The 72,089-nt window shown below is 30.5% G+C and overlaps 5 protein-coding genes and 1 non-coding gene across 8 annotated transcripts; 4 read left to right on the forward strand and 2 right to left on the reverse strand.

Moving 5' to 3' along the window:
- Positions 1–312: 312 nt before the first annotated feature.
- Positions 313–5,360, forward strand: LOC112712717 (SUPPRESSOR OF GAMMA RESPONSE 1). 3 transcript variants are annotated; one of them, XR_011866154.1, is made up of 7 exons: positions 376–523; positions 1,188–1,323; positions 2,462–2,648; positions 2,730–3,196; positions 3,542–3,940; positions 4,026–4,196; positions 4,483–5,360. XR_011866154.1 is itself a non-coding variant. In XM_025765651.3 (6 exons), the coding sequence occupies exons 1-6, from the start codon at positions 516–518 to the stop codon at positions 4,080–4,082; spliced, it is 1,254 nt and encodes a 417-aa protein (XP_025621436.1). In that variant the 5' UTR covers positions 313–515; the 3' UTR covers positions 4,083–4,335. The 3 variants fall into 3 exon arrangements, 2 of the variants coding, with proteins under 2 accessions (XP_025621436.1, XP_025621437.1); XM_025765651.3 differs by lacking the exon at positions 4,483–5,360 and having other exon boundaries at positions 313–523; positions 4,026–4,335; XM_025765652.2 differs by lacking the exons at positions 376–523; positions 4,483–5,360 and adding an exon at positions 2,094–2,261 and having other exon boundaries at positions 1,187–1,323; positions 4,026–4,335.
- A 6,956-nt stretch (positions 5,361–12,316) lies between these two features.
- LOC112712718 (small polypeptide DEVIL 4) lies at positions 12,317–12,844 on the reverse strand. Its single transcript, XM_025765653.3, has one exon. The coding sequence runs from the start codon at positions 12,678–12,680 to the stop codon at positions 12,528–12,530; it is 153 nt and encodes a 50-aa protein (XP_025621438.1). The 5' UTR covers positions 12,681–12,844; the 3' UTR covers positions 12,317–12,527.
- Positions 12,845–19,558: 6,714 nt separating this feature from the next.
- Positions 19,559–19,630, reverse strand: TRNAD-GUC (transfer RNA aspartic acid (anticodon GUC)). Its single transcript has one exon. It is a non-coding gene; the product is annotated as a tRNA-Asp (tRNA).
- An 8,386-nt stretch (positions 19,631–28,016) lies between these two features.
- Positions 28,017–34,078, forward strand: LOC112712719 (receptor-like protein 4). The gene is made up of 9 exons (XM_025765654.3): positions 28,017–28,487; positions 28,572–29,651; positions 30,108–30,258; positions 30,895–30,966; positions 31,434–31,502; positions 31,611–31,679; positions 32,113–32,190; positions 32,836–33,041; positions 33,404–34,078. The coding sequence occupies exons 1-9, from the start codon at positions 28,391–28,393 to the stop codon at positions 33,508–33,510; spliced, it is 1,929 nt and encodes a 642-aa protein (XP_025621439.1). The 5' UTR covers positions 28,017–28,390; the 3' UTR covers positions 33,511–34,078.
- A 25,462-nt stretch (positions 34,079–59,540) lies between these two features.
- On the forward strand, positions 59,541–61,605 carry LOC112712720 (AP2/ERF and B3 domain-containing transcription factor ARF14-like). Its single transcript, XM_072203743.1, has one exon. The coding sequence runs from the start codon at positions 60,048–60,050 to the stop codon at positions 60,522–60,524; it is 477 nt and encodes a 158-aa protein (XP_072059844.1). The 5' UTR covers positions 59,541–60,047; the 3' UTR covers positions 60,525–61,605.
- On the forward strand, positions 60,658–61,387 carry LOC140175253 (AP2/ERF and B3 domain-containing protein Os01g0693400-like). The gene is made up of 3 exons (XM_072202217.1): positions 60,658–60,663; positions 60,696–61,198; positions 61,288–61,387. Exons 1-3 carry the CDS (start codon positions 60,658–60,660, stop codon positions 61,385–61,387), a joined length of 609 nt encoding a protein of 202 aa, XP_072058318.1.
- Positions 61,606–72,089: the final 10,484 nt, after the last annotated feature.

The raw sequence follows: 72,089 nt of genomic DNA on the forward strand, positions 1-72,089 counted from the left end.
ATCAACAATGAGCAGAAAGACCACAAGAACCTTTAGACTTGGACAAATGATTAGTCAGAGTCAATAGCATCAAATTAACAACCGTGCCACACCACCAATGTAATACTACCATTCTATACTCTTCTTCGAGGGGGACACTTTTCTTTTCTTTTCTTTTCTTTTCTTTTGTTCAACATTCATAATTTCACACTACTTTATTATTATCTACCATGCACTATTACTAGTAATAAGCTTCTAACTTCTTTGCCAAGAAACCAATTTTTGGGCTTTGGATTTTTTATATAATACTTATTAGTCCAAATAAAGAGTGTTGAATACATGCGTCATAAGCATTTCTTTTTCTTTTTCTTTTAATGTTATATTTACAAAATTAAAGGAAAATTACACGTGTAGAAATACTTGGAAGTTTCAGAGAAAGAGACAAATTCTCAAACATAAGAACAGGAACATAAATATATGATTTTGAATCTCCGTCTCCCTACTTGCATCACCAGCCACTTTCTCTTTCTCTCTCTATGGCCGGGTATGTACTTTACTACTTTTCTTTTCCTTTCCCTGCTTCAACTTCAAACTAGTTCATTTTCCCAGTAGAAGCTGAACTTGGGCATCTACTTTTCTTTCTATGTTTAGAATGCTAAATAGGGTTAACTCTTACATCTGAAAAATCTTAGCTTTTTCTGTTTTTGGGTTTAATTTTTGTGGTGGGGTTCGCCTCTTCCTTGTTGATTGTTCTATTGTTGAGAACTAAGTTGGATGTCAGCATAAGCATATGAAAGTTGAGATTTTTAGTTTCTATGTACCTTCCCCCTTTTTATCATGCAGTTGCCGGATGCACCATTGAAATGAATGTTGTGCTTGTTTAGCTTAATGTTTATGTATTGTTCTCTAAATATAATGGAAATGTCTACTAGGTTCCGATTTTTATTACATTCTCCAAAATAATAATAATAAATAAATAAATATAAATTATTACTCAGTGGACTTATGCAGTTCCAAACAACTGAAACTTGTGATAAGTTTTTTGTTCTTTTGTGCAACCATTGTGTCTTACGCATTTCTAACTTCTAAGACATCTTCGTACTGATATCAGAGAAGTAGGAATTTTCCTCCCTTTTCGGAATTAGTCTTTGTCAAATTTTACAATAGTAACTTCCTTTGAGGTTCTGTATATGTTCTTGTTTATGCAGATCATCGTGGTTGGTAGACAAAAGTAGAATTGCAACCAAAATAAAGAGTGCATCTGGAGCAAGTGGGAAAGTTTTATGGAAAAGCAATCCTACCAGAACTTGTCCGAATTGTCAACATGTTATTGATAACAGTGATGTATGTATATCTTTACAATGTACCATTTCATTTGAGGTTCTATATATTGACACATATGTTCTGTACTTCTGTGTGGATATTGCACATGTGTGTGTAAGGTTGCGTTCACGATCACTTGTTTGCCATCACCCTCGTCACATTTGTGTTTTCATTATTGTGCTTGTGTTCCATTCATTTACTCTAGTTTTCATGATTTCTTTGATCATGATTCTGTTACTCTTGCTGGTATCATATGGTTCTGAGTTACACTTTGTCAGTGATATTGCATGCATGTGATAATATATAGAAAGAAAGAAATCAGCTGTACCGTAGTTGAACTACCATAAACGGAAAGCAAAATTGATAGAAGTGTTTTATCCTAATTGAACTAAATGTAAAATAGTCATGAAAGAAAGCAATTCATTACTATTTAAACTGTACTGTATCTAAGGACTGCCACTTTTCTTGACAGTTGTTTCTATGAGATAGAATGAGCATTGAGATATCGTCTTTTGGAATACAAAATAAATAATAGCCCCCTTTTGGTATCCCCATCTTCCTTTATGCATATAAATATTTAGTTGTTGAAGCTGTTTCTATCATAAAATTTTTCCTAATTGATGTACTATACTTGGAAATCATCAACCGCATAATCAAAATACCTTTTGCGTTTGTTTGTGATTTTAAAGCTTTCTAGTTTTCATTGCATCGTTAGATTTCATGCATTAATTATAATTAGAGCACTCTTGTTATAACTTTCTGTTAACAATAATGTTTCTGTGGCTTGGGAGGTGCAACCAATTTCATAGGAAGTGTTGTATTGTGGATTCTAATATTTCTCTACGAAGCTAGACACATGAAAATCTTTGAAAGGGCTACAGTGACTGTTCAAGTATTTTTCCGTTACATCACACATTCTGAACAACGCGTGTTGATGGTTTCAAATGCTTGTCACTTTGGTATTTTCTTTACTTGTTTTCAGTTTGTTTGTTGCCTTATATATGGTATCATAGAAATGTATCCTATAAATTTAATTTGCATTATCAAGTTGAAAGTTTAAACACATACATAAATGTGAAATTTCTTCTTATCTCAGTCTCAATGTATTGCTCTTATGAATGTTCTGACATAGTAACACTTGACAATTTTCTATTGTCAGGTGGCACAAGAGTGGCCTGGATTACCAAAAGGTGTGAAATTTGATCCATCTGATCAAGAAATAATATCGCACTTGCTTGCAAAAGTTGGTGCAGCAGGTTCAGAGCCTCACCCTTTCATTGATGAATTTATTGCTACTCTTGAAGTGGATGATGGAATTTGTTATACACATCCTAAACATTTACCAGGTGGATATCATGACTTTCATTCAAATACGACGATTATTTTTGTAAACATAATAACATGTGATTTTTTTTCCCCTTAAAAAGGTGTCAAGCAAGATGGTAGTGCTACACACTTTTTCCACAGATCAATCAAGGCTTATAATACCGGCAATCGAAAGCGTCGGAAAATAAATGACCAGGACTCTGGCGATGTCCGTTGGCACAAGACTGGAAAAACTAAACCTGTCATCTCGGACGGGGTTCAGAGAGGCTGTAAAAAGATTATGGTTCTATATATGACTTCAGTTAGAGGAGTAAAAGCTGAGAAAACTAACTGGGTTATGCATCAATATCACCTCGGAACAGACGAAGATGAAAAGGAAGGAGAGTATGTTATCTCTAAAGTGTTTTACCAGCAACAAGTTAAGTTTGGTGAAAAAGATGATCATGATGTTCCTGGAACCAATGAAGCAACTGTTGTGAAAGATGATCCAGTCACTTCGGAACCTCCTCATAGTGAAAAGCAATGTTCATATCTCCACATAGGAGAAAAATCACATCAGATTCCTCAGGTAATACCTCCAACCATGTTTTTTAAAAAGCATATAACTTAATCTAAGTGCCGTTCTTTCACGAAAATATTGTCTTAATTGTGTAGATAGACATTGCTTTTTCTTGCAACCAATGCATACTTGGCTGGAGTCGATGCTCTTAAATAATTTGTGGCCCTTCTAATCATTCTTTTTTATTAGTAGTACTGCGGAATGTCACTTAACCACTTAGCTAACATTCTAATTTTTAATGTCTTACATTTTAAGGCAATTTGAGGTTGACAATGATTCAGTAGTCTTATGATATTCGTGACGGTTATTAATGCTGTTTTCCTATTTTGTTTTCTGCAATATATTTTACCAAAGGGTCCTCAGACAGATTGTGTAGAAGACATTCAAGCCGAGTGTGAAGAGATTGTGAAAACTGATGTAGCCATGGCAGATGCTCAAAATAATGAAGGAATGGATAATGTAGAAAATAATGCTGATGGAGAACAAAAATGGTGGGACAGTGAGTCACAGAATTTGTTAGATTCACAACAACTTGTTGAAGCATTGGCCTTGTGTGATGATCTCCTCCATAGCCAGTGTTCCAATAAGGATGATGAAAATGTAGAACACAAGGAGCACTTGAGTCTTTCCATCTATGCTCATCTAGGACCAGAGCATCTGAAGAAAGATCTTGAAGAGTGCCAAAACCTTAATCTTGATCCTGCAAACGTAGAGCTCGAGACACCACCTTCAGAGTTTCGACTAAGTCAGCTGGTATTCCCATGTTCTCAATCATTCTTCTGTTTTGTCACAAATGCCGAATGTCATTGACTGATAACCTGTTTCCCATTTGCTATAGGAATTTGGTTCACAGGATAGCTTTGTTTCCTTGAGCGGTGGCAAGGCAGTCGACTAATCCGGCCCTTCTTCGGCTAATATGGGAAACAAACACATTTCTAACTACTTTTGTTGTAACATTTGATCAACAGTGGTGTAATTAATACTGTCTTTTGGTGTAGTGAAAGCCATGGTATGTTCCTTACAAGTTCTCTAGAAAGTTGCATGTGGACCTGACTTGTCCAAAAATCACTACATGTTTTTATTTCATTTTGAAAGTAACATATGAAGATGAACATGTACATTTATAATTTTATATCCCTATCTTGAAATGTGTTGTCTTGTCTCCCATAAAAATCTATTGTATGTATATTTGGTGGCGACAGATTCATGAATGCTGAGTGTGTTACATCCTAAACAGATCATGAAACATGATGAGATAGAACCTGATTGGATCCCATGAACTTAACATTTTCCAGGTTGGCATCACACTATCACTCCCTATAGGGCTAGGAAGGTGCATCCCTCAAGAACATAAGCCAAACCGTTTCGAATTTTCCTGTTTCTTTGGAAGTAAACTATCAACTCAGTACCCGAAAGATTGAAATATTGACAATTTGACCTCAAAATTGATCGCTTATCTAAAAAATTGAACAGGACTTGTGTTGAATTGACCAAGTGTCTTGGCCACATTAAATGCATGTTGAGAGAAAGAACAAGAGCAAAGGCAAATGTTTATATTGGATGCCTTCACATCAATTTGCAGAAAATGTATCATAATTCTAAATGAAGAGAGGCATCATAATGGATCCATGTAGGAAAAGTGGGTCATCTACAATGACACAATCCAGGTAAGTCAAATTGTATTATTACACACACATACACACTCTCTCTCATATAGTCCAATCCATCACAAGGCAAAGGGGGGCCTTACAGAAATAAAGCCTGCAACTTTCAACTTGTTTTGGTTCTGACATGTGTTTCAATTTGGCTTGGTTCATTTCTGGAAAACAAGTCCAGGTAATCATGCTAGACATTAAAACTATTTGCTATGATCTTATCATCAATAATTGAATCATTGATCTTATGCTACTTATCAACTAAAGTTAGACGGTTTTATGCTATTAATTCTATATAATTGTAAGAAAAATATCTGTAGCAATATTTTAACAAAGAGAATATAATTATTCTGATTGCATTGTTTTAATTAATCAGTACTAATCATGTTCATCATTATTCATCTGTATTATTATAATTATTGTTATTGTATGTGTGAGACAAATTGTTGCAGGGAATGTTATCCTGTTGGGTATCTGAACCATCAACAATGCGAAATTATAGGCGTCATGTTTAACAATTATATCACCCATTTAATTGAATTTATTTTTATATATGTTATTGTTAACAGTTAACGCATACACCAATGAACACAGAAATAATGTTCCAAAACCTGCTACAACACTGAAACATTCTTGTGTGGATCGAATTTTGTTCTATTTCCTGATTCACTCTTTAATTTTCCCACTTTTACCAAAAAAAAAAAAATATCTGGTGTCCAATTAAATGAGACTATGGCAAAACAAAGAAAGCACGTGATTGTGCTCATATTATTGATTCAAAGTTCCAGGAAAGTGTTTAATAATGATTAATTAGTTGGTGAAACTCAAAGCATACACGAATATGAATATAATGATATGTCTGTAAAACACTAAATAGTAAATTGTGTGAAATCCTCACTAAATCTCCAAATAATAATAATAATAAAAAGAAATATCTATTTATTTTATAATGACATGTACTATGTAGGAAAAGGATATATCATATTTTTCATGCATTCATTTTTCAAAAAAAAAAATTTATTAGTATAAAATTAGAATAAAGTGATAAAATAAATTCTGAGAATTTATATTTCGGACAAATTAGTTTTTAAAAAAAATACCAATAATAATAAACATGGACAGATTAGTTTAAATTAAGACTTTTTACTTTAATCATATAGGCTAATTTAAAGATAATATGTTTATATCTGTTATTTTAAAAGATTTTATTGATATTTTTTTAAGAGATTAATCTGTTTAATGTGTAAAATTTCAGAAATTTATTTATCATTTTACTAATAAAAGAGTTAAACGGAAAAATTCAAACACCGTCACAGGCTAAGTGGGTGTTATGTTGTAGACATGGTTAGACAATAAAATATGAGTAGTTATTTTAAGATAAGGTTTAAACAGTTTTACAATATAATCACCTTATCTTATGTCTGTTAAATAGTTTCTTAATAATGCAAGTATTTGTAACTATTCCACAACGGATAAAGTCGACTACATAGATGAAACGAAGATACTAGATAGTGTCAATTATTATTATTATTATTATTATTATTATTATTATTATTATTATTATTATTATTATTATGCTAGCTAGGTATCAAATATATATATGTGGGAATATAATGAAGATGGATGGATAAGAATAAGATAAGCATGCATGAATGATGAATATAGAAGTGCATATATATGATGAAAGAGAGGGGAAGAGGATGTATGAGAATTGAAGAAGAAGAAGAAGAGAGAAGAGGAAGAAAGCAAAGACATGATGGGACAGGGGGTGTGAATGGAAAAGAATCAAAAGGGTGATGGTGGTGGGGTTTTGGATAAGGGACTTGCACGTGGTTGTCATAACCTTCCCATTTCACTCCTAATCTTGTCTCCCCGACAAACACTATATATATATATATATATATATATATATATATATATATATATATATATATATATATATATATATATATATTATTAATTTTCTAAAACACTAACTTGGATTTCTTTTTCTACACCTTCTAATACCGGAAAATTTTCAAATATTTCAAATATTTTAATTAATATATATTATATATTTTTTATAATTAAGAATAATGACTAAAACTATTAGAATATTGATATTTTAAAAATACTTAAAATTCTTTATATAATATATAATATGGTGTGTTAATATGTATTGAAATAATAAACGATCTCTAAAATTAAATGTGTTGTTAAATATAAGAAAAATAAAAGTAAAAAATGAAACATTCTAAATTTTAAATATTAATTAAATTCTAAATTTTAAATTTAAATTATTTACATAAAATATAATAAATAAAAAGTTAAATTTGAGTTTAAAATTTAAGACTGTTTTATGAGAAGAAAGAAATATTTTTTACTCGATTTAATTTTATGTGTGTAATAATTTACCGGTCAATAATAAATTTTTAAATTAAATTCAGATTTGCAATGAATTTAATACTTCACTAATGTTTTTTGGTCAATTTTATATAAAAGACTTCATTTCACCCATTTTTTAATATGAATTTCATTTCACTAATATTAGAATATAAGTTCTTTTATTTAACTAATATTAAGAATTCTAAGTTCTAACAAAAAGAAAGAAAGAAATTGTTTTCTTCGATAAATTGTCATAAAAGACCCTGTTAAGCTATTAATTGCACACAAATGTCATATCCAAAATTTTCACATTATGTTCACACAAAAGATAATGGTAAAATGTATGTAATAGTAGTTTGTATTATTAGAGTTAATAGTCAAATTTGTTTATAAAAGATATTTCGATATTTATTTTTGTTTTCAAAAGAAAAAATTAATCAAATTTGTTCATGAAAGATAACCAACTTGATCGCGTTAGTCTTTCTGTTATCTCCTGCGCTGAGGTGGCTAACGCTCGTTGATATGGCCTGCTAATGTGGCACTCGCTTAGTGTACCCTCTTGTGACTGATAAGATAAATTCATTAGATCAATTCAAATCAGTCCCTAAATCCATGAACCCTAATCCCAAATTAGCATTGACGGCCTTCACTCTTCTCTTGTTCTCTTCTGCTGTTTCAGTCCATGACCAGCAGAAGCAGCAAAACCACCAGAGCATCATCAGCGCCAAGTAGGGCTGGAAGTGAGTCGAGCTAGACCAAACTCAAACTCGGCTTACGAAAATTAAGCTTGGCTCACGGCTCGACTCATTAACAATCGAGCCTATTTCTTAAGCTCAAGCTCGACTCACCGAAAGCTCACGAGCTGGCTCAAATAATAGAAACATAAATACATAATCTATAATTCTATATCAATCAATTATAACTTATATATTTTAAAAAATATTTAAATAGATCAATTTTATATATTGTTATCTATCAATAAATTATAAATTTTTTTATTTATGTCCTACATCAAAATTATATGTAAAAAATAAATATAAAATTTTAAATAATTAACGAGCTATTAACGAGTCGAGCTCGAGCTAGCTTGACTCACTTCCACCCCTAGCGCCAAGTAAGTTCATAATAATATACTTCAACATCACGTGACACTCTTTCTACTTCTGTATTCAACTCTGACTAACTGTTTAACTTCGCTTTTTGGATTTAGGTTTTGGAGTAGCAGCAAAACACGTGCAACATCATATGGAAGAGAAGGAAAAAGGGCAACAGCGGGGGATGTGAAGAAGTCGAGGGATCCAGGGTCGTGGCCGTCGTCATGCAGGTCAAAGTGTGGGTGGTGCAGCCCATGCGAACCGATTTACGTGTCGGTTCAACTGGATATGATCATATGACTTGCCCAGAAGCATGGCGTTGCAAGTGTAGAACAAGCTTTTTATGCCTTGATCACTCATCATTCACACAACCATCATCATTATAATCATATATTAACCTTGTTGCCAAAACAGAATAAAAAAAGACATTACAGACACCCATCTTAATGTACTGATTTTATATATGAACTCTCTGTGGCTTGAGAAGAGAATTGAATATAACTATAATTTGAATTAATTGCTCCAAGAGCAACGATGGAAGTGAGAGGAAGAGGGGAGATGGAAGTGAGTGGAGAGAGACGACAAGGCAGCCAATCATTGAATTTGAGATTAGGGTTCATGGACTTAGGGACTAATTTGAATTGATTTAATAAACTTATCTTATCAGCAACAAGAGAGTACACTAAGCGAGTGCCACGCTGGCAGTTAACAGGTCATGTCAGCGAGCGTTAGCCACCTCAACACAGGAGATGACGGAAGGACTAACGCGATCAGGTTGGTTATCTTTCGGGGACGAATTTGATTAATTTTATTTTTTGGGGACGAAAATGAAGATCAAAATATCTTTTAAAGACAATTTTGACTATTAACTCCGTGTTATTATTAACAAAATAGTAGTACTTCGCATAAATATTATTTTATATATATTAACAGTTCTGATCGTGAACAACTATAAATATTTATAAAATAAAATTGTTCTCCGACAAAGAAAAAAAAAAACAAAACAAAAAATGTGTGTTGATCCTAAAATATCGAAAAAGGAGAGGATAGTAATATTGGATGGTAAGTAGGCCCATTAAGGTGTAGACGTGGCACACGTGAATATGGGCTGGAATCCAATAATTCAGTGAGGCCCACATTCAACACAAAAGAGATTTGACCACTTTTGTTCCTTGGTTCACCTCAAACGGTGGTGCTGTCTTGCAATTCTAAATCTCCCTTTTCTTAATACCTTGATTTAAAAATTGACTAACTTGAATGCATGAATGAACCAAGCACATAAAGCATTGATCACATTAGAGAAATAAAATAATTTAAATTAGTTAAGTGTTAGATGGTGTTGTTAGGTTGAAGACAAGAGGATCAAGCCACATTCAAAAGTTCACAAGGAATGGAAGACAACAAGATCCATTCCCCTAGTGTTAGTGTACACCAACCAGATAGGTCTTTGTCTTAGTTACTCAGTTGAGCACATATTCATGTTCCCCCAACAGTTTCTTAAGCTTCATTTTTCTAAAGAGATGAACAAAATAATAATCTAAAAAAAAAGGGAGAGTTTAAAGGCTAATGACTCTTTCTCAACACGCATGCATACATGCATATCCCCTTCTATTATTTAGTATACTTTTCTTTATTGGTTAAATTATTTGGGTGGTAGCAAATGTCCCTTTAACGACTTTGATGTATGTTAATATGAAATTGACCTATTAGTTTATGGTACATGTTATGGTGGAGAGAAAAAATAATAAAGAGATCAAAATATTCTTTAATAGATGGTTAAATAGCTATCACATGAAAGATATCATTTTATTTTTTGTTTATTTTTAAAATAAGATTAAGTACTTTTTATTCTATGCAAACAGAATCCTCTTCATCATAGAATTGACCTTAGTTTATTTATATTTGTACATGTCGTTTAGATTTTTATTTAGTTCGCACTTTTTTTACCAATACTATCTTTAATAAAAAAAACCTTAATAATTGAAATAAATATTTATTTGATATTATAATTACCAATCATGGATAAGAGTTAAAGTAAAAAGTTTAAAATTAGTTAAACTATTTTGTTTGTTCTTATAATTTTTTTAAATTTATAATTAGTTTTTTATATTTTAAAAAATTTTAATTATATTTTTACATTAATTTTAAATTTATAATTAGATCATTTTTAAGATAAATATTATACAAATATTTTCATCTATCTCACACTACTAGCATATATTTGGTGTAAAGATTGAGAGACAATGATAAAAATTGAGAGATAAAGACTAAATTAAATTTCTGTATTGTGTTTAGTGTAAAGTATACATAGTTGAGTCATATCTAAGTATCCTGTTAAAAAAGAGAAGATATGGTTAAATTTAAAATTTGAAAAGTTGAAAGAGGATCATTTTAAAAATAAATGTTATTAAAGTTTCAATTTCTGTTTTTAAAATTTTCAGAAAAGAACTAAAATTTTGTGTTTTAAAATTGAAATTTTAGTTCTAATTTTTTACTATCAAATACAATACTGAATTCAATCTCCAATTTTAGTTTTAATCTCTGCTTTCAAACGTTACCTTAAATAATTTACTTTTAGAATAAAAAGAATGTGATTATAAATTAATACATATGTAGGAATTCAATTAAAAATTTTTAAAATATAAGAATTTAATTATAAATTTAGCGAAATTTCAGGGAGTGGAGAGTAATTTAACCTTTAAAATTTTACAACTCCTTAATGCATTTAGTACATTATTTCCCCCTTGTAAGGGCAAGGCAAGCACTTGATACATTTCACCATAGGAAACACTCTTTGGGTTCAAGCTGCAACAACTTTATTGATATTGCCCTTTTGGGTAAAAGTGGGAAATAAAAAAAAGGTAGATTCCATAAACCATATAAAATGTTATATAACTTGTTGACCAAAAAATAAAATAAGTTACTTCCTAGCAGTTACATTATGCTATAGAGTCATCAACAAAATCTTCACTTCAAATGATTAATGGGCCTACAATATATGTTCAATTATTGATGCCACTTGCCATGAACTAATCTTCATATACAAAGTTTTTTTCTTTCATAATCTCTACTTTATTACTTTAAAACTTTATTCCTCTTGTTTAAGAGATAATAGACTGTGCTATCTCTTAGGAAAAAAGAGAATCCCATATAGGACAAGGAGAAAAGTGGCACTTTGTATACTATTCATGACTTTAATACACTAGTTATGATTTATGAATATTACAATGTAATCCTTTTTTTAATTATATTTTTAAGAATCTTCAAAGTTCAAAGAGCTTATAAGAATTTCTTAAAAATGAAAGTATCATGATATAAATAATTAGTTATTTTATGAACCAAAAGTTTTGCCCCTACTAGATTAACGATTAATAACCAATAGAAATGTAGAAATATTACAAGATAAATATAGATATCCATAAAATGTTTGTTTGAAGAAAAAATTTGTACCATAACAAAGTCTTGTCTCAATAAATATTAGATAATTACAAAAATTTTCATATAAAACACTTCTACAATTTCTGTAGTTCTGTGAAACTACAGAAACAAGCACTTCAGTCATTGCAGATATAATCTTAATGTTATTAACTGCTTTTTTCTGTTGAATATTCCAAAAAAATCTAAGGAAAAGCCACCATTTCATTAGATCCTTTCTTCCCTTTGTGCTTAGTGAAAAACTAAGTTAAATATTCCTCTCATGAAAATCCTGAAGGAAAAATTTACGGGGACTCATACTCCTCAACCAGAATTATTATTCTTCAAAAATCTCATCAGAGACTGAGATCATACAAAGAAGAACAAATGATATATATATATATATATATATATATATATATATATATATATATATATGTATGTATATATATAAAGGAAAAGGAAAATAAAAAATACATTATCCAATTGGTACTAGGTTCTGAAGAATGTAGAGGCCATAAACAAAGTAACTTAATTATGTGCTTATATTCTATATATAAATATATAAAAGAAATAAAGAAGGGAAGAAGTTAAGAACAGAATGATGTGAGAAAATTGTTACCATTAATAATAATTTTGGTGGCTATTCTAATGTACATAATAAAAGCCTAGGCATACAAAAAATTGTTACCCTTTCCCTCTCTCTTTTCCTTTTTCTCTCCACCATAATAATATTTGATCCCTCATCATTGATGAGCTATATACACTCCACCATGAATCAAAAGAAGATAGAAAAGAAAAAGAAAAGAAGAACTAGTCATGCCAGCAGAGAAGCATGACAACACATCTTCTTATGATGTAAAGCCTAGCTCTTTGCTCTCTCAAGACTCCACCAAATCCTCTGCTTGATGATGACATCCTTCTCTTTGATCCTCCCATGGTAGCACTAGCACTCCCCATCTTCATCTTATGTTATTGTTATTGCAATGTTGTAGGTAGTCTCTAATAAGAATAAGATAATGAATGAATGAATGAATGATGAAGTGTGAGAGAGTAAGAGAGGGTTCTTATAGAAGAAGGGGAAGGGTGTGGTCCAAACACACATAGGGGACTGATGGGGCATGAAAGGGTGTGCAGTGCCTCCAAACCAACCAGACAACACAGGGTATTGGACCCCACTACTCTCACCACTTGTGAATACCACTCCACCATTTCTTATTCATATAAAACAACCAACTCTCTCATTTTCATTTCCTATCTCACACTCTATACATTGCCTATGTATTGTAGCCACCAACTACCAGCATAATTCCTCTCCCATTCTAGATTAATTTATCATGGTTTATGCATGATTAGAACTACAATTAGTGTAAATCATGTAAATAAATTGTATGGATGTAAATATTACCCACTGGTAAATCGTTACAGGCTACAACAATTTATTATTTATGTGATTTATCCAAAAAAATTATTTCTTTACAAACTTATTGAACTTGGAAACATACCAATCCTTTTGTTCTTTAAAATAATAAGGTGCCCTTAATTTGTGCATGATAGGTGAGTTTCTGGTTGTCTATGAAGACAAAAGCCTTTTCTTTTTTTTTTTTTAATTCTTTATAATAATGCTTATTGTTTTGTTGTTTCTGCCTTATCTTAAGTTGGATCCACATAATCAGGGAAATGACGACTGATGGATAGAGGGTTGCTTAAGTTGAATCATGCATAAGAATTCAATTCATATGTAACAGGTTAACAACCACCATTAAGAGAAAAAAAGAGAGAGGGGGTGTTTAAGATTAGATCACAATCATAATCACAATGGCATCTAACTTAATTAATTATCACTACTTTGACTCTATATAGAATAAAGATACTCAGTCTTAGGGCCCCAGTTATTAGTGTCAAATTTTGCATATGCCATGGTTAAAATTGTTCATATCCCAACAATACAAAGTGAAGAAATTATTGATCACTCAATAAAACAAGATACTGAATTTGGTGAGCCTAACCTCATCAAAATTAAAATCTTCAGTGCCTAGTCCCATCACAAAGAAAAAAAAAATGACTTTGGCTTGTTGAGAAAGCTAAGGAAAATGCATGCTTTTGAGAATCATCGAACTAGTCGATTCGATTGGGTTTACTAAAAACCGATCATTAGATAGGTCTAATTCAGAGACTTGTTACCAAATTGATAAAAAAAACCAAAAAATCAGTTAAAAATTCAATAAATTAATATAACTGTTTTGATTTTTTTAATGTTTAATGGATTTAAAATAATAGAGTACAAAAAATATCTTTTAAAAAATACACACGCATATATTTAATATTTGGTATAATCTCAGTTAATTATCAGTTGAATTTTTAAACTTTTGAATTTTTAGTTTTATCTATTTAATGATAGATTCTATTTTGAAAAATTTGAGAATATATAATAAGGTACTTATAATTTAATATATAATTATTTTAAAGAGTAGATATTTTTTTTTGAACAAAGAAGCTGAATACAACAAGTGAAACAAAAAGATATAACAAAAACTAAAGTAACAAAAAAACAAAAAAGACATAACCAAAAAAATTTATCTCATTACCATTTTCGTCATTGCTATCAATAACAAAAAGATCCACTTCTTATAACTCTAAAGAGAATTGTTAATGATTTCAACCACACATGATTCCTTAATTTAAAATAAAAAAAGTGTAGTAATTTACCTGAATGACTAGACAATGAGAGATGAATAACAAGAAAAATACTAAATTAGGTGATCTATAAAATCTGCATCAAATCAACTTCGTCTTTGATATTGATTCTGACTACATATGCTTTCGTTTGGAATAATTATTTGTTAGTTTAGATAGGAGATTCTTGGGTTGATATTAGTTTAGAAAGAGTAGGCAAAAAAAGCTGCAAAATAGATATGAAAAAACAAACTGAATGAATATGGGAATATATGTATGTATATGTATATATAATTATATATGTTAAAGGGTTCTGACAGCTTTAGAGGAGACAACAAGAATATGGAAGCAGTAATGAGATTATTTGCATGAGAGCCAGCCATGGCTTTGAACCACACAAGATTCTTACACATCAACAATAGGCCAAGAATTTTCTGACCCCTTCATATTGTGTTTTCTTTCTCTTTAACTGCAAAATCCAATAACTTTCCCAAAAAGGGTAATTAAAATTTAAGCAAATAAAGTGCCTTTTATTTGCATAACCATGCAAGCAATAATTAATTATGTAAAGGATCAAAACTTAATAACAATAATAATAATAATATTACAAAATATTATTTTGATTTCCAACCTTTGAGTTGAATTTTAATTTAATCTTTAAAGTTTAGACATTTTATTTTAATTCCAAAAATTTTCAAACGTCTTATTTCAATCTTAAAAAATTTTTAAACTGATTTAATATTGTCACGCCATTAAATTTGATACAAACAGTTTGCATATTGAAGAGTCGTATTCAATTTCAGCATACAAGTAAAATTGATTCACCAACGATGTTTAATATAAAAAATTTTACTTTAATTTTGAAACATTGATAATTGATTGTTAGGATTTATAGCTTTGTACAAAAAAATTGAAAAAATATTACAAAAAAATTTTAATTATATTTTTTAACATATAAAGAGTATATAACTTAATTAATAATATTATTAATTATTGGTATCAAATTTAACGATATAATTACATAAAACTGTTAAAAAAATTTTAAACTAAAAATAAAATATTTAAAATATTAAAGATTAAAATTAGAATTTAATTCAACCGTGCTAAAATACTTAAATACCACTTTACTCATTTTTTATTTTTCTTGGACAGCATCACAAAAGGCCTAATAAGAAAAAAAAAAGTAGGCAAAGACTACGTAAGTTTCAAGCTTTTGACTAAGATTCCATAGGAAGCGACATAAAGTTTTTATTTATAATAAAGTAATAAACAATGATATGATTAGAAGAGCCAGCCAGCTAAGTGATTAATTAAACTAATGATAGATTAATGATTTTGAGGCAAATGCAGCACGAGCACCCACTTGGTTAACCTCGTGCTTTTCCCTAATCACTTACATTGACAACTTTTTTTTCTTTTTTTCTTTTAAATGAAATTGTTACAAGAATTTAGTTAATATATGTTCTAAAGACACATAAAAACTATTATTAGTAAAATATTTTAAATATTTTTATTTAATAAATAAAAAATAATAAATACATACATGAAAATTTAAATGGATTGTATTTTTAATAAAAAAAATTTAATTTGTAATTTTAACCTATATCGATAAAGCACATGATAAATAAATTCTTGTTATAAAAATACACTTTATTAATTAAATAACTACTTAATTGTTTGTTGTTCTATCTTGTCTTCCAGGTTCTGCAATTTTAAACACTTAATATGGAATTAGGTGCTTTGTGTCAGTAATTTGTTGCTTCTTTTAACATCTCCTTTGTAATTAGGCTTTGCTATTCTCACCCTCACTTATTTTATTTGACTTTGACCAGTTGAAGCTAATTAAGTGGCTTATCATTTATTTTCTTCAATTCAGATCAACAATGTAAAATGACATGTACGTAAAAAAATTATGAACTATCGTATATAATATATGATAAAATATAAAATATATATTAAAAATAATTTAAATAATATATATTGATAAATAAATACATAATAACTGATTTGATGACGAATTTTTTTAGGTACGAATAATACTTTTGAATTTTTATAATTAATAAATTTGAACCTTGTAAATAAATAATATAAGATGAAAAAAATATTTAACAGAAAAAATTATGATTAAGAGAATATTGTTATTATAAATGATAAACTAAATCAAATTATTATATACATATATATTAATGATTGGAATTTATTTTTGTTTAAAAATACATATATACTACTACCTATGATTCTGTATTTCTGTTACAATATTTTGTGTGAAGTTTTAATTTAGTCAAATTTTAGAATAAATAGTATTAATATTTCTTTTATCAATGTTATCGAATGACACAAAATTGTCATTTATCGTAATTTTTGAAGAAATCTCGTTCAACACTTGACAAGAAATTCTACATGATCCTGCCGTAGAAACTTGCAAAAATATATAAGATTTTTTACAATATAATGCATGCTATAGAAATTTCCTTTCTTTATTTCACTACTAGAGACTAGAGAGAGTATAGTGTAAGGTCTGTCTTCCCTTTATTGGTTAAAAGTCTAAAATAAACATCAATCACTAACCAATCCCAACTTCAACTGAATTTAATTTAAAGAAATAATATAATAAGCTAAGTGATGACCATGGTAACACAGAATTATTAACATTCATAAACCAGTATTCATGGTATCCATTGATTTGATGATGAATAGAGGTAGATAGTTATTAGCACTAGTTCTTTTGTTCGTTTAAAATTTGGACAAATTACCGTGTGAGCCTTTAACATTGGAGATAGAGAAGGTAACATTAATGTCTGAAATACACTGTGATCAAAGTGGTCCAATTTAACAAGGGGAAGTTTATTTAAGTTTACACCAATGTATCTCTAATACTTTTTCTTATTATATATCTTAGCGCATGGTTTTGTTACCACTTAATTACAACCTGAAACTTAAATAATTAAAATAAGATTAATTTGGGTCTGTTGTACTAAACAAGGAAGTCAGAATCGCACGTGAAGTTCTCGTGATTCACAACACTCCCATTGCCTGCAATATAATCAACATCATCACCTAATATAGTTGTTAATTAATATATATACTTGAATACTTGATCCACAACCCCATAATCTCAATTCCTCAAATTTATGCTTGTTTCTGAAGGAACAAACTCACCGGTCACAATGTCACATGCACATATACGCATAGTATTAGAGAGGCTTTTGAGATGTTCAAATAGCCACCTCTCTGTTAAAGGATTTTAGTGTTAAAAGAATAATGCTATATGTATGCCATAATGGGAATAATGTATATATTTACATGGCAAATATCTTATGACTTATGTTCTGAGCAACATTAATTATACCTTATTAGTGGATTACTATATATATATATATATAGTTAAGTACTACTACTAATTGTACGTACAGCTTTAATGGATTAATCAAGTGTTAATTATTCACTAAGTAATTAACCAACATAACAATCTCTCAGCATATACGACTATATCCATTGCTAGCAAAAACAAGGTTTTGCATGATATTGAATGAAGTAATAATATATTGCATTAGTAAGTTAAATTCATTTAAGAACAATTATTGCCTTAATAGAAAATTATATATGTAAATAATTATGCAAACTAATTAATTCCACCAGTTTACAGTGATTTGACTATTAGGAAACATATTAAGTGTATATATAATAAAAAAAGAGAAAGTCTTGGTGCCAGCAATTTTTTAAAAAATTGGCCAGCATTTAACCATCAAAAGAAAATTGAATGATTCCACATCATTGGATTTAATCTCACACTATTAAAAACATTATTGATGACTAATTGATAGTTACAAAATACAAAAATTGTTGACCCCTAACACTCCTCATAAAAAAATATCTAATGTTTTTGAAATACTGATATTTTAATAATTTTATTTGTTGATTTTAATTAATATATATTTTTCCTATATAATAATATGAACACTTATTCATTCTTCAATGATAATCATGAAACTTCATAATCCAAAACTTGTACAGATCCGGAGCTAGATCTTATCTTCAAGCTGAGTAAATCAAATTTTGATTGTCCATATATGACTCAATGAAATGAAATAAATAAAAATGATAAAATAAAAGTGGAAGCAGCAGCATCAAGGAATGTGCGTGCAATTCTAAGATAATGTTATGTTAGTGTCACCATTCAAAACCTAAAATCAGTGAAATCAGAATATCTCACATCATAAAGTAGCTTCTACACGTGTGGTTGAAAGATTCCACTTACATCTCCATCACATTCTAGCTACTATATATAGGAAATGCTTCTATCTAATCAAAGATAATTAATTTCATTAATGGACAAAAAGATTACACTCTCACTCATGGCTATCCATCTCATCATCAATGGCTTTTCTTGAGGATGGAGTTTAATATATACAACATCAATTTTCCTTCTTTCAAATCAAGGAGAAAAAGAAAAAGGAAAACAAAACACCCCACAATGAATCAAGTCCATGCAATAAAATATCATAATTCACTTGAGTTATGTTCACTAACTGACAACATATATATTTATATATAATGAAAAAGAAAAAAAAGAGAAGATATATACTGAGATAGGGTTGGTGAAGCAGAGTGAGTAAGATGCAGCACAATTTTTGTGTGTTCATAATAACTTTGCCACATTAGCTTAATAAGCAACACCTCAGAGCTTAGTGTTGCTGCTGCAGCATCATCCATCAGCTTTTGCATTGAATAAGAATGCAGCTTTTGGTGTCAGAAGATAGCATCCTATTCTATTCTATCCCCATTTATGTATCTGAGTCCAAAATTATACCAAAGTTCAAAGCCTATTTCTGATTTCAGGGCCACATCAAGATCAACGCTCTATATCCCTCTTTCCATATAAGTCACTGTCACACATTACTCCACCATCAATTGAATACACTAAGCTACATTATATAAGGGAAGCTATTATCTCATCAGGCATGGATTCCATAACAATTCATACACAACATTTTTTTGTCTTGGTGTCTTTAAATTATCAAGGAATTGAACCATTGACATGTATATAATTGGTTTCAAGAGAAACATATCAAATGAATCGAATAGTGTCTTAGTAATGAACAACCACTCCCAAGTATGTGCTTAACAGGTGTTAGCGGGAGGAAAGAAACTAACCCAAAAAAGTAAAACGCCGTTGCCGGGGATCGAACCCGGGTCGTCCGCGTGACAGGCGGAAATACTTACCACTATACTACAACGACTTTGTTGATAAGGTTGGTTATCATATACATTATCACGCTATGTTCTCATGCGAGAGCAAACTCGATGACGCAGAAGCGTTAGGAGCGAATTTTTCTTGTTGAGGAGAAGCCCACTTGGACCCACAAATTTTGGATTAAAAAAGCACCAGGTTGAATGCAGCTGGGTTTTGGTTTGCTTGGGTTTGTCCGACCAAAACCATCTCTAAAAAGAGCACCAGGGTTTTTCTTGTTACAGATATGTTGTATGTAGTGTATTTACAAAAAGGCTTTGATATGACTTTTTCATCTTAAATTAGTGGCTGACATGACCAAAAAAATCACTGGCTGAGGCATCTGTAAGAGTGCCTGATGTATTGGCCTCTTAAATAGCCGCAGATGCTTCGATACCTAACACGAGTTAGGTTGTAGTCGGTGAAAGATCTAAATTTTATCAGTGGAGTGGAGACAAAATATATAGTATAATAATGATAATTTTTATAATTATATTATAGTATTATAAAATATGATTATTTTTCAAATTATTTAATTAATAAATTAAAACAATAAAATAATTTAAAGTTTTATTTTTTTGGATTTCATATTTTGAAAAGATTGAATAATCTTTTTATTATCAATACAATTAAATGTTCTTTTTTTTATATATGTCATTAAACAATCATTTAAAAATTTATCTTTCATACAGTTGTAAAACCGACTCTTTATAATGTTCATAGCAGAAAAAGTTCTTTCAACTGATGCAATTGCTACAAGCAAAACTAAAGTTAACTTCAAAAGAAGAAACACTAATGAATAAACAATATTTTTTCAAGTCTCAACCAATTTCTAAAAAAGAGCACTAATCCCATTTAAGTTTGAGAATTGATCATCAGAACGCACATCTAATATGAAATTCTCAAGTTGACTATCAAGTACCAAAAGTTGAGTTGAAGAAAATTCTAATGGATAGAATTGAGCTAATTGGATCAACTTCTCCTTATCAAACGCAAGAAATGAGTGTCTTGGATTCAGATAAGCTATACAAAGAAGCAATTCAGTATTCACCTCTGTAAAACGATTGTTGAGTTCTTGAAGTTGTCTATCAACTACTTGATAGAATTTCTCAACTTGAAATGGATGCAAATTTGAGATCTTTTGAGCTTTGCGTCTTGATCTTCCTTATGACACAAATATATCATCCATTTTTGGAACGGTAATATTATGTTTGTCACAAAACAATGAGACTTCATCAAGTAAAAGAGACCAACCATCATCTCTTATAGTTTGCAACCATTGCTTAGACACTTTAACCAATGTCATAGCATTTATAATGTCTTGATCATTCCTTTGTAACGCTTGAGATAATTCATTAGTAATTCCCAATATATTTTTCATCAAGTGCAAGTTGAAAATGAATTCAAAGGATTGAATGACATTCAATAAATGACATGCTTCAACTCTTTGTTCTAAATTATTTCCATCTTCCTCAACATATTCAAGAACATTGACCACAGAAGGAAACAAAGAAATTAATTGAAGTATAGTTCCATAGTGTGAACCCCATCTGGTATCTCTACTTTGTAATACTTCAATTGTCTTAGTCATTTGACTATCACGAAGCATATCTCTTCGTTTACACGAAGTTCCAACAACATTACACAAATTGGTTAACAAATTAAAAAGCAAAGCAATTTCAACTTTTTTTTGCAACCGTTACAAGAGCTAACTGAAGTTGGTGGGTAAAGTAATGTACATAGAAAGCATAAGAATTTTCTTTCAATATCAAAATTTTCAAACCATTAAATTCTCCTTGCATATTACTTGCACCATCATATCCTTGGCCACGTACTCTTGATAAACTTAAATTATATGTTTCTAATAATGACTCTAATGCTAATTTTAGAGATAAGCATTAGTATTAGAAACATGAACAAGACCAAAAAAATACTCCCTAACTTGCCCTTCTTTATTCACATACCTTAAACAAACTGACATTTGCTCCTTAATAGAAATATCGTGAGCTTCATCAACCAAAACAGCAAACAATTCATCCCCAAGATCATTAACAATAACTTTTGTCGTTTCACTTGTAGCCGCTCTTATAATATCTTTTTAAATTGAGGGAGCTCTTAGTTTAAGATTTTCATGAGCATTTTTAAAAGTACGATCAATCTCTTCATTATGTTGTGCAAGAAAATTTAGAAGTTCTAAAAAATTTCCTTGATTAATAAAATCATCTGTCTCATCATTACCACGAAAGACCAATCCTTGTCGCAAAAAAAATCTAATACAATCAATTGTGGCTGTTAAGTGAATTTGATAAGTATTTTTAGCCTGCTCAAATTGTTTTTCAATAGCAGTACTAATGTGTTGTTTTGGCTTCATAAGTGCTTCACATTTTCGCCAAACTTGATTATGAGCACTATCATGAATTCCAACATGAGTTTGTAATCTCTCCTTTTTTTTCCAATTTGAAAAGCCATTGGTTACAAAAGCATCGCCACCTTCATTCTCAGGTTTCATAAGATAACAACAAAAATACAAAATAACATCCTTTGATATACCATACTTTAACCAATTGCCATAATCATCAAACCAACTAGGATTAAATCTTCGAAAAGAAGAACCACAAGCAGTTTGCAAAAAATCATGAGTCCCTAGTTGACAAGGACCTTTTTGCAAATATACACATCTAACTTTGTCTCTGTCGTTCGAATGATAACTTGAAATCTTTGGTCGTTGTCCTAGATCTGCTATGAGACTTTCTACTTTAAATTCTAAAAACCTCCTCTTGTTAGAAGAGGTCGATGAATTGTTTTGGGATCCAATCTTCAATGATGAAATTCTTTTGAAATATTTCTCCATTACTAATAGAATAAAATTATAAACCTAAATTAATTAATTAATAAAATTAATTTACAATTCTTCTCAAATTGAGAAGTTCAGTATAAAATTATAAATAAAAAATTGATCCATTAACAACAGCAGCAAACTAGCAATTAATAATATCCCAAATTTTAAATTCAAAATAACTCAATACACAAAAATAATTAACAAATAAATTAATGAAACTAAAGTATCAATTATATATCAGAACAAATTCAATCACAAATTCACAATTCATAAACCAACTATATCAAATTATCATTTATCAAACAATGAAACAAATGAGTGAAAAAATGAATGAAGCAACTAAGTGAATTAAGTATATGAACTATGTGCTAACGATTGATTATTATTCAGTCACATAAAAATATAACATTCTAACAGAACTTGAATCTCAATGAACATAATGAATTTGGTTAGTTGCTCATAATTTCTTGTTTCAACTTAACAAGAAAACCAACACAATACCACCTGACCTAAGACCTATTGATTCTTAACTATTAATTCTTATTCAGTCACAAACCATTTCTTTATTCTAAATCCCCATTCGGCCATTCTCCACCCCAAAAGCTTATTTATTTATAATGTACATATGCTATAATTAATTGGTTACTTGGTAGACTTGAGAATTTTTTGTTGTTTACCACTCTTGATAAGTTGATAGGTTGATTTGGGTTCCCAATCATGTACCAAGAGGCAAGAGTCCAAGACTAAACTCCAGAAGGATGATCCAGTAGTAGTGCGGCGCCAGCGGCAACAGAGAAGAGGATTTTAGACTAAAAAAGATGAACCAGAACTCCATAAGTCCAGAAGAAATTGATATTTGTTGAAGAAGAAGGCAGAACCGCAGAATCAGATGCCGAATTGCTGAGTGCCAAAGGAAGAAACGCAAAAGAGGAGCACAGCAGCAGATCCACACAAATCATAAGCAGTGACGCAAAAGAAGGTAGAACCTGAGAACCATTAGACGTGGCATCGCGGCGATGCAAGGAGAAACCGACGGAGGACGGAGCCACGCGGGAGAATCGTGGCGATACAAGGAGTCACGGAGTCATGGGGAGCAGAAATGCGGAGTGATAGGGAGTTAGTGACACTATCACACAGCCCACACTGGCGGAGTCGCGGAGCGACAAAAACACGAAGTAGCGGTCTGGTGGCACCGCGGCAGTAATTCTAGGGATTGAAGGTTAGAGGGTGGAGGCTGGAGTAGTTAGGGATTTGGAGAGAAAGGGAGAAGAAGAACAGTTTAGGGATTTGGGGCTTTGGGCTGGGGCCTGGGGGCAAAAGTAATTATATAGTGGGGGCAATCTTAACATTTCACTAAGAACTACTCTCTATTATTTGAAATTTCACGTGGGGCAATTGCCCCCACTGGCTTATGCATAAATCCGTCCCTGGTTGTAGTTAAAATTAGTGTACGAGTGAGTGGGGCTATATATATATGACAAAAGAAAATTAGTGTTTTCTAGTTTTCATTGTTTCACATTGTAGTTTAAATCATCTATAGCTGGGTTTATTGTTCTACAGCTATCTTGTACAAGTAGTAACTCATTGGCTAACGACAAACTCTTAAATAGAACTCCAATCTACGACAAATTAGTCTTTATTCTGCTGAACTATGGAACACCGTGGAAAACCAAAAGAATTTGGAAATAATGTTTAATTTTGATTGGCTAATACACTAATACTTGCTACTAAGGGTAGAAATGGGTCGAGCCGAGCGGAACTTTAGCTTTGACGAGTTTAGTCCATGTGGTAAATAGATAGCCAAGTTTAAGCCTGTTACTTTTCATAAGCTTTTTTCAGATTCGGTCCCTGCCTGTTTAAAGTCTGACAAGCCCACGAGCCTATTTAAAAAGTCCATTTTATGAATTAGAATTCAAAACAATAAACTTAAAAAATCTAAATTAATATTAAAAGTATTCTAAAATGTCACATACTATAACCATACAATCCATAAACTTTTTCTTTGAACAAAAAGACTATAATTTTTTTTTCATGGTAGTTAATTTTATTTCCAAAGAAATAATCGGTCCAAATTTGGACTACAGCAAGGGGGTAGAATTGTAAAGATCCAACTAAAATATCTAAAGACAACCTAAAAAATGGAAAAATTCATATGATGTGATAGAGTTCATTCACTGTAGCTCGCGCTTCTTCAGCAACTAGGGAGGGATCACTACAAGAAAAAAGGCTTATAGCCACGCTTTTTTTTCACGCTTTAAAAGAGTGGCCAAAAGTGGTCAATGGTCACGCTTTTGTGAGGGTGGTGATTGAATAGAGATTTGACCACATTTTTTCTTGTCACGCTTCAAAAACGTGGCAAAAAGGGTCAACGGTCACGCTTTTGGAAGGGTGGCAATTGATTAGAGAAACGGCCACGTTTTTTTCTGTCACGCTTCAAAAGCGTGGCCATAGAGAGAAAGAGTGACATTTTAAAAGCATGGCGACAGGGTTTCATTACGGCCACGCTTACAAAACGTGGCCATGTCCTGGTACTCTTTTGGCACGCTTTAAAAGCGTGGCCAAAAAGTTTTTTTTGCCACGCTTCAAAAGCGTGGCCATAAAGAGAAACAGGGACATTTTAAAAATGTGGCGACATGGTTTCATTACGGCCACACTTACAAAATGTAGCCATATCCTGGTACTCTTTTGGCACGCTTTAAAAGCGTGGCCAAAAGGTGTTTTTAAAAAAAAAAACCCTAATGACCCGGCCCGCAACCCGTCCCCAACCCTAATCGAGCTCTTTCAACCCGGTCCCCCAACTCTTTCACCCTGGCTACCCTAATCGGGCTCTTTCACCCTGGCTACCCAACATCCCCTGGTCACTCTTTCACCCTGGCTACCCTGGAAGAGCTCACATCCCCGCCGTCACCAGCACCACCCTCGCTGCGCCGTTAGCCTCCGCTCCCTCTCCGCCTCGTCTCCTCGTCGCCATTACCAGCATCCTTACTGTCAGCGTCAGCGCCACCTCTTTTAACCAATTCCTTCCAAAAGCGAATACAACAAGGGACAATGTGGGAAGATGTCGGAACTCGGAGGCGGCAACTATTTTCCGCGTCTCTTGCTCGGTGTCAATGTTGGTCTTGCCCTTGTTGAAGGAATCGTTGCTTTCGTGTTTCAATTTTCAGGTTCTTCTCCTCTTTCTTTCATGTTTCAATTCGCACCGGCATTGAAGGAATCGTTACTTTTTTTTTCTTGCCCTAAGAAAAATTTTTCTATATATGAATTCGATAGCTTCATTAGCTAATAAACAGATTAGCTAAGGTTCTCGAAACCTAATAAATATTGTATTGAAAGATATCAAAATCGGGTTAGTGTGATCTTAGCTTGTTGTTTGAAAATATATATGAATCCGTAAAAATATGTCTTCTGATTGGCATTTTAATCTTTACAATGATGGTTGTTCGATGTCCAGTGTTATCAGTTCACTTTATTTTATAATTTTTATTTTGTATACTTTCTATTTTTCTCAAAAATTGCTATACTTTATGGCAGGAAATCATCAAACATGTGTTTCTTTACAAAGAATTGTTTATCTTATTTCTTTACAAAGAAGTGTAATTGTGCCATTTTCATTCTCCAAAGTTTGAATTTTATTCTTCCTATTTCTTGTTTAAAACTTGGAATGGAAGAACCATGGCACTCCTTTCTCAACTTTCAATAGATCAATCTCCTTTCTTAAAAAAAATTGAAACATATTACCACCATGATCTAGTACCTTGAATCTCTCTGACTACCTCTAGATAGTATACGTTGTTGATTCTAGCATTTTAGCACTGAATTATTTATCTGCTAGTAGTCTTCCTACCAAACTCCAAGAGAATCTCTCTAATTCTTCTTGGATATCTTCATTCCCGAAATAAATTATCTGTTCCTCCTCATCTTTAATCGCACTATGGTGCTGATTAGTAAGTATAACAATTGCTGCCATGGTGAATCGATTGGCACACAGTGTATGAGATCTCACAAAATTAGAATTACTCCAAAAATTTTAATAGAACACTCAACAAACTCTAATAATAGGACAGTACATTATTAATTTATTTTTCGGGTTTTTTTAATATTAGTCAAATAGTTAAAAGTTTATATTAAAAATAATTTATTTTTATAAAAAATATTGTAATGAATTTTCCCAACAATTTCATAAATGTTTTTAAAACTTATAACATGATTTTTTAATTAATAGGTTTTATAAAAAAATTTAGGGTTATTTAATAAAATGCGACGAGAAATCCCAGTGAATAGTCAGCTCGCTTCCACCCCTACTTGCTGTAACCTTACCAAACTTGCTACGGTTAGTAAATATATGGCGCAGTTGTGTCACTCATATCTGAATTATGAGGTACTTGTTTTGGTTGGACCAAACTTCTTCAATGTTTACCGAGTTAAATGATGCATTAAAAATGAATGGCGTTGCTAGCTGTTTAGGGATATGGGCGCAGCAGAAAACACTTGAATAAATTAACCTAGTTATATTATTATCATTAAAAGGCAAGAAAACAAAAGGGGTAGTTACTATGATATATACATTTCCACGTCACTTCTAAGTCTTCCATTGACATTTGAACGCCATGCCTATACTATGCAGGGGGGAGGGGTCAATCATGTATCCACGTTCTATGCTTTCACATGAGAAGGATTGACCTTAGCCTTAATTAGTTTGCTGATTGTTTAGAGAATTTAATTAATTTTAAAAAGGAACTTGTTCGGCTACAACCTACAAAGCATAACATTATCACATTAAATATCCTTACCAAATACCAACTACTACAAGATCTGTTATATAATTGATACATGAAATTAATATATAGCATTAGGAGTGTGTACATAGGTGAATGAAATCAGGTTCATCTTTATTTGAATTTTACTTTAAATAATAATTAGATTTATTTTTAATATTTTTATTCGATTTTAGATTTGATAAAATTATATTATTTTTTAGTTACACTAAAATCAAATTTAGATAGACAAAATTTGAATTTTGATAAATTTTATATTAAAAAATTATGATATATTTATTACTGTAAATTGATATTTATATTAAAATTTAAATTTTTTCATAAATTTTAATTAGAAAAGTATGAGGAGCCAATGAAATATTTATACAATGTGTACAATGGAGGTTTATAGAGTATTAGAGATATAATAATTAGTGTTACATTTTTCCATCAGCTGAAACTTTTGGGATGAGTGATATCATGACATGGTATTAAAACGCTAGATCCGAAAGGTCAAGAGTTTGATCCTTGGTGAACCCAAAAATTAAACTAATTTTTCGAGAAGATGTTTATTATTCCTTGTACTCGAATGGTTATTCTAAATAGTATAGGGGATGTTCATTTCATAACTCAATAACCATTGTCCACATTATACAAATAGTCCATTGTCTCCATAACGGGATCCATTTTAATTTTATATTTTTTATTTATTTTTTAATTCATCAAACCTGATTAAAAATAAAATAATAAATTTATAATTAATATAATATAATATTAAAATTAATTAAAATATATATATTCTTCTAGTTTTTTTAGAGTGTACATAAGATAGGTGAAGTCAAATTCGTCTTGACCTGAATCCAATAATAAATAATGACAGAATCTATTTTTGAAATCATTTTCAATTTTAAACTCAATAAAATTACACCAAATTAACTTTTAAAATATTTAAAAAAAATAACTAGAAAGCATTTGAAATTTTGGCACCAAAATTAGCGTAGCAAGCAGTAAGTAGTAACTGTGCATTAACAAATAACAACTACTTTTGCTGCACTAATTAACGACTACATTCTTCTTCCGCCAATCTCGCCATTTCTCCCTCGCTTTTTTCACATCATCAACACTACATACGTTTCTTGCTGTACTCATGTCCTCACTCTCATAACTAACAGAAACAATGACGCCGTTAAACTGCACCCTTCTCTTTTTCTTCTTCTTCACCTGCATTATCACAACTTCATCGTCGCCGCCGCCACCACAACCATACAACTACGGTAAGTAACACACGCTCTCTCTCTCTCTCCTCACATGCATCTGGCAATGATGTTTAACATGTTGACTGCGGCTATACTATGCAGGTTACTCCATCCACATAAACTGCGGCTCCTCCACCAACGCCACCGATCCCTACAACACTACATGGCTCTCCGACCGCTACTTCTCCGGTGGCACTGACTCCCTCATCTCCGAGCCTCTCCGATTCCACCTCCCTTCCGAGAAGACTCTCCGCTTCTTTCCTCCTTCCTCCTACGGCAAGAAGAATTGCTACTCCCTCCCCTCCGTCTCATCCTCCCGCTTCCTCCTCCGCACCTTCACTCTTTACGACAACTACGACGCCAAGTCCCGCCCTCCTTCCTTCGACGTCTCTCTCTCCTCCACCATCCTCTTCAGCTGGCGCTCCCCATGGCCAGCCTCCACTGCCTCTGATGGCGCCTATGCCGATCTACTTGCATTCTCCACCGCCGCCCATAATTTCTCCGTCGGAGAAGCCACTATTGACCTCTGCTTCTACGGCTACGCGACAGACGCACCGGTAGTTTCCTCTGTCGAGCTCTTCGAGATCGATCCTGCTTCATACGACGCCGCTTCCACCGGAAAAGACGTTGTGCTGGTCAACTACGGCCGCGTCTCCTGCGGCTCCGACGAGCACTGGGGACCGGGATTTACCGCCGACGAAGACCGTTTCGGGAGGTCGTGGCAACCGGACTCCGCGTTCCGGATCTTGCCGGATAAGGAATCCGAGGCGCGCGTGGTGTTCACGCAGAACGACGTCAGTGGCGCTGATTTGAGCCCTAATTACTTCCCGATGAAAGTGTACCAGTCGGCGGTGACGGCGGAGGGCAATTTAGAGTACGAATTTACTGTGGACGCGAAGATGGACTACATGGTGTGGCTGCACTTTGCAGAGATCGATTCGAGCGTGAGGAAGGAAGGGGAGAGGGTCGTCGATGTGTTCATCAATGAGAGGAACGTGAGCAGGGTTGATATATACAAGGAGGTTGGAAGGTTCGCGGCGTTTGATTGGCACTACACTGTGAAGAATTTGAGTGACAGTTCTTTGAGGGTGAAGCTTGTGGCGGCTGTTGGTGTTCCTATCATCAGTGGCATTGAGAATTACGCATTGGTCCCCATTGATCCTTCCACTCTTCCTCAACAAGGTTTGTGTGTTTCTGCTTATTTTGCACAAAATTGTTTAGATTTTTTACATTGTTGCTGTTAATTCATTCGTTTGGCTCGAGCAGAATTTTGAAAATCAATCATGGGTATGATTGTTGAGTTATTCTCATTTAAGCATGTACTATATATATCATGGGATTTTGACAAGTGTAAAGCAAAGTATTTCTATTGTTTAATATATTGATGTTGATACACATGTTAAATGATGTTAATCAAGAATATTTATAAGAAATCACACATTGCTCAGTCACGTGAAAAAATCAGAGGATCATTACTATAGTGAGCAACTAATAGTAAGTTCTCTACTTTGTTTATTAATTGTTGGAACGTATATTTAGTAAGTTGGGGATTGTTGATTGAAGATGAAGCAGAAAATAATTTTAGGGGTGGCTCACTGTGTCTGTGTTGACTTAACTTGACCGGGCTGGCATTTGCAGCGAGTGCGATGAAAGCATTGAAAGAGTCGCTTCGAGTTCCGGGCAGAATGGGTTGGAATGGTGACCCTTGTGCTCCTACTTCTTGGGATGCTTGGGAGGGAGTCACCTGCCGGATGAATAAGGACAAAACATCTCTCGTCATAAGTGCGATGTAAGCATCCAAACAAAGTTATATGTATTTGGCTTTATGCAACAAATATTGGTGCTGCTTATGCACGAGTCTTAGTCTTACTATAAAATCTATCTTATAATTGTTATATCAATGAGATGCTGCTCTATGTGTAAGGTTAAAGGTAGAGAACAGAGGTTGGTTCCATTTGCTAAATATACAATTGGTTGGTCAATCTAAAGCATGTATGATATCTTGTAGCCATATGTTCATTCCATTAGAAAGGTTTTAATGCCTTTTTTCTGCGTATAGCATTTCCCATATACTCACTTTCCATGAGTTTCAATTCATTGAAGTACTAGTGTAGAGCACATAAGGTGTCTATTATTTGGCTGTGCCATTTTCCTTGCTTACCAATTATAGTGTAAAAACATTGTAGTTACCTTCTTAGCAATTGTTCTGCAAAATGACTTTTGGCTTATCAATTTGTATTCCTGCTAAAATCAAGGGTTTAATCCCTTCTCAACAATGGCTAATTCAAATCGATGAACCAGAAACAGAAATGGAAAACATTGAATAACATGCAGATGCAGTTTCCTTTTTCACACACGAGTTGTTTTCTCTCATTTATTTTCCTTTCCCATTCTTTCTGAAATACTTTTTCAATTTTCATTTCAGAGATCTCGCCAGTCAAGGCTTGAAAGGATACATAAGCGACAAAATTAGTCTTTTGTCTGACTTGGTAAGCCTGTAAGTATCAGCTGCCACATGTTTTTATATACTACAAATCTAGAACTTCACGCGGATTACGTGTTTTGAAGTTTATATCATTCTATTATTTCTATGGAATGAGAAAAAATAATTAACTAAGAATTGTTATTTCTTCCCATGCTTAGTAGTACTCTGGCTTACTGGTTCCTGCAGTACCCTAATCTTCATTAGGCAATTACTTTTGTTTGTTTATTAGTAATTAGTAAGTTGGGTCTCAATTTTTTTTTTCACTTTTTCTATTTTGGGCTCTTGGGGTTGGGGTGGAGGATGTGCTTAATATTGACATTGGAATTGCTGACGTGTCCTAGTGAAAGGCTCAATCTGACATACATTTTCATCGTTATTGTTATATTCAGTGCATTTTTTGAGTATCTTGTAATTGGTAGGTTCTTTTTTTTTTCTTTTCTTTTTTGGTAAAAATTCGTACCTTCCCTTGAATTTTACAGGAACCTCAGTTCTAACTCGTTGGAGGGTGAAATACCTTCTGGACTTGCCCAAAAATCCCTGATAAAGCTGTAAGATAAAATACTATCTCTGTTAGTTACTCTTATTCCACTGACTTGGTTTTAACTAACGATCTGTTATCAATAATATTCTTTTTTTTATTCTAATGTATGCTGTAGTGATTTATCCAACAATCAGTTGATAGGCTCCATACCAGATAGTTTAGCATCTTCAAGTTTGCAGCTTGTGTAAGCATCCTTATCCTTCACTTAGATAATCTCATAGTCATGACAACTAAACAATGGTTCTGTATCTATAATCCTCGTTCTTTACCTTCTTCTGTTTGTAAGGCCAAGACGTGTTGTCCTTCCTCTAGTTTTTCCACTTATTTTCCCTCAATTTTGTGATCTGATATTCTGATATCAACTTTCAAGTCATCTTTCCTAGTCATTTTGTTTTGTTAATTTGCTAGTATATTCTAAATATCAATGTATTTTTTTCAGTATCTAGTGATTTTTCTCATTTTCTATTTTAGTATCTTATTACCACTTCAGCAGCCTTAAGTCCTTGACGTTTGGCATTGTTTAAGATTGTAATGTTTGATAGTACTTGACTTCTAGAGCAAGCTTATACAAGTAACTTATTTCAGTTTGTTTTTCTAATCCATCTTTTTTATGCCAGGCTATTAAACGATAATTTATTGGAAGGACGAGTGCCAGATCAACTTATTTCAGTTGGTGTGCATGGCGGAGCTATTGAGTATGTCACTCTAATCTCTTAGCTCTTCTCTATCTGGTTCTGCATAATGTGTATTCAGATGGAATATCTTATAACTTTGTGTATAGCATACTCCGTGTTTGGCCTATAATTGGGTGTATTTTTCTCTCTCTCATTCTCTCCCTCTCACTGTCTGTGTGTATATGTCAATATGTCATCCCTTATCGGTATTGAATGCTAAAATCCGCTTTATTCACCTGTTCTTACATGAGGATCATTCTCTTCTGTCTCTCCATTATCCACGTTGCTTCTTCCTTCTTCTATGCTCTGTCCTTTGTGTGGCGTATGGCTATCCAAGTTGCATAATTCTTGTGAGCTGAAATAAATTTCAAGTTGTGTGGCTGCCTAGTTTTGCTGGAAAATATATGCTTATAAAGTGGCATAAATTGATTGTAACCCATGGAAAATCTCAGTTTTTCATCGTTATTTCAGTTAAATTGCTCAGTTCAGGAAATTGGCAGCATTAGTTGTTCTCATACTATGCCTATTATAGCAGACAAAAGGGACAAAATAAATTCTCCGAAGGATTTGTGATATTGTAGATTTATTGAAGCTGCAACTAAATTGCAATTGTTTATAATCCCATGAGAAATAATCTTTAACAAATTATTTTGATATTTCATTCAGTCTCTCTGGGAACAAAGGGCTGTGCGGTGCACCATCTCTGCCTTCATGTCCTATGTTTTGGAATCATGGAAGATTATCTTCTCGTGGTAAAATTGCAATAAGCTTGTCCTGTGTTTTTGTTTTGCTCGTGTTACTGCTGCTGGTATATATCTACATCAGGAGAAAAAGAAATGACTATGACTTTGGCCTGCCCCACGAATTAATGTGTAAGAATTTTTCCTTCGAGATTCTGTTTTCATCAAGCATTGTTTTTGGTATCATTCCTGATACTCTGTTCATACACGTTTATATATTCTGCAGAATGTTCCTTTAGTTGCTTTACTAGACTAGTAGCTGCATGCATTTTTGTGTTACCCTTGTATTGCAGAATTTAAACTAATTCATATGGGATTTGCTTTTTACTGCAGTATTCTCTTCATATATAACTGCCCTTGGCATGAAAATTGAAATTGTAAACAAAGAGAAACAAATGGAATCATACGTCATATTTCTGTTGGCTTTCTCTACAAGTATTTGGTTTGTGCAGAGTTTCTGGTAATAATTGTTCATTATTGTGCACCTTCTGCAGCATTAGCAGCCAAGAGAAACCGATACGTGAGGCAGAAATCATTGATGCTTCTTGAGCTTGAAAGTCAACATGCCAAGGGATTACCTTCACCTTTTACTCCACAATAACTATTTCTCAATGGAAATGGAAGATTGATATACGTAGTTTACGACTAAACATACACTATTACTGCTTAGAGAAACTTATAGTTATTGAATGTGGTTTGCAGCATCAATGCTGAGACAAGATTTGATAGCAATCCAACTTTTGGAAAAGTAAAAAAATGGCTTCTGGGGTTGGCTTTTCTCCCACCAATTTTTCTTCAGGGCAAGGATTCTGCGTGATACTTATTGCCATGCAGTGTGACACATTATTTCCTGAATCATCGTACAAAGTTGCAAAGGCATATTCCCAGTAACATCCAAATCCATCCTTGTTGTACCTTTTGATAAATACAAATAGGAAAAGAGTAACAACCCCATCAATGTACTATACAATTTGAGCCTCAAGATAGTGTCCACTTTTACCTGTTACATCAATACTGCTTGACTCTTAACACTGTATACTGATTTATGTATTGTTGCCAAGCATCAGTCAGTGAGCTACCTACATTGTCCAATGTACTAGCAAGTTTTTTCACACATTTATACCAAGAAAATATAATGAAAAGTGCATGGATACAAGAACTTTTCCTTAGTTACTTCTACTACCTTTGTATTAAGAATGATTAAAGATTGCTAATAATTATATCTACGTCACTGTATTCAATTGTCAAATGTGTCAAGAAAAAGGATTGAACAGTGTGAAGAGACAATAGAAGATCCATACGGTGTGTTTGTGTTTCTGTGTGTGAAATGAGATTAGCTGCATGTACAAACCAAGCAACAGACATTTGGTGAAAGAAGATGCGTTGCGTAAAAGCTGACACTTAACCAAAAGCATAGAAAGTAGAAAATGAGAAAAAAAAATTCTTAGAAATAAGAAACAATTCTCGCAGCTTTAAATGATACCACGTTTCGGCACTCAAAAAATTACATGTTACACTATACTCGGTCTATAAATACTAGTGTATCCGACAAAAATTAAACAGTGAAGCACATTCAACGATAAAAAAGAAGGCCAAATAAGACTCGAAAATCAATCTACATTGTTGGAGTTTCCAACGGGAGAGTATGAATGCATGAAGATACACCATGAACCACTTTGATAGTTGACCGATCATTTTGTCTTTAGTTAAGTCGATTTATATAAGAATTCCTATAAAAATTATTGCTAGTCTCGAATAATCTATTTTTAGCACCAAAATTAAACGAAAATCAAACATATGAAGATTACGTATTAATATAATTAATGGTTCAAGTAGTGATATTAAAGTTTCTTCTAAAATAGCTGTCTCCCACATAGCATGCACCAAAAAAAGGGTTCTAGATGTTATTATTCCACATGATATCAAGTCATAAAGTCAATTATCTCATGCCTAGGCATCAAAAAATATGAAATATCAGATGGGTCAGATTTGGCAATATATAAATATAATAATAATAATTGGCAATACCATTCCACTGAGTCTTCCCTCTATACATAAAAAACGTACGAAATACAAAATAAAAGTAATGATGTGGTATGTAGAGTAGTGGAAATTTGACTTTAAAGAGCATGCATGCAATGCAACGAGTTCATACATACACATATTGCTTTTAATTTTGTTTTGTTTATATTCATTATGCCTCAACACATTGACTGAAAAGGACGAATTCAAATTTCAAATACACCAACGAGTGAATAACTTAATCATCACCATTATTATTATAAATTATAATAACAATGTTGATCTAATAAAATAGCAAGAAATGTGCCTCGTAAACTTGAAACTCTGAAACCCATTTATATGTATATATATTACGCTTTTCTAATGCGTCAAAGTCTTTGGGTCGCTGGCTTAACTATGCAATTCCAATGATAACGTTCGGAAATCAATAATTAATTGATGATGTTAGGTGGAATACTGGAAATGATGTTATATTTGATTAATTGGTATAATTCAACTCAAGTCAGTTTTAAAATACTCTCCCTATACCCTTTATTACAAGATCTCTTGACACTCTTTTCTTTATTTATAATAAAAGTTAGTTACACTATCATACTCTATAAAAAAAAATAAACCCATTTATAGACTTTCGTTAATTCTCCCTTAAAAAGTAACTGTTAATTTTACATTACATTATACATATTAAATTGTGTTTTCTTGCCCTTTCAGTAATTATATGAATAGCAGTGCAAGTAATCCTCACTCTTAGAGCAGCATAATTAAAAAAGGGTTTAGTTAATGTGTTAAAGACACATAAAAAAATTATTAATAAAAATTTTTAAATATTTTTTTAATAAATACAAAATACATATATTAAAATCTTAAATTTTTTATATTTTAAAAAAACTTTTTATTTACAATTTTAACGTATATACTAAAGACACAAATTAGTTAAATCCATTAAAAAAACAAGTAATAATGTACTTGTTGTTATAATAAATTATTTGGTGATTAGCCATGGATGGCCTAGTAGCTTAGGCAGCCGCTGAAAATATTTGTTGACTATTTACTTTAACTAATTTAATTAAAATTTGTGTGGTTAAGCGTTATCGTTGCCCAACACGACTTTTAATTTTTTTTTTTCGCTTTTCTCCTTTCTTTCTGGTAAAGATTAATTATTACTTATTTAATATTTTCAACCGTTCAACACAAGTATGTTCCAATAAAAACCAATCCATATCCTCCTTAGCTCTAAAAAAAAAATAATCGCATCTAATTTATCGAAGGTGAATCCTCTCATTTTTTTAACTATTTAGTCTTTTATCATTTAATATTTTTTTTTACATATTTTTTTAATCATACTTAAAAAATATAAAATAAAAAATTACACTTTATTAAATAATTTAAAAAAATTAAGAAGATTCATTCTCCAATTTATCAATCTTCTTTAAAACATAAAACCATCAAACTTTGCTGACCTTTTTTTATTAGTTTTATTAGAATAAACCATTAAGAAAATATATACTACTACTACACAAGAGATGTCGGTTTTAGCCATGGGAAAAAACCGTGTAATATCTGAAAAAACCGTGGCAATGGCATTTCTACTACGAATCAGGATATCCGTGATTAGAGAAGGTGACGCTTTTTGTTTAGACACGTTTTTTTACTATCTCATAGTCTCACTTATGGGGCTAGCAAAGTAGCAAGATTTATATTACCCTGTGCTTACAATTCTATGTTCTTATTATAAACAATTATGGAAAGCGAGTGTAGAACAATACTAAACCCTGTGTTGACATGGTTGACCTCAAATCCATGCTCTCTCCATAAAAAGTCTCCTATAGTCGAACATACACTATACGCAATACATACATATAAGATATTCATTTTGGAAATTAAATTAAATTAAATTTTCCTAAAGAATTAATTATTTGTACAAATTGTAGCACACATTAATGATTTGGCAATTGGCAACTTGAAAAGAATTAGGTGTCAGATGACAACTATGGCAATGACCAAGTGATATGATAAGAAACTAAGAAAGTAATGAGGCTTTATCTATCTATCTACAAGAAAGACCAAACCAAGTCCAAGTCATGTGTGGTGTAATATATCAAACAATGCAACAGTTATAAATGGTGGCCAATTATGGCACCTAGCTCCCACTTGTCACAATTTTATTTGACTTTTATCCAAATTAAATTAAACACGTTTAATTTGTACTTCTTTTCATCATTATGCATGTTCTTGTATCTATCAGTTTTTTACCATTCCATCAAAATATTTTATTTTACCATTCAATAATAATTCTAAAAACAATTTTCATCAGAACTACCATTGTACAGCCAATATTTAACATAACAAAAAATCTAAAATTTTAAAACCAAAAACATCTGAATTGTTCTATTAAAATAAATATTCAAAATTCAAACTCAATATAAACTCATCTTTAATTAATTTCACGATGAACTTATTTAATAACCTTCTCTAATATTAACTGAAATCGGTTACTATAATATTAGTTATATAGATTTATTACTCATAATTCTATTTGTTTTAGGTATAGCAACAAGTGAGTTTCAGTTTTTTTTTTTTTTTTTTGTCATTTGTTAAGTAGGAAAGTTATGCAGAATTATATTAGACACTCTTATCTATTGCTTAATAAATTGATGCTAATTTTTATTAATTATGTGGACTTTAATTAATTTGAAAGACAAACACATCAAACACACAAACAAATTAAAGTGGCAAAGTTTTGAAAGTTAATTTGTTTGGAAGCTATTAAAATAGTAGAAATTAAATGAAGAACGTGTGGAAATAGCTAGGAATAGAATTCAAGAGCAATAAAAGTCCCAAAATTGTTTTTAAATATAAAAAATATAATATAAAAAAGGAAATGGAATTAAAATGGTTCTAAAGTCAATTAGAATGGAGTGAGATTCCATTTTTGATCAAGTCAGACACAGTGTAAGACGCCCAAGTTGTGATTCAATCTGTGGATCCAACCAAAAACCACCAAAGAAAATTCAAAATTATTCGTGGTTTTGGGAAAATAACAAAATATCAAATATTAAAGGCCTTTAGCATAATTCAGAAAAAACAATGGGTCAGTTGCACAATTTGATGTTGATCACTAATAATCTGACATATTCCACTCAACCAATGAGATCAGTTATGTTATCTGGCACATAGGTACATTAGGCCCCACTATAATAATTCTAGATCACTCCTTAATTAACTTAGCTTTACATCTAGCATACCCTAATTAACTGCAAATTAATTATTAGTCGTTTATCAACTAGCACGGTCAACATAAATAAATTATACCCACAGACATCTAGTAATCTATTATCTATTATATATTACTAATTTTAAAGGTAAAATATATTACATGTTATTCTTTTATTACACTTGAAATCAAATCTTTTTCTCTAAAATTAAAAAACTCTCTCCTCTTCTCTCTTTCTTTTTCTATCTCTCTCATTCCTTCACTCACTCTATCCCTCTTATATATATCATTATCAATGACTAATTACAAATTTGACAATCAAAATATACAACATAACATTTTCACTCACTCTATCTCTCTCATTCTTCTTCTTTATCTTTCTCTCTATTTTTTCTCATTCTCTATTTTTCTCTACACAAAAAATAAAATTAACAACATAATATAATTTAAATAAAAAATATTATTATATACATATTTTTTATTTAATTTTAAATTTTTACTCTTTATCTTTTTAATATATATTTTCACTTATTTTCTTTTAAATATTTGTTACATATAATTTTAAAATAATATTAATGTTGTGATTAGAAGTTAGAATCAAGATTCAATTATTTAAAAAAATGAGTTAATTTTATAACTATCAATATAATTTTTGTGTGTGTTAATATCTAATTATATTTTTATATATATAAAAAAAATATTATTTTTAAATAGTAAGTATAAAAATTAATTATTTTTATTTGTGTAACAAATTTAATACCTAATCAAATATAAAAATATACACATTAAATTCTTTCAAATTTTAGATAACGAATATTAAAATTAAGTAAAAAAATTAAACTCTTTCGTTTGAAAATAATAACTAAAAAACTTATTATTTAATTTTGTTTAAGACTCTGGTCTTCATAGTCGATGGAGATTTTTGTCCCTTATAATCATTTTATAAAAATAGTTTAATACTATAAATTTTTTGTGTCATAATTTATAATATCAGAACCGACATAATTTTAAAAGATTTATATTTTCATAATAGTATTACGGATAAAATACTAGTAGTAATAAAAAAAAGTGATATGCTTACTATTTTAGTAGACAAATTCGTTATTAACTTGTATTGTTTTAGTATTATTCTAATAATAATAATAATAATAATAATAATAATAAGTACTTAGCACTCCAAAATTTAAAATACTGCTGGTAAGAGAATAAATCTGAAAAACACTTGAACTTTATGATATAATAATAATTGTTTGCGCCAATAATATAAAATGTTCATAATTATCTAGTTTCCTTAATTAGCTTAATTATTATCGAAATAAGAATTTTACTAACATATGTTTTAAGAAGATATTTTAAAAATACTAGAAGATAAATTTTTTTTATTAAATTTTAAAAAATATTATTATATTTTTAAAGTATATCCTTAATTAAAATATAATTTTTTTGTCTAAAATAGTATCTCCTAACTTGATAAATTAAGAATTAATCTATTACAAATAAAACAGAATTTAAATCTCCAACACTTACTTAAACAAACAAATAAATTGACCATCCAATTAACTCAAATTAATTCTAAAATACAAACTAATGAAATTTTTGAAATAAATATTGAGCTCTTAATAAATGAAGAGTAGGTAGTTTGTATGAAAGGTAACAAGAAGAGTGGCAGCAGGACTCTCCTTTTTTCCGAACAAGTGGGTGTGTGTGTGAGACACTATCCATTCATTATTTGTTGCTTTTACAAACAACAATACATTGCTCAGGGGACCGCCTGCCAGCTGGCTGCAGTATTTATTTCTTTAATTTTTAAGAATTTTATAGTACATAATATGCATATTTGTACAAATTGTACAGATATTTTATTTTCATCACAATAATAATAAATATTAATTGTTTTCATATCAAAATGCTTCTTTTTAACTATTAAATAATAAATTATAAAGTTTAATTTTAATAAATTATAAAAGTATTATTTTTTATTTAAAAATAATTTATTTTTTATAATTGTTATTTTTTTATAAATCACACTTTTAAAGTGTAACTAAACAAATATTTTCATAAAAAAATATTTTGAACATTTTCATTAGGATAGGTGTCAATCAATAATGTTGATAAGTGTTCTTCAACGAATTTAAGATTTAACTTGTTATTAATATTGAAGGCGTTTATTTTAATGAGCAAATTTTGTAGACATAATATTTGGTAAAGAATATAATTATTAATTACAGATCTATTAAAAGAATCTTGAAAGGTTTAATTCATTAAACTATTTACTTGAATATTATTATATAGATGATTGATAGTGAACATTTTTTGGCCGCTCCAGAAACTATAAAACATTAGTAGAGAGCTAGGTTGCAATATTAATGAGAAAAAAATGTGCAAAAAATGGTTGATTAGTTTTTTTCTATGATTTAAAATGTTAATTTTTAAGTGAATAAATTAAATTGCTTATAAATATATTACATACCACATAAATTTAGTAGTTTTCTTCTTTTTTTTCTTTGTTGCATGAAGTCAATAATTAAAGATGCATTTAGTTTGTATTTTTATTTTTGTGTCTATTTTTAATATTTTTTATTTTTTAATTTTGTAAAAAAAAATAAAAATAGTAAAAATAATATATTTTTATTTATTTTTTTCATAAAATTCAAAAAAATAAAAATACTAAAAATAAAAATAAAAAATAAAAACGTAAACCAGACACATCTAAAAATTTTTTTCTGTTTATCTTCAGATGTGATTGAAAAAACAAAAAACAATAGGACATGACATAAATATAATATGGCTGATGGAACCAGGTGAATTCACACCACATCGTGTTCCACGTTTCTATAAATATATAGTGTTGTTTCGTAAGTAAGCATATTAACTAACTCATGACACAAAAGTATACATATTTGCTGAGACAAAAAAAAATGTCAAAAAATTCACTCCATTTCAAACCAATGAAGTGAAAAAAAGAAAAGAAAAAAAATATATTTTATGGTAGATTTTATTTCAGTACTTTTATAATTAAGAAAATCTGATTCAATCTTAAAAATTATATTAATTTAAAAAATAAAAAATTTCTTACATCTATAAACATTAAGAAAAAAAATCAAACAATTAATCTTTACGTCTAAATCATTTAACCAACCAAATAATTTTAATTTAATTTACTTCTACGCACTATTATTTAGGGTTTCAAAATGTTAACCCGCTCCCCTAATTAAAGTGGATTCAAAATGCTAACCCGCTCTATTTTATGGCGGATTGGTGAGTTGGCGGGCTAACCCGTTTGATTCTATTTTTTTTTTGAAAAATAAATTCATTAAAATTAACCAAAAATAATATTTAAAAAATTAAATACAAATAAAAAATAGTCAAATTATAATATAATTTTTTACTATTTTTTTATTTTTAACTTCAATAAAATTGTTTAAAATAATATTGGTCAATAGAACCATCTTTATTTTAAAAAATAAGTCACATAATTTGAACATATATACAAAATTGTAAAATGAAATAAATAAAGTTAATAACTAAAAGAAGAATAAAAATAAAAAATAAAAAAAGTGTTCGAAAATTATATAATTATTATTTTTATAGTAGTAATCACTCTTTTATTTATTAAAAAAATAAAAAATAAAAATCTTTGACCCGGTGAGGCGGGGGCAAATTTGGCAGTGCGGGTTTGGCAGATTTTTTTAATTTGACGGGATTCAAATCCAAGCCCGACCCACATTTTTTAGTGGGTTCGACCCGTTTTGCCACCCCTGCTATTATCTCTAACAAACTTTTGAAGTAATGCGCAAATATATAACTGCCTTTTTCAACCGTATTTCGTTTTCTTTTTTGAATTTTCTCTGCGTTTTCAGCATTTTCTACGTTCTTTTCTTCCTTTATGTTCTTTGCATTCTCTATGTTCTCTTCGTTCTTTGCATTCTCTTCGTTCAAGATCAATGCTCTTTTATCTTATTTAAAGATTTGGATCAAATTTTTTGAAATCAAGCAGTGAAATCAGGTTTGAACAAGTATTTCGTTTTCAAAGGCAATGAATTATTCAAGTTCAGACTATCAATTGAACCAGAGCGAATTGGATGATTATTTTGAATCGAATCAAGTGGCTGAAGTGTGGTTCGAATCAAGTTAATGTAATTCGATAGTAGTTTATGATCCTTTAGTTGAATAATTTCAGTGTAAAAACTAAGAAATTTATGTGTTATTGTTAAGAAATTCCGGTATTATTTATTCTAATAAGTTCTGTATAATTTAAAACTCTTCCTCTTCTTCCGCCTCATCTTCTGCTACTTCTTTTTCTTCTTTTTCATCTTTTTTATCATCGTCTTCTTTTTTTCTTATTCATTTTTTTCTTCCTGTTTGACCTTCTCGTGTTTCTTCTTATTTTACTCTCTTAGCAAAAATAAAAACAAGAAAAATCAAACAAAAAAGAAGAAAAAATACATAATGCTGTAGAATTACAAGGAAGATGATGAACTTATATTCATTCAACTAAATAAAATTGTAATGAATTACAAACACATTCATTCAAATCTAATATGAGAAGTAATATTTCTAAAAGAAGAAATAAGAGCAACAGGAAAGAAGAAGAAGAAGAAGAAGAAGAATACAGCATTAAACAAGACATTTTGTATTTTTGTAGCAAAATTTCAGTGTAAAAACTAAAAAATTTATGTGTCATTGTTACAAATTTTCGATGTTATTTATTCTGATAAATTCTGCATAATTCAAAACTCTTACTGTTTCTCCTCCTCATCTTCTGTTGCTTCATCTTTTTCATCTTTTTTTATCATCGTTATCTTTTTTTTTCCTTATTCGTCTTTTGCTTTTTGTTTTACCTTTTCATATTTTTTCTTGGTTTTTTACTCTTTTAACAAAAATAAAAATAAGAAAAAATTAAAAAAAGAAGAAAAAATATATAATGCAACAAAATTACTAGGAAGATGATAAACCTACATTCATTCAACTAAATAAGATTGCAATACATTATAAACATATTCATTCAAGTTGAATACGAGAAGCAATGCTCCTAAAAAAAGAAATAAGAGCAACAAAAAAAAGGAAAAAATACAGCATTAAAGAATACATTTTTGTGCTTTTGTAGTAAAATTTCAGTGTAAAAACTAATAAATTTATGTGTTATTGTTAAAAAATTTCGGTGTTATTTATTCTGATAAATTCTGCATAATTTGAAACTCTTTCTCTTTCTCCTCCTAATCTTTTGTTGCTTCTTCTTCTTTTTTATCTTTTTCATCATCAACATCTTTTTTCTTATTCATCTTTTTCTTCTTGTTTTACTTTCTCATGTTTTTTCTTATTTAACTCTCTTAACAAGAATAAAAACAAGACAAAATCAAACAAAGAAAAAGAAAAAATACATAATATTGTAAAATTACTAGGAAGATGATGAATCTACATTCACTCAACTAAATAAGATTGCAATACATTACAAACATGTTCATTCAAGTCTAATATGAGAAGCAATGTTCCTAAAAAAAGAAATAAGAGCAACAGAAAGAAAGAAAGAAAGAAAGAAGAAAAAATACAATATTAAAGAAGATATTTTTGTATTTTTGTAGCAAAATTTCTGTGTAAAATAAAAAATTTTATGTGTTATATACTGTTAAAAAATTTTGGTATTATTTGTTCTGATAAGTTTTGCACTTCTTCTTATTTCATTTTTTCATAGTTGTTTTTGTTTTAACCTTTTAAAAGGGATAAAACCAAAATAAAGAGAAGAAAAAATTAATACGGTAAAATTACTAAAAAGAAAAGGAAGAAAAAAATGCAGCAACAACAACAATAATAAAAGAACAATGATAAAGAAAAAATACGTAAAGAAGAGGAATGTAAAGAAAAAAAACACAAAAAAAAAGAAAAACCATAAAAATATAAATATTTACGTTCACGTTAATTACTGAAGAGTTGGAACGTATATTTATATTTTTACTAATAAAATTAATTTTTGTTAAATTTAAACTAATTATCAAAATCTTTTGGATTTGTAATTTTTAATTTGTTTGTTATAAACTTATAATGTGATGACGATGTGGCACTTCTCAACAAATAAAATAATAAGAAGTATAATAAACTCTTAAAATTAATGGGGTTAAGTACGATTTTAGTCCTAACGTAGAGGCTGAACATTTATTTTGTTTTTGACCTTTTTTTCACTATAAAATAATCTCAAAAGTTTCGGTTTAATTTAATTTCGTCATCTTTACCAAATTTTTTATTTTTTTACCATTTTACCTCTAACTAAAAAATTAAAAAAAGAAAAAATTAAAAAAGAGGGAAGAAAACACGTAAAGGGGAAAGAGGAAAGGGAAAACGCGAAGGGAGAAGAGGGGGGAATGAGATTTCGGGAAGAAGAGGGGGAAAGGAAGGGGAAGGGCCCTCGCAGCCGCCGCTCTTCGCTGCCGTTGCCGCTGCTCCACGTCTTTCAGTCCTCGTCATCTCCGTTGGATCTCACCGCCAGATCTCGTCATTGCTCCTCTTTCTGGCTCGACGTCGCGCCAGCAGATCCGCGATGGTGGACATTGTGCGCTCGCCATTTTTGCTCCCCCTCCTTGCTCGGTCGCCAGTCATCGCTACTCCTCGCCGGTTTCTGATTTCTTCTGGTTCTGTTGTTTCTGCTTCTGATTATTAATTCTTCTGGTTTCTATTCTTTTGTTGTTGTTCTTCTAATTCCCTTATCGATTATTTTTTCTGAGTTCTGAGTTATGGATTTTGTTTTTCTAAGTTTTGGGTTATGAGTTTTGATGATGATGATGATTTTCTAAGTTATGGGTTCTTGTTGTTCTTTTGTTGTTGTTCTTCTTCTGCTTCTAGCTGCTTTTGTTGTTGTTGTTCTTTTGAGTTTAGATAATTTTCTGAGTTTTGATGATGATGATGATTTTCAGAGTTTTGAGTTCATTGGTGTTGCTTTTGTTCTGTTTCTGCTTCTGTTCTGCTTCAGCTTCTGGTTTAGCTTCTGCTTTTGGTTGATTTGGGGAAGAAGGGAGAATGGTATTTTTGTCCGAAAGACAATTTTAAAATAAACTGAAATTTTCAAGATTATTTTGTAGCGAAAAAATACAGAAATAAAATAAATGAAAAGTATATGGAACCAAAAAGTTACGAGTCAAAAACTAAACAAAACCACATTAATTTATATTAATAATTAATTAATTTTAAATTTTTTAAATTCAAAATTTAAATCTTAATTAAAACCTAATTAAAACTATAAAAACTTTCATCTTCTCTCTCATATTAACCTACTCACCTCAAACAATCACACACACAAATCTCTCTCTCTCTTAGGCTCTCTCTGCCTCCTTACCGGAACCCACTCCTCTGTAACGAAGTATGTACTGCAAGGTGCCTGTTATCTTCTCGTCCAAATCTCTACCGCAGAGCCTATAGAACTTGCTGCCAGCACTGCAACTGTGTGCCCCCGGACACCACCAGCAACCAAGAAAGAAATGCAGAAATTTAAATAAAAGAAAATAAAAAATAATGCTAAAATTTTTCTTTTTTTTTGTTTCTGTTTTTTTTTTTTTTTGTTTTTTCTTAGTTGGACTAAACAAAAGAAGAAGTATAAGAGATGAAGGGAGGTGGACGAACAGAGGAGAAGGGCTCTCAGTTGGGGTGTGGATTTGTTGGGGTGTGGATTTGGTTTCGGATGTGGTTTTGAAAGGATGAATGGGTGATTGAAGAGAAGGGTATTATTAGCTGCAAATTACACACTTGATCTTAGTTAAAAGGAATTTTTAAACAATTACATAAATATAAAAAAATATTCATTTAATATGAAAAAAATATCCTAATACTTAACCAAAGAAATATCCAGTTATAATTTAAAAAAAATTATAAAATTTTAAAGAAATAGAGACATTCACATTTATAATAAAAAAAATTTGAAATATATATAAAAGAACATTCATTTAGTATGAAAAAGAAACATTCTGATACTTAGTAGAAGCATCTATATATATTAACTCGTAGAAATTTTAAATTCACTCAAACATATTTGGCTAGTTTTTTACTAATATTCTTTTGGTTTCCTAATATTACTCTAAAATAAATTTTTAACTTCTACATTAGAAACTAAAATTGTAATTAACCCAATTAATGACTTGAGGTGCACTAAACAGCTATACCCCTATGGCGGTGTTACGTGCCAGGCTATATATCTGTTGATTCAATTTCCAAACAGCAACTTAAAATAATAAATTAAATGAAATATACACAACAGTTTTCTTTACTTGGAAGTGAAAGTAGCATTATTACCGGGAATCCTGGACAGTTTGTTTAATCTTATTGATTATATCATTTTTTTTTTTTTTTAGTATTGATTGGTTATACAATGTTATTGAATACTTTAAAAAATTTCTCTTGAAAAATAATTACTAGATTAACTACTCTATTCTTTTACACGTATATTCAAGTCATTCTGCATACGATGCGTACCTTTTTAATTTTAATTTGTTCAAAATAAATTTCACGATTTTTATTTTGTTTTATTTATTTATTTATTTAAAAAAGAGTTAGGAAAGAGAATTTCACAATGTGATTTGTCGATGATCTTAGAATAACAAAGAGGATTTTTTATTATAAAATAAAAAAATTATTATTTTTCCAAAAAAATTATTTAAACTTTAAATTTCAAAATACATTTCTTTTAGCATTTTAGATAAATTTGTTGCACTTTCGACAAACTCTATTATTTTTGTAAAGTTTGTCGCACTCCTATTGAACTTCTAGTTTTATATGAAATTTGTCGAGTTAATACTCAAATTGGCCTCTAAAATTTGATCCCCGACTCAATTTAGCCCTCAAGGTTTCAATTAACTCTAATTGTACCCTGAAATTTTACCCCGCGCCTCAATTTGGCCCTTCCGTCGTTTTTCATCACCGGAAAGCTGACCTGACAATTTTGATAGACACTTGGCACCCTAGCAGTTAGATGACGTAGCAAAATATTTGAAGACATTAATTTAACCCCTAAAAATTTCAAATAAAACCTAGAAGTTCCAATTTTCCCAAATCGAAGAGTGTCTCCAATAGGTGAGAAGAATGTTGAGAAGCAGCAGCCAAAGCTCAGGTAGCTCTATTCAAATTAGAACATTAAGAAGGAAAGTTAAAGATACGGTATAATCCCCATTTACTCAAACTTCTAATATTTTTACCAAAAGAGCACATTCTTCCATTTAACAAATTGATATGCAAAGAGTTGAAGTCAACTAATGTTAATGAAGCACATACTAGGATAAACACAAGCTTCTTGCAGAAAATTTAAGGGAATGATTCTTAAGAAATAAAATAGACCAAATTCCAACTAGTAATCACACTTTTAAAGTTCATGTATAAAAGTAGGATTCTTTTATCAAAATTATATTCTTCTTATGATCATTACATAATGCAGTACTTCCTTTCTATTATATCAGCACTCTTGTAAACAATAGTACAAGAAGGAATGAAAGCAAAATTGTCATGTGTGTTCATCGATGCAGACAATGTTCAGCACAGAAAATACTTTATTTTTACAAGAAATTACCCAATCAACAATTAAATAAAAATGGGATATGAAGGAGTAAAATTGTTATTTTAAAATAGAATATGAAGAATCAAAAACTGCTCAAACGGACAAAGAATTGAACGATTCAGTTGATCACAGTCACACACATGCAAAAAAATTAAACCCTAACATACAAAAACTCTATCATCATCAACAACCATAATCAACCACATTCTCCCAAAGTTTCACTGATGAAGTAGAGTGAAAAAAAAAATGAAAAACAACCCACAACTAACATATTGAGAAAAACAGAGCACGGTAGTTGAGAGCATCGATTTTGTTACTAACCTGTTTTTCAAAAGATGACTCTCAAGTAATTAATCTTCACAATGGGGGTAGAAACAAGTAAGAAAAGCTTCAAAGCTCCATTACTGCGATATCCATGGTGCTTCTCTGACGGGAAGGAAAACGAGGGGAAGAGGAAGAAGAGAAAGGGTCAACTGGGTTTCACCTTTGAAGTGGTTAATGTTTGGATTTTCATTTAATCCCTTTCTAAGGTGAACGACTTCGTTTCTAAAGATTTTGGCGCCAACAGTAAAATAGCGTCGTTTTAAGACTGCCAGGTGTCATTTAAAAATTAAAATAGTTAGGTTAGCTCTCCGGTGACAAAAAACAACGGAAGGGCCAAATTGAGGCGCGGGGCAAAATTTCAAGGTACAATTAGAGTCAATTGAAACCTTGAGTACTAAATTGAGTTGGGGGACAAATTTTAGGGGCCAATTTGAGTATTAACTCGAAATTTGTCTTATAGTTTTACCAAATTTTGAGCTAGGTCTCTATATTTTTTTTTTAATTGAGTCATTGTATCATATCAAATTTTATAACTAAATTCTTACTATGACAAAAATATTGAAATTAATACAATATTCTATTAAACAAAATAATATGCCTAACACTTAACTAAATATTCTCTTCCGCTAATTTTAACGTTTTTGCTATGATAAGGACCTAATTACAAAATTTAATATAATATAAGAATCTAATTGAAAAGAAAAAAATATAAAAATCTAACTAAAAATGATGTAAAACTATAAGAACCGTCAGACTAATTAAATCTTTATTTTACATAAGAAAAGAATTATTCTCTCTATCTATGAAGACTAACGATACAACAATACAAGGTTCTCATCGCTGTCCATCGTTGGCAGAGTGGTGGCCCTCTTTCTCTTTGCCTCCCTTTCTCTTCCTTTTTCTACTATTGCTCTCCATTCACCTACTTTTTATTTTCTTTTTTCCTTCTTCTCCTCTCCTTCTTGGATTTTTTAAATAAATAATTTGTAGAATCATTACAAAAATACATAACATGTCTTATCTCGTTTACAGTGTATATGTGTAAACTTATCTATAGTCGAAGCATGGCTGAACGGTGATCCCGTGGTCCTTTGTAAATCGTGCCCTCTAGCGATCATACCAGTCGACAAGTCTCTCAGGCCACCAGACATCCTCGCCTCATCCTGTGAATGTCAGGAACCTGTCGACGTTAACTGGAGCCTCAGGTACCGGCTGCTCGCCATTAAATTGGCGCATCACCCAGTCATCTTGGTGAAACTCGACAATGTTAAAGCATACGAGAGTAACAACAGACATCCATGTCTCTACTCTACCTCATCTAGCATCCATGACGGGTACATAGCCTGCAATGTAGGGTTGTCATACAGCGTCCACACAAACTGCAACATAAGTTGTGAAGTAATCATCACTGATACAAGCAAAATTAAAGGATAAGTAATTCATGGAACTACAGGAGAGTAAAATCTTATTGCTAACCTCATTCATCAGTAACTGATCTAACGACAGACACCATCGGATAACTCTCTGCACTTGTGCTGGTCCCTACTCTACTGCAGTAACCCTATCAACTTGTGAACAGTTGCAAGAATAACATGAATTCAATTTATGGAACATCATAATGAATTACAAATTTGAAACACAAGTAAACCATAAAAGGATGGTTACCTCGCTGCCATAGAGTACATGTAAATCTGTCGGTCAGGTGGACACCACTGCAAAAAATTTTGGTATATCCAAGGCATTAATAGCGGAGTGTAGCCAGCTATGTCTGTCGTGCCTTAGTGTGCTGCAGAGCACAGAGAATGGTAGATCTATGCAAGTATCGCCAAACTCCAAGACAGACCACGGCACGTCTGAAAGTCGGCAAATAGTGGTAGTCACCGGAGATAGACCAGATTGTTTGACTTGTCCGTCATCAGGTAACTATCAATCAGTAACATGATGTAATACCTTGCATACTATTGGAAGGTGTTTGAATTAGTGGTATCGGGCATATATCGGACTCGCTCTCGAAACTATGTCATCTTCAATGAGAAAGACTCCTTTCTGTGCGCCTCTTGCTACTGAACCATTGGAGGTCTGTCACCAAGTAGTCGCTCTACCAACTCCCAAGTCTCGGTATCGTAGCATCTATAGAAATCATGGAAGCATCCCCAATTGGCTTCCCATGTGCGCATAGTTCGAGATGGTACGCAACGTCCTGCAGGGTGATGATGCACTCACCCCACGACAGATGAAACCTGTGGATTTCCGGACGCCAGCACTCCACGAATGACATGGTCAGGGAGTTGTCAAAGACGAAGTCCTTGAGAGACACCGTGTTGCCAAAGCCAGCCTCCCTCAAATACGGGACGTCTGGTGGTGCAAGTGTGTGACTCACTCACTGAAAAAGAAGTAGGCAAGGCCTCTGACAAAAAATAAATTATCAAAATTAGAAAAATAAAATTTTCATAAAGATTAACATAACAAAAACTGAGTTAACTATTATATACATTTATTTAATAAAAATTTACAAATATTACTAACTGAAGTTATTTAAATAAAATTTTTTACGTTAATAATTACTAAGTTAATTATTAAACATCTCCTCAATACGTTAATTAAAATAAAAATATTTACTAAAATAATTAATAATCTAATTAACAAACTTTTATTTAATAATTTAATTTAAGCAAAAACAAAATTACATAATTATTTACTTAAAAAATAACTTTTACTTGGATGGTTAATAACTAAACTAATAAATTAAGAAACATATAATTAATAAATTAACTTAAAAAATATCTACCACAATATTTAATATCTAAATTAATAATTATGTGCTTAATAACTTAATTACAAAAAAAAATTAGAATTATATTCCTAAAATCGTACCTTATCAGTGAATCATTGCTAACGATATATTCAGCCATTTAAACAATAAATTATATACTAATTTCTGGCAAGTATTATAACCATGACTATATATATGCGATAACATAAACGTGACAAAAATAACAAAACTAACTATGAAGTCGGCTGTCCCGACGACGTGTCATGTCGCGTTCAGTCGATTGATATCCGGATCACATGCATCTGCGCGTGCCATTTTAAAGTTACTCAATAATATGGTTAGAAAAGGATAGAAGAGAGAGAAAAATGGTGGAAAAATTGAAAATGAGAACTGAAACGTTGTTGTTAACGACATGTATATATAGGTCGCCTCAAATCTTATCTCGTTTACAGTGTAAACGTTACACATATCTTATTTATATATACACATATTATTCGATCTATTTTATTTACACGGTAAACAAAATAAGACATACTATGTATTTTTATAATTATTTTATAAATTATTTATTTCACTAAATAAAATATTTTTTTATTTATTAAAAAATCCCTGTTTTTCTAGTTGTCTTTCTTTCTTTCTTTTTTTTTTTTTACTTGCCTTTCTCCACTTACCTTTTCCTCTCCGATTCTTTTTCTTCTTTTTGTTCTCCTTTCTATTTATGTTGTTGATTTTATTTCTAAACTTATTTCTATTTTAATTTTTTTAAATTTTAAATTTTACATTTAAATTTCAATAATCTTCTTATGGTTTATTTTTCTCTTTTTATAATTGAAATGCTTTTTTTATGGATATTTTGACTTTAATAGTACAGATTTTTTAAATTTGAAAAAAAATATTATATAATAATTTTTTTTTAAATTTAAGAATATTTAAATTTATTTTAAGAAGAAAAACAGATATTCCATTATATTGTAGTACATCTGACATCTGTGCAGATTTAAAAAAAATTAATTTTATTATTTTTGTTTTTATTATTTAAAATTTTTTAGTATCATACTAGTAGCGGAGCCATATAATAGAAAAAGGACGATAATACTCTTAATTTTAATTTTTTATATATAAATTATATATAAATTTTAGTTTAAATCTTCTTAAAATTTTATTTTAATTTTATTTTATTGTATAAATATTTTTGGTCTTTTTTAATATTTTATTTAGTTCTGTTCCTACATCATACTGAATATTTATTTTTTTTAAATAAAAAATCTTATATAAGTTTTATGCTATATGTAATAAGTACGATTTTACTTTTCTATGAACAAAAGTTGTTTCATTTATTAAAACTAAAATTCCTATTATATAATATAATACATCAAAGAAAATGATTTATCCTCACTTTTTAGAAGATACTCGAATAACAATGGACTTAGAAGTATATATATCAATTATTTGACAAAATTATGAAATAGTTGATTTGAGTCGGGAAAATATTTTTATGCAATTCAAATTTCAAAATATAAAGTGTGTTTAATTTGTTTTCTTTAATTATTATCCATCCGAATTATTTCACTAGATATATGAGAATTTAATGTCCCACGGGCCACATATATTAACCCACAGCAATACTTCACGTATGGTCAGATATGGATCGACTTTATAATTTATATCAACTATCTTACATGTAGATTAAAATTAATTATTAAAATTAGTTATTAACATAAAATATATATTAAAAATAAATTAAATTATATATTTATATATAAATATATTAATAATTATTTTTAGTAGTTAATTTTAATTTTTAAATAATATTTTGAATTTCTATGCATCATTTCACTAGTAATTCATTTGCAACTTGGATGAATCCAATTTAAGGCCTTGAATCCTGACTCTTATCATGTATGTAATAAAAGATACTCTTGGCCATTTGCCATTTTATGATTGGTCTAACGTATAATCGAAATCCTTTCTTACCAATCTCCATTAAGATTTGGGGTCCGATTCGCACCCCAATGCTAGGTGTGTTTCTATTTATATACAGAAACGTTTTTCGCAACTCATTCCAGAAATTCACATCCATAATTATTCATAGTACAAGTTTAACCTAATATGTTAGATATATAATAATTTAATTTTTTAGAATGTGATTTTATGAGATAAGCTCGTTCAAATTATAATTTTGATCCCACACATGCCGTATAAAACAATAATAGGTAGGGCTGTATATAACGAGTTGTATTTAAGTTGTTTAGATATGTGGTAGAAATAGCAAAATTGAATTTATGAGAAAAATTAAAGAATTAACAGAATTTATTATTTTTTAGTCAATATTTTTATTTATTGTCACAGTTTAATAAAATATTTTTAATTCACACTTTTATATATTACTGATTTTTTTATCATTTTTATATATATATGACACCAGGTTTCAAAACAAAATGGCATCTAAATAGGTACCTTTTTTTCAACTCAATTATATATCTATATATGTTTTTGACGATCGAAATTGAAGGGAAGAAATGTAATTGGTTGATTGGTTAATTAGATGGACGAATTTGATTGAGACAGGAACGAGCGAGGGCTAAACCATGGGCAATAATTTTTGTCCGTACCATTTTTTTCAAGAGGCAGAATATACCATTAATTGGTCACAAATATGAAATATCCAGCATGCATGGATCAAGACATAATTTTTATTTAAAAAAAAAATTCTTGTATGCCATAATTGAAAAATTCTATTAGTGGAATTATTCTGATATTAGAAGGGGAGAGGAAAGTAAGGGTCCACAAATTAAACACACACAGAACCAAAACCAAACCAAGAACCACTGGAAAAAAGAAAAAAAGAAAAAGAAACTAGAAACCAGTAAACCACCATCTTGGGCGCTCGGTTTTTGGTCAAGTTGTGTATATGTGGGTCCATCAATCTATGTATGTCAAGGTTCAAAGGACTCGTCCGTACACAAATGCTCCAATAATAGTCCAGTATATTATCCTATTTCGATATTAGAAAAGAATTAATTTTATTTAACTATTAGTTAATAATTTTTTATTTTTATATATTTTATTTATTACAAGCAAGTGGTTCTTATCAGTAGGTCTCCGCACTCTGTATAATCTGTATGACTGTGTCTCTATATTAAGTATGTAATGTCACATTTAAGTACCTTGCAATTATTAGAGAAAATTTAGGACATAAATATTTTTATTAAAATTTGATAAATATTTAATTAATAAAAAATAAATAATTTTATATTATTAAATATAATTTTATATCATTAAAAAATATTAATAATAATTAATTAATAATTATAAATTATAAAATTTACTGACTTTTTTAACATTCTTCTTTTAACAATTTGTATAAGATATAGCGGTTAATATCCTAATATATATTCATTCACTATTAGTTGCAAAAGTTGAAATTTGAGTACTATTTTTTTAATTAAAATATTTTTTTTGGTAGTGATATAATTATTTATATTATTTTTCTATTTATTTAATTTTTTAGAAAAAAATAATTTTATAATATAGTATTAAAATTTGGTGAATGTTATGGTGTCTATTTATTAAAATAATTAAAAAATAATATTTAATTTGAAAGATATAACAATAAATAAATTTAAAAAAATTAAAACTTACTACAAAAGATAAGTTAGACAAAATTTAGGCACCAACTCATAAGCACCATAAAATTGACTTTAAAATTTTATATCCAAAAGGTCTAGATTTTAATTATTGGTGAATTTTAAAAGTAAAAAAATAGCGTAAGGTAAAAAAAATAGAAAAGAAAATCTATGAGAAAAATCTAGCAAACCTTAAAAATATTTTTTTAAGGAAGTGTGTTAGAGATATAAATTTTTATATTATCTCTTTTTATTAATTTAAACTTTTGAAAAAAATAATTTTACGATACTTTTAATAATTTCTTTTAGTAATAGATTTTAGAATTAGTGCATAAAATAAACATTTAATTAAATCTATGAAGTACAGACACTTCACTGAGTTGCTATATTTACGTGTCAGATATATTTTGGACACGACACTCATCAACACTCGTCTAACACGTGTTTCTGCTGTGTTCAATGTTGTCTTAATAAAAAATAAAAAGTTCTACTCCAAACATGTTTGAACACACGTAAATACTATTACATATCAGTATATCCACCCTTATTCTTAACATATATTTTTAAAATAATTTTAAAAATAATATATTATTATTTATTAAAATAAAAAATATTTTAAATACGTTATATAATTAAAATAAGACATTAAAAATAATTAAAAAATTATTATAATTTATCTAAAAAATATTATATATATATATATATATATATATCCAATGTCTTATAAAATTTTAAAATTTGTGTATCAACGTATCTTGTATTATATCGTATTTTATATTTATGCTAGTGTTTGTACATCATAAAATTAAATAATCAAAACTCTAAAATGTAAAAAAAAAAAGATTAGAAATGAAAAAACCTAATTAATATTACCATGAGTAAAATTACGACGACGACCGAATGTAATACGTAATAGATCAAACCGCGATTCTTAGCAAGGGGATTAAAAAAACAATCGTACTACCAAATACTAAAGATAACTAACCAAATTAGTTATTAGTATAAAAATAAAAATATTATTCATCTACTAAAATTAATCATTAATATATTTGTGTATAAATATATATAATTTAATTTATTTTTAATATATATTTGTATTTTAATATGTGTAGTTAATTTTAGTAGCTAATATTAATGTATACGTAATATAGGCTGTATAAAATACATAATAAATAAAGTAAAGTGGTAATTAGATCTTTAAAAATATTGATTTTGGATTATTAAACTTTGAAAAAAAATATCAGTTAAGTTCTCCAAGATAATAAACGGTAGACATGTATATTCTTTTGTCAATAAACAGTACGAAACGAACGAAATTGTTTATGTATTTCGTTATTTACAGTTGTGCATGTTTCGTTATTGTTATAGGAGTAAGAAAATGATGTAATTTACTAATTTTAGACCATGAAATATTTATTATTTTTTGAATTTTTGTATATCTTTTATTAACTGTTCTTTATTTATCGTAAATACTATTAAAATAAGTGAAATTTCATTTAAAAAATTGTTATTTACATAATTATCTTTCGTAGATAGACATGTACATATAAACATCATCGTTAAATTTTAATTGATAAATTGATAGAAAAACATTATATGTTTACCGTTTGCTATTCTAAAAATCAAGTTGATAATATTTTTTTTAAGGATCGATTAATCTAAAGTCAAAATTTTCAAGAATCTAATTGACTTTACTGTAATATAAATATATAATAATTAATTTATTAATTAATTTTTTATATATATGTAATATTTTTATTAAAAAATTATAGAAATATGAGTCAAATGCTTAGATTTACACTCTCATAAATGAGATGTGCGAGAAACTTATTCATTAATTAAGTGGCCCATGAGTTCAACTACATTGTTAAACTGCAATTTGAGTTAGATTATGAAAAGGTCTATCTAGCTAACACATTGTGCAACCAACTCAACCAACTTCTAACATTCTAAACCTGAAATTTAAAAAAATTAGTTTTGCGCTCAAAAACTAAGTCTCATGTCCCAATTTATAAGCTGCAACGCTATAATCTCTCATTCCCTCCCTCCCTGCCGCGCATCGCATCTCCTTGCTGCGACCTTCCTCTTGTGCCATTGTCGCGCATGGTATTCGAGTCCACAACCCGCGACTTTACTCCTGGTGTTTTTTGCTTGTCGATCGTGCCGCTGCTCACCGGCGGCCGCGCGCTCTACTGTCGTACCGCGCTGCGCTCGTTGCATCGTCAACATCTTTTTAATTTTGGATGATTTTTTTATTAATTTTAGATTTTTTTAATAAGTTTTAGATTTTTTGATGTTTTTTATGTTTTTTTTTGTTTTAGATAATTTTTTAATAGTTTTAATTGTTTTTTTAATTTTTAAATATTTTTTTTCAATCATTTTAGATGTCTCCCTTTATTAGTTTTGAATTTTTTAAAATGATTTTGGATATCTCGTTTTTGTTAAGTTTTGAATGTTTGTTTTTATTAGGTTTTAGATATATTTTTATAACGACATTCTTTTTTTAGGTTTTGGATGTTTTTTTTTTTTCTAAATTTCGAACGTATCTTTTTTATATGCTAAATATTTTTATGTGTTTTTTTTTAAGTTTTGGATTATTTTTTTAATAATTTTAGATTTTTTTTAATTTTCGAATTTTTTTAATATTTTTTTAATGTCTCATTTTTTTAGATTTTGAATTTTTTTAAATGATTTTAGAAAACTATTTTTTATTAAATTTTAAATGTTTTTTTATTATGTTTTAGATATTTTTTTTTAGATTTCAGATATTTTTTTACAATAATTTTAGATATTTGTTTTTATTTAATTTTAGATTTTAAATATTTCTTTGGTTTGATTCTTTTGACCTTGAAAATGCTTTCTTTTTTATTAATGGATCTATTTTTCTACTAATTGACTGCATTCCTATTTAATTACCTAGCTAAATTATTAGATTATATAATAAAGTTTAAATACTAGTAGTAATTTATAAATAGTAATGCTAACATAATAATAATCTAAATTACTTTATTTAATTTATCATCTATAATTTTATAGATATCATTTATAATTATATATAATAATATTATAATAAATATTAAATATAAAATAAGATCATTTTAGACTTTTGTATGATTTATCATACGTTATTGTTTACAAAGAAATAGAAGAAAGGCATTGCACGAATCAAATACTACGCAGACAGAGTACAATCTATTTATTGTTTGTTTAGGAGTTAACGGGTTACATCATTCATCAGCCTATTTAATCTATAGAAGACTTTTCTCATGCAAAATATGAAAAAATATTTAAAGAAAAATTCGTCTTTCATGGTACAATAGTGTGTTTACTTAAATAAATTCGAATATGGTCAACTATATTAAGATGTTAAAAATTTAAAATATTGCAACCAATAAGATTTGTTTATTATTTATTTGTGTAAATGATTTTTGATAGGGAAATTACCGCGAGTTGAAGTTTTGGCAAATAAGACAAATTCGAAGTGGGCATAAGAAATTGGCGGTGCATATAGCAATTTAGCCATTTACCACCATATCCAGGTCTTTGAAGCTAAGATTATAGATATGAACCCTAAATATATTTATATAATAAAAAGGGGCCGGGGGAAACAAATCAAGACCTTCATTCTCCTTTGGGAAAAATGAATATAATAATATGAAAATCTGGATTCTTATCAAGCAGCACCAAATAATAATAATAATAATACTAGAGTACATTTTGATGAACGATACACATATACAACAGTATCTGATATACCCATATAATTTAATTTATATAATAAAAAAAATATTAAGATGGCAAGAGGGGAGACCATGCTGAGGGTTGTGCAGTAGCAGCAATGCTCAGGGGGGATGAATAAGCAGCTCCGCCTACACCCTCTCTTTCTCTTTCCTTCATCAACTTGCTTATATGTGGGTCCTACTTTACATACATAACATACCCCCCAACTCATCCATCACTTATTATCACCCATGCACCTCTATCCATACCTTTATCTATTTTTTTCCATATACATTATTCATAATGTGCACATTTAAAGTTTAAATTTATTTCATTATTTATAGCTAATATTTGTATGTTAATACCTCATCACAACTTGTCAAAATATAATGTGTGTGTGTACATTTATATCTCACGTGAACATGCATGTGGTGAATATAAAATTACGAATTACAGCTAGTTATTTTCTATTTTATAATCAAAGGAATAGTATGTACAAGCAGGGACGGACATAAGGAGGCGAGTGGCGGCCTCGGCCCCAGAGTAATAAATTATTATGTATAATTTAATTTTTTTTAAAAAAAATATTTAGTATTTAGTCTAGTATAAATAAAAATTCAGTCTAATTTTAATATTAATAATTTTTAATATCTAAAAAGTAAGTAACAATATTAAAGAAATCTGAAAAAGATATTATTACTAATATTTTTTAATTAAATAAAAAATTTCAAATATCATAAAGTGAATTCTTTTTCTTCTTGTAGCAGTCTTTTTTTATTCATTTGGTATTAATTCTCTCTGTTTCAACTGTTACAATTAAGAGATCTTTTTTAACTATGAATATTGTAAAAAATAACTTAGAAATAAAATAAAAGATGAATTTCTTGATAATTTTCTTTTAATTATATTGAAAAGAAAATTACTGAAAAATTTTACACAAATTCTATTATCGGTGAATTTTATGATATGAAGAATCGACCATTTCGTTAGTAAAAAGTATACACATATTTCTTTTTACTTTAAAATATATTCTCTGTCAATATATTTTTATAATACATCTTATATTATATAATTTTTTTACATAATTTTTAATATTATATGTATTATTGGCCCCCCATAATATCATTTCTGGATCCGTCCTGTATACAAGTTTATAAGATAAAAAAAATGCCTTAGCTAGCTTCATATATAGTTCACATACACCGCATGTAGGTGTGAAGTAAATCTCTTATGTATATTCATTTTGAAAAATTTTAATATGTTTTGAAGTAAATTAAGTTATTTGCTCTATATATGTTATTTATTGTTTGATATATCAGTAATATAAATTTATTATTTTGAATTGTAAGTAATATTTTTATAAAAATTTTAAAAATTTAGCATAAAACAAAAATAATTACTTATTAATATGACTAATATATATGTGAAACTGAGAGAACATAAGAATTTCTTATTTAATTTTATTTTTCTTGTGGATCTATAACTGCTCCCTCTCTCCCTCATATACTGGTGGCTCGCACCATGAATCTTCCTTCCATCTCCTATATATATTGAGTTGACCCACTATATGTATGTTATGTGCCCACATCATTTCCCCCACAGCATCATACTCAAATAAATAACAACAAAAATTAAAATCAATTGTAATTACCCACTCATGACCCATCCTCCTTTAATTCAAAATAATTAGATTATCCCAAAAATTATGCCATTTTTCCTTTTCCATACAAACAACACACCACAGGTAGATAAGTAAATTTCTTTCTATATATATCTCTCCACCCTCAAAAGAACCCCTTAGCACTCTTTCTTTCTTTCCTTTACTCTCTCACACATTTCATGAAGCTATAACATCCTTAAAAAAACCCATAACTCCCTCTTTCTCCACACAGAAAAACCAAAGTTAGTTACGAAAACCTAACAGAAAAACAAAATGGAAGCAGTTACTACTTCAACTGAGGAAACCGCCACAACCAGCGACTCACTTTCCATAACCCTATCCCCGGCTAAATCTCCTCCTCCGCCGCCGACAGCCAACAACAATACTGCCGACGGATGCGGCGTCGCCGCCGAGGTTGAATCCCGGAAGCTACCGTCGTCCAAGTACAAAGGCGTGGTGCCTCAGCCCAACGGCCGCTGGGGCGCGCAGATTTACGAGAAGCACCAGCGCGTGTGGCTTGGTACCTTCAACGAGGAGGACGAAGCCGCCAGGGCCTACGACATCGCGGCGGTCAGATTCCGCGGCAAGGACGCCGTCACCAACTTCAAGCACCTCACCGTAGCCGACGGTGACTCCGACGAATCCGACGACGGCTCAGAAACCGAGTTTCTGAATTCGCATTCCAAGTCCGAGATCGTGGACATGCTGAGGAAGCACACCTACGAGGAAGAGCTTCGTCAGAGCAAGTGAGGTGGCGCGTGCGGCGGAAAGAGGCACCGACGAGGCAACGGCGACAACTTCGACGCGTCCTCCTTCGGCTCTGAGGGCGCGTGCAATCTTCGCGCGCGTGAACAGCTGTTCGAGAAAACGGTTACGCCTAGCGATGTTGGTAAACTGAATCGGTTAGTTATACCGAAACAGCACGCGGAGAAGCACTTTCCGATACAGGGAAACGGTTGCGCCGCAGCGGCGAAAGGAGTGCTGTTGAATTTCGAAGACGTTGGAGGGAAAGTGTGGCGGTTCCGTTACTCGTATTGGAACAGTAGCCAGAGCTACGTGCTCACGAAAGGGTGGAGCCGGTTCGTTAAGGAGAAGAGCCTTCGGGCTGGTGATGCGGTTCGGTTTTACCGGTCGGCTGGACCAGACGGACAGCTGTACATTGACTGCAAAGCAAGAATGGATTGTGGTGGTGTTGTAAATAGCCCTAATGAAGATGATAATACGAAGAATAATAAAAGAAATAATGGTTTGTTGATTCCGGTTGGGCCGGTGGTTGAGCCGGTTCAGATGGTACGGCTTTTCGGGGTCAACCTTTTGAAGCTTCCTGGTTCGGATGGGGTTGGTGGTGGATGCAATGGGAAGCGGAAAGAGATGGAGCTGTTTGCATTAGAATGTAGCAAGAAGCCAAAGATTATTGGAGCTTTGTAACATTAAGTTTAATTAGTTTTATGTTTCTTTTTTGCCTCTCTTTTCTTGTTCTTTTGTGAGTTTTGGAATTTTGTTGTTGTTGAAGAAATGATGAAGCGAAGAATGGAGCGGGGGAGAAGGTGGAGAAGGCAAGGGGGGAAAACGGTGGCGGTGTATTTGCAACTTGCAGGTTGCAAATTGCGTGAAAAAGGTGAATTGTATATTACTAGTTGACGAGAAAGAAAAAGAAATTGTACATCATAGAAAAATAGCTTTTTGTTTTTTAATTTTCTCTTTTTCTTTTGAAGGAGGTATGTTATAACTCTAGTATAGCGATCTAAGTGTTGATTTTGTAATCCGTTTAATAATAGGTAAGTTGTTGATATAGATGAGATATATAGATGTGTTGTTCAATGTTCATGCATATCACGTTTCCATGATTTCAGCCTGTTTGGGATGTCTAATTTTGTGGTGAAGGGGTCATGGGTTTCTAAAAATATCTGTGGTACGTTGTTTTTGTGGAATTAACGAGAAAAGTATAGTAGACTATAGTAGTAGTACTAACATGATTCCGAATAATTAATTCCATAATGTATGGGGGGGCCTCTGAGCAGGCATGACCTAGGAAAGTGTGAACAAGTTGATAATGAGACATTTGTCCAATGAAGAAAAGAGCTATTTGGCAAGTGGCCATTGCGTACACTGTATATGCCCCCATCTAGTCTTATTACAATATTATATTAATTAATAATATACCCTTCTCAGTTTTTGGAATGGTCAACTTTCCTCTAAACTAGCTACCTAGCATTGTTGGCATCTTTCTCCACCACTAATTTCAGGTTTATGAGAAGAGTTGCTTAGAATGTATGTATTAACAAACAAGGGAATGAAAATTGATCTTATTGAATCCATCTTCATATATCTCTGAACAAGATCAGAACGAATCTCAATAATAACCAAAACTAATATAATGCAACTGATTAAATAATTATGTGCATTATATATACTAGACTGCAAAAGGAATTTTACTTCTATGTGTAATCCCTGCTGTCATTCTAGCTACGTATATGCATGTATGGCTACTTAATATACGTATTATGTACGTACGTACGTACGTGCAATGTGCATGTAACGGAAGAATATTTCATGCGTGATGATCACACACACAAACACAATCTGGAAATCATGAGACACGTTTATTAATTTTTACTATTTAATAATACAAAAATATTTAATAACCAAAATGAATTAAATAAAAAAATAATATTATATATTAAATTTTTTTATTAATCAAATCTAATCGAATTAATTTAATATAATAAAAATTAATTATCACTAATATTATTTTTAAATTTTATTATTTAATTTAGTTAAATTTAATTTATAAAAAAACTTTAAAATGTATAATATTACTTTAACAAAAAATAAGTAAAATTTATCTTATTTAATATTTAATTTTATTTAATATTTATTAATAATATTAAATAAGATAAATTTTAGTTATTTTTTTTTATCCCTTTGACATTATCGTAAATAATATAATGAGATAATTACAAACTTTCCAATTAATCTTATACTTCACATGCCGAAAATTAAATAGGAGATATAGTTGAAAAATATCGTTAAATAACATTGGAAGTATAAGCTTTGCGTATCTATATATTTTTACATATTCTTGTGCACTTTCTTGGCAACGTCCGCAAGCACTACTCACGTGATGTCATTTTTCTAACTATTATTAATTAGAAAAAGTATATTCAACTAAGAGTAATAAGCTAATTTTTTAAACAATTCTATTTAATAATTAATTTTAAATTTTTTAAATTTAAATATAAATAATTAAAAATTGATGATTAAGTAAATTTTAATTAAAAGCGGTAAAAATTCTTCCTTTTTCTCTCGTTTAATTTCTATAGTCACGTACAGAAACCTTTTTCTTTTTTTTTTCTCTCATTTTTAGAGTCACATCGTCCATGTTTTTCTACAATTGGCACAGCTATTGCAACATCTAGAACTGTGTTGTTAGGCGACACTCCACAACGACCTAAATTTTTTTTTCTTTTCATTTTATAGTTTTAGTTTAACTTGTGTTTTTTTACTATGAATGTTTCTTTTGGATCCTTTTAATCTAAATTGTTCTAATTATTAAACTCTTATAGTGTTGAATATTTCTTTTGAGATAATTAGTAATTTTTTTTAGTGCCTATAAAATATTCTGTATTGTATATTTAGTTTCATTCTCATCTTTTTTATGTTTTTGGTATAGTTGAATAAGATGTAATTGGTAATGATGAGAGTTTGTCGAAGCTTTGAGAGTTGATGTCTTTAATAAGAAAAAAAAAAAGAAGAAAATGACAAAAGAATAGTTGTTATTAGGAGAAGGTAGCTTTGACCTTGTTTACAAAAGAGGCCTACAAGATAGGAGGGATGTTGCAGTGAAGATTCTGAAAAGGGAGAGACAATGTACAAAAAAAATTTTCAAATAATTATCAAGTCAGTGAAAAGTCAGATAGATCCATCAGCATAAAAAATGTTTAGTGCATTAAAGAATGTGAAAAATGAAAATTTTGCTAGAGGTACTATCATTAAGAATGAATTTTTAACTAAATAATAGCCTTAATCCCAATAAATTTGCCTTAGCCTCAATGTCAATTCTATTGACAATTTCATTGTGTTTGTTAATTATATTCAGAAATTGGTATTTTAAACTTCAAAATCAAAATGAATGAAACTTGTATCCTTGTATGAAATTAATCTTTTCATGTTGTTATTTATGTCAATTTTTTTTCTTATGTTATTGTTGCTAAAAGTAGTTTAAAATTTTTTTCTTTTTTTACTGTCTTTGAAAATTACCAAGCTATTATGCAAATAATGATGGCTATTACTTATGTGAACATAATTACATAAACATAAATTTTTTTCTTCAAAACTATTGGACATTTAAGAAGCAAATACAAATAGATTATAGAAATAATTTGGAATGGTGTATCTTAAACTATTAGATATTTGTATATGAGAACTTCAAAATACAAGATTGATAAAGATGAAATTCATAGTAGAAAACAAGATTAATTATACTACATTGTTAGTGTGATAGCTTCAAAAGTAAAATCAATATAGCATGTTGCTTGAAAAGGTAGTGAAGGAATTTAGAGACATCCACAACTGTATCAGAAGCAAACTCAGAAAATATATAAAGTAACATCTATTTAGTATGAAAAAAGAACATCCTAGTGCTTGACAGAAATAACATCTACTTAGATCTTTGCAAAACTAATCAGATATCTACACGGAGAAACATGACAAGTAGAATTTTAAAAAAAAGCCATGCAATTCTTAAAGAAGTACAGTTATCCACAACTGTAATACAAAAAAATTCGAAAAATATATAAAGTAACATCCATTTAGTATGAAAAAAGAACATCTTGATGTTTAACATAAGTAACATCTACTTAGATCTATGCAAAAACAACCAAGTAACTACACAGAAAAATATGTCGAGTAGGATTTTAAAAAAAAAGGTCATGCAATTTTTAAAAAAATACAGATATAACAACTGCAACACAGGAAAATTAAAAAATGTATAAAGTAACATTTATTTAGTATATAAAAGGAACATCCAGATGCTAAATAGAAGTAACATCTACTTAGATCTTTGCAAAAACAATCGAGTATCTAAACTTGACCGAATTTCGAGGGAAGCAACTGACTCATTTGTAAATTAAAGAAAAAATTCCCCTAAAATTTCATTTCAGATACTTCTAAAATAATCTAATAACTAAATAACCTTGTGTTTTAAGTTATAATTAATTTATCTCTCCTACTTGCAATTGTTAGTGTGTTCATTTGAATCTTTGTGTATTCAGAAACACTTTTCTTTAATATTAAATATTTGTCACGTTTTATTTACCATATGAATCTTATTCGATTCGGTGGGTCTTATCCGTTTGGTTCACTTGATTGTTAGTGTCTTCAATTGAGTTATTGTGATGCAAAAATATTTTTTTGATCATTAAATAATTATCACGTTTTATGACATTTTATTAAGCACATTACTCTTGTTTGATTCAGTGGGTTGCTAATGTTAATTTAGCTAATTGTTATTGTATTTCTCATTAAATAAATTTCTATTTTAGGGACTTCTATACAGAAAGAACATAAAGAAGGAAGAAAAAAACAAAGAAGTTAGATAAGAAGAAAAAAGGAAAGAAAGAAAAAAAAGAAAATTGTTGATCTGGATTCTTCTTCAGAAGAAGAAAGATTTTCTGAATCTGAAACTGAATCCGAATCTGACAAAGCACCACCAACAAAGAGAACAAAACAAAGGAGGGTGGTTAAAAAACAAAAGCTTATTGATATGGATTCAGAAACAACAACTGAAAATGAAAGCACTCCAATAGATTCAGAAAGTAAAAATTAATCTGAAAACTAATAAGTTTGATCTTCATATTGATTTCATTTAACTTGTATTTGCTTAAAGTTGTTCTTATGCGTTTGTTTTTATGTATTGCAGAGAAGAAGAAATTGAAAAAACTGGCACAAAAAAAGAAAACAACCACAGAAAGTGGTTAAAAAACAAAGCAAAAAAAGAAAGCATGTGCTGACAGATTCAGAGGGCACAAGTAAATCTGAAATCCAGTAAGTATTGGGTGATGTTCATTCATATGATTGTATGATATTCATTTGGTTTAGTTTTTGCATTTCCTTGCTTAAAATTGTTCATGTATGCTAGTTAAGTAAAAGTAAAGTACAAATGTGATATTGTTCAGTGCAGTTGCTCAAGTTGACTTCTTTTTCATCCGGAAATATTTTTCTTGATGATTGAATGACTATCACATTTTGTTCGGCATATGAATTTCTTTCGGTTTAGTGTTGTCTGTCAATTTCGTTCACTTGATTGTTAGTGTCTTTTTTTTGCTTATATTTTTCTCCGGTATAAATTCAATGTCTTTGTCTGTGTTGTAGAGAAAAAGAAATTGAGAAAATACCTACAATAAAAAGAAAACAACCGCAAAGGGTGGCAAAAATCCAAACACAATCTGACAAGCAATAAGTTTCTCGAATCATATTTTCTTTTACTTTATTGATGCTTTTGTTTTAGGTTCTTTCAAACTTATTTTATGAACTTTCAGATCTGAACAAATAAAAGACAGCGCTGCAGAAAGAAGAAGACAAGCATTGGAGACAATAAGAGAAAAGAGGTGAAAGAAAAGAAATTATGGAGCTCAAACAGCGAACGTTGCTCCGGATCAGTTTGACTCGACGGAGCCATAAAATGATTTGTCTGAGACGTAAGATTCGGCTTCTTTTATCGAGTTATTTTTCTTTCTTTGCTAACTATTGATAGAACCTTTTCTAATTCCTATCGATTCAATTACTAATATTTATTTATCTTGGTTAGACTGCCGACTGTAAATCTCGGAAGAGAACCACTCTTGCGGACTCAGGGAAGCTTTCACACCGTCTGTAAATGCCCAAGACAATACCAGGTAAATTGGTTGGTTGCGCTCTTTACTTTCGATTCGGTAGTTTGCAAAAACAAATTTAATGTATTTCTAAACCTCTACTTTTAATCTTGGTTTCTAATTTGAATTTGTTATCTTTTTTTTAGGAAAAATACCCCGAAAACCACAGTAAATATTTTAGAAAAAATAAAATCTATCCAAGAAAGATTTTTAAAAGTTCACCAGTATAAGTTAAAAATATTTATGATACTCTTTTAGATTTAGGTAATTATATTTTGTTTAATTAATCTCACGGAAAATGTGTTTAAATGTCACTAGCACTGAACCCAATTCTGAGCTACAAATCATTGAGGTTCAACAAAAAACTCATTCTGAACCTTTGAAAATGTGAGTTTTTGAATGTGTAGATTCTCGTTTCTTAGAACAAGTTCTAATTATTTAAAATTAACTTCTTCCTTGTTTACATTCCTTTGAAATCCTCTTGCGTTGTCTCTTCCATGCTCTCTTCAGGAAGAGTTTATCAATGATGACGTTATCTATGTCCCTCTAGAAAGTTAAACACAATAAACCTCTGATGGAGAGTAAGTTTATAAATATTTACTCATCACATGAATCTTGTTCAGTTCGGTAGGCTCATAAAATACTTTTTATTTTTTTAATAGAACATGATAATAGTTTGGGATAATTATTGAAATGCGGCAGCCCTTTGGAATCGCAACAACAGCCCAACAAAGAAGCAACAGCGCAGCAATCGAAAGAAGAAGTACACATCGATGTGTAAGTTTTACTGCTTATACAAATTCCGATAATTTCACTTCACTACATGCTTTAATTGTAAGTTTTATCTCTTCTATTTCTTACAGTTACCCTCAGAAACCTGAAAAAGCAGGCTGCCGAGATATCTTCACTGAGAAAAACGGAGCCAGAACCTACGTTGTCTGTTACAAGTTCTGTTATTGAAGAGTTAATCAATGATGACGATATCTATGAAGTTTCTAATAATGAGTAAGTTGCACACAAAAATTCTTTTTATTAATTTTAATTGGTTGTTTTTGAACTGTTTTCTGTTTAATGCAGCAGCCCTGCCGAAAAACAACGGTAACATAGAAAAAAAAGATGATATGCCTTTCTTTAGCCTTGGGATAAGTCCACTAGCATCTCAACCAAATCATCCCTCTGAGCCGCCTGTTTCACAGCTTGAAATCTTGGCAGAGACAGTGGTAGATGCTAGAGTGACGGCAGCATTAAAATTTGCTGAAGCAACATCTTCCGAGCCAACCTTACCAGCTGTTGAAGTTTTCAAAACTCTGGAGAAAAAGAGAAAAATCTCAAAGGAGTTGATCGAGAAGTCTTATCATTGGATGACACATATGAAAATGACAAAAGATAGTAGCAACGAATATGATACAATATTCGTCTTGAAACGTGAGGCACTTTACGAGGGGTTAAGAGAATATTTCATGTCTCTAATGCCAAAAAACAAGTGCATGCCGCGGTAAATTCTTTGCCAATTGCGTTAACGTTAATGATTTTTCTGAATACTCTTATAAAGTATATCTCATAAATTTTCTTCGTGTAGGTTGTCAGTATACATAGCATGATTCTCAACCAAATAAAAGTTCGCCATTATCAGGAACAAGTATACATTGTGCCACTGGATATTGTGGTAAGCTAAATTTCTTATTTCCTGCTGATTGTTGTTCGGTTCAGTGGGAATGTTAATATTGATTCACCTGATTGTTATGTGTTCTGTTGAGTTCTTTTGCATGAAGAAAACTTTTCTCTTGATGATTGAATATTTTTCACGTTTTATTCAACATATGAATTGTATTTGGTTTGGTGAAAATGTGATTTAACTGATGTTCGTTTTGTAGAATTTTATATTGGAAACACATGGCGTGGACTACACTGATAAAACAACAAACAAGACCTACAGGTTCGATATTGACCAGTATGCCCACCACCGCCAGTTTCTTGACAAAAGAAAACTTGCATCGCATCCATTTTTAAGTTGTAATTTCTAAAAATTATTCGATAATTCTCTTGTTTGCTATTGTTTCTACTGGAATATTCTATCATTTTCCCAAACTTCAGCTATTTGTGCCAATTTGTAATGGAGCGCATTGGTGGTTGTGGATTGCTGATGTCAACAAAAAGAAATTCTATGTCCTTGAACCTATCAATAAGCCAAAAAAAGATATACCTGAATCAAGAGTGAAACTGAACAAATTTGTTGTAAGTTATTTTGTTGTAAATTATTCAAATTATTCAGTAGATGAGAGGAGTTTGGTTCACTGTTGTTGCTTCTCTTTATTTACATTTTGTGTCCCTTTCAGGGTTTAATAATTTCCCAGAGGAGGGTGTACGCTGGGACGGAACCTTTAATGGAGGACAGACTAAGAGAGAAAGCAGAGTATATTCCACTGAATGGTCAACGTACAAAGTAAGAATCTTTCTCTTCTATAGTGCTATTTTTAATGTGGTTTATTTTGTATAATATTGATCATATTATACTCAATTCTTGTTTAGCTATGATTGTGGAATATACATGATGAAATGGCTCGAAACAATTGATCCACGAAAGATCAAAAGCGGGAAGAGATATAAATATAAAGCTTGGACACAAGTAAGTACTTTCTAAATTAATAAACTTCTTTCTTTTCTTATTTCATTCAGTTCAGTGGATAGTGTAACTAGGGCTTTGAAATTGGTTGTTACTCTATTCAGTAGTTCTTTTCCATGGAGAAATACTATTCTTGTTGACTGAAATTTGATCACCATTTATTCACCACATAAACAATGTTCGGTTCGGTGGCCTTCTTTAACTTTGTTTAGGGTTTAAGGTTACTGTGATTGCATATTTACAGTATAACTAGGGCTTTGAATAAACTTTATTGTTAATTTCATGTAGTTGAGTGGATAGTTTAACTAGGGCTTTGAAATTGGTTGTTACTCTGTTCAGTACTTTTTTGCATGGAGAAATACTATTCTTGTTGATTCAAAGTTAATCACCATTTATTCACCATATGAACATTGTTCGGTTCGATGACCTATGTGATTTTGATTTACTTGATATTTAATGTGTTTAGGGTTTAGGGTTATTGTGATTGAATTTTTAGAATATAACTAGGACTTTGAATAATATTGTTCTTATTTCAGTTGGGTTCATTTCTTATATAACTAATTCCTTTCGATTGAAATGTAGGAAGAGATTGATGACTTCAGATACCAATATGGTTTGAGAATCTGAAACAATAAGACTCTCAAAACCATCTACTATCCTCCCCAGCCCTTATTATAAATTCACATTTGGGAATTTAGAAAGTAAATAGCATATACTATTATTGACTGGTAGTAATTAACAATATTTTGTTTAACTTGTTAAAAAAGCAAACAATGCTTCTTTCAAATGTATATATGTCAATATTAATGTAAATGTTAATGTATATATCTATTCTTAATATCAATGTATATATCAAATGTTAATATTTATATTTGATTCAAGATGGATTACTCATCTGAGATGTTAATTTATATATCTGTTGGAACTGTCTGGCTGCTGTTTTATTCCAGGTTCTCAGTGATTGCAATCAGTGTATTTACCAATACATTAGGAACACTAAAAAATACAGTGAATCGAAATTAATACACTGGTCGAACCAAAAGTTGCAAACACACTGTATAGAAATTCAGAGAGCTAATTATAAAAAAATGTTTCTATCAGTATTCAGTTTCAGAAACACCTGAACTCTCTGACATTGCAAAATAAATTGACTATTCAATAAAGAAAAAATTGACTTTTAGAATAAAGAATTTCACAAAAAAAAGTGAATATTCATTAAAGACTAATAATAGTCAGAAATTAACCCTCCTATATTCGGAAGGTGAACCGAAATTTGCTCATGGGTGAACAAAACTTTATATTAATAAAAACTAAAAGTCGTATATTCCTCTCTTGGATAATTCATATCTGGTGCATTGTAAAGAGTGGAGCTTAACTGAATTGATGATCTGGCATCTAAAAGGTTCAACTACGAAAAACATAATTAATTGTATATTAGCAAAATGCACAATTGAATTTTTACCTATTCGAAAGCAAGTCAAAATGAACCCTTAAAACCTAAACCTTGAACACTGAACCCTGAACCCCTAAACCCTGAACCTTAAACCCTATACCCTGAATCCTGAACCCCTAAACCCTGAGCCCTAAACACTAAACCCTAAATCCTAAACCCTAAACCTTGAACCCTGAATCCTGAACCCTGAACTCTGAACACTGAACCATGAGCCCATAAACCCTAAACCCTGAACCCCTAAACCCCATAAACCCTAAACCCTAAACCCTAAACCCTGAACCTTGAACCCTGAACCCATAAACCCTAAACCCCTAAAACCCTAAACCCAAAACCCTGAACCCTAACTCCTAAACCCTGAACCCTGAACCCCCTAAACCCTAAGCCCTAACCCCTAAACCCTAAGTCCTAAACCCTAAACCCGAAACCCTGAATCTTGAACCATGAACGATGAATCCTGAACCCTGAACCCATAAACCCAAAACTCAAAATCCTGAACCCTGAACCCCTAAACCCTAAACCCTAAACCCTAAACCAAAAATCCTAAACCCAAAACCTAAAACCCTAAACCCTAAACCCTTGAACCCTGAATCCTGAAATCCTAAACCCTGAATCCCTAAACCCTAGGCCTTAACCCCTAAACCATAAGTCCTAAACACTAAACCCTAAACCCTGAACCCTGAACCATGAACACCGAACCCTGAACCCTGAACCTATAAACTTTAAACCCCTAAAATCCTAAATCCAAAACCCTGAACCCCTAAACCCAAAACCCCTAAACTCTAAGCCCTAAACATTAAACCCTAAACCTTAAACTCTAAACCCTAAACCCTGAACCATGAACCTTGAACCATGGACACCGAACCCTGAACCCATAAACCCTAAGCCCGAAACCCAAAACCCTAACCCCTAACCCTAAAATCCTAAACACTAACCCCCTAATCTAGGTTTCTAATTTTAATTTGTTATCTTTTTTTTTAGGAAAAATACCCCAGAAAATATTTATGTTACTCTTTTAGATTTTATTAATAATTTTTGTTTAATTAATCACACGAAAAACGTGTTTAAATGTAACTAGCGCTACACCTGATTCTGAACTACAAATCATTGAGGATCGACAACAAACTCATTCTAAACCTTTGGAAATGTGAGTTTTTCAATCTATAGATTCCCGTTTCTTAGAACTAAATATAGACAACAATTCATTCTGAAAAACTACATACATCAATATAGCAGAGAACTAATTATAATAAAATATTTCTATCAGTTTTTAGTTTCAGAAACACTTGAACTCTGACATTTATATTAATAAAAAACTAAAATTCACTGAACTAAAATTTATAACCTCAGTGAACCGAAATTTATATTAA

The sequence above is a fragment of the Arachis hypogaea genome, chromosome 9, assembly GCF_003086295.3.
Source record: "Arachis hypogaea cultivar Tifrunner chromosome 9, arahy.Tifrunner.gnm2.J5K5, whole genome shotgun sequence".
NCBI lineage: Eukaryota > Viridiplantae > Streptophyta > Magnoliopsida > Fabales > Fabaceae > Arachis > Arachis hypogaea.

What these genes read in the sequence shown, in the direction of transcription:
- LOC112712717 (XM_025765651.3), top strand. An exon ending in ATGTTATTGATAACAGTGAT is followed by an intron (nt 1,324 to 2,461) that starts GTATGTATATCT and finishes TTCTATTGTCAG; the next exon opens with GTGGCACAAGAGTGGCCTGG. An exon ending in AGTTTCGACTAAGTCAGCTG is followed by an intron (nt 3,941 to 4,025) that starts GTATTCCCATGT and finishes CATTTGCTATAG; the next exon opens with GAATTTGGTTCACAGGATAG.
- LOC112712718 (XM_025765653.3), bottom strand. Translation starts at nt 12,680, where the DNA reads ATGAAGATGGGGAGTGCTAGTGCTACCATGGGAGGATCAAAGAGAAGG.
- LOC112712719 (XM_025765654.3), top strand. Translation starts at nt 28,391, where the DNA reads ATGACGCCGTTAAACTGCACCCTTCTCTTTTTCTTCTTCTTCACCTGC. An exon ending in CAAAAATCCCTGATAAAGCT is followed by an intron (nt 31,503 to 31,610) that starts GTAAGATAAAAT and finishes TGTATGCTGTAG; the next exon opens with TGATTTATCCAACAATCAGT. An exon ending in CCTGCCCCACGAATTAATGT is followed by an intron (nt 33,042 to 33,403) that starts GTAAGAATTTTT and finishes CACCTTCTGCAG; the next exon opens with CATTAGCAGCCAAGAGAAAC.
- LOC112712720 (XM_072203743.1), top strand. Translation starts at nt 60,048, where the DNA reads ATGGAAGCAGTTACTACTTCAACTGAGGAAACCGCCACAACCAGCGAC.
- LOC140175253 (XM_072202217.1), top strand. An exon ending in CCAAAGATTATTGGAGCTTT is followed by an intron (nt 61,199 to 61,287) that starts GTAACATTAAGT and finishes TTGTTGTTGAAG; the next exon opens with AAATGATGAAGCGAAGAATG.